General features: G+C 38.4%; 2 protein-coding genes and 2 pseudogenes across 4 annotated transcripts in view, besides 3 other annotated features; 3 read left to right on the top strand and 1 right to left on the bottom strand.

Moving 5' to 3' along the window:
- OR8D4 (olfactory receptor family 8 subfamily D member 4) overlaps window positions 1-223 on the bottom strand; it is a 7,063-nt gene extending 6,840 nt beyond the window's left edge. Inside the window, exon 1 of the mRNA NM_001005197.2 lies at window positions 133-223. The gene's annotated coding sequence lies outside the window, so the exon portion shown is untranslated. The remainder of the gene's footprint in view (window positions 1-132) is intronic.
- Window positions 224-16,719: 16,496 nt separating this feature from the next.
- Window positions 16,720-19,470, top strand: TMEM225 (transmembrane protein 225). 3 transcript variants are annotated; one of them, NM_001363605.2, is made up of 4 exons: window positions 16,720-16,995; window positions 17,754-17,900; window positions 18,181-18,315; window positions 19,038-19,470. In NM_001363605.2, the coding sequence occupies exons 1-4, from the start codon at window positions 16,965-16,967 to the stop codon at window positions 19,250-19,252; spliced, it is 528 nt and encodes a 175-aa protein (NP_001350534.1). In that variant the 5' UTR covers window positions 16,720-16,964; the 3' UTR covers window positions 19,253-19,470. The 3 variants fall into 3 exon arrangements, with proteins under 3 accessions (NP_001350534.1, NP_001013765.2, XP_011541104.1); NM_001013743.3 differs by having other exon boundaries at window positions 16,720-17,145; XM_011542802.4 differs by lacking the exon at window positions 18,181-18,315 and having other exon boundaries at window positions 16,720-17,145.
- Window positions 36,510-37,023: an enhancer, noted in NCBI's record as "NANOG hESC enhancer chr11:123736074-123736587 (GRCh37/hg19 assembly coordinates)". NCBI's record gives its function as "activates a minimal SCP1, AML or CMV promoter by ChIP-STARR-seq in naive H9 embryonic stem cells {active_cell/tissue: H9 hESC(naive)}" and the evidence as "EXISTENCE:reporter gene assay evidence [ECO:0000049][PMID:30033119]".
- On the top strand, window positions 39,867-40,709 carry OR6M3P (olfactory receptor family 6 subfamily M member 3 pseudogene; annotated as a pseudogene).
- Window positions 40,056-40,555: an enhancer, noted in NCBI's record as "H3K4me1 hESC enhancer chr11:123732543-123733042 (GRCh37/hg19 assembly coordinates)". NCBI's record gives its function as "activates a minimal SCP1, AML or CMV promoter by ChIP-STARR-seq in primed H9 embryonic stem cells {active_cell/tissue: H9 hESC(primed)}" and the evidence as "EXISTENCE:reporter gene assay evidence [ECO:0000049][PMID:30033119]".
- Window positions 60,462-61,661: an enhancer, noted in NCBI's record as "CDK7 strongly-dependent group 2 enhancer chr11:123711437-123712636 (GRCh37/hg19 assembly coordinates)". NCBI's record gives its function as "activates an origin of replication core promoter dependent on BRD2, BRD4, P300/CBP, MED14 and CDK7 cofactors, with strong dependence on CDK7, by STARR-seq in HCT116 cells {active_cell/tissue: HCT116}" and the evidence as "EXISTENCE:reporter gene assay evidence [ECO:0000049][PMID:35650434]".
- OR6M2P (olfactory receptor family 6 subfamily M member 2 pseudogene) lies at window positions 60,487-61,432 on the top strand (annotated as a pseudogene).

The following is a 72,089-nucleotide window of genomic DNA, read 5'->3' as shown; positions in this document are numbered from 1 at the left end:
CCTCTTCCCTAAACTTCTGTGACTCAGTGGCCTCAAACATGCAGCTCGAGAACCCATGGGGACAATCGGGAATTGATTTCAGAACACATTTTAATATACTTATAATATGAACATCATAATTCTGAAGCTCACCTTTTTCCTCCTGAAGACTGTAGGTGAGTATCTCTTCTTTCTCCTAACCTCATCACTTCAGGAGTAGAGATGGATTGATTTTACCTTCTTCTTTAAGTGTCTGAGTGACAACAGCTAACAAGAAGCTATGACTTTTATTCTCAGTTCAGGTATTTTGTGTCAAGAAATATAAAGACCAGTAGTCCCAAGGGTTTCTTGTCTCCTGAGGTACAGCAGCCTATGTATTTGTAAGAACTATCCATGAACTGGCCTATCATTTTGGGAATCTAACATGGATTAGTCACACTAATGCCCCTTGCCATTCAGTCGGGGAAGATACATGGTCTAACACATGGCTTGCATTTTAAAATGTTGAACAAATGAGGCATCATAGACAGTGCTTGGTATAATAAGCAGTAGGTAGACTTTGAGGTCAGAGATGGAACAGGTCATTACTGTCTAGAGCGATAAGGACGATCTTCATGGAAAGGTAGATTGTAAAATATGCCTTCAAAGGTGGGGAGGATCCATTTAAGCTGAGAGGATATGAAAGAATATTCAAGACGTAGATAAAGGCATAAGCAAAGGAACTGAGAAGTAGAAAACCTAAGGAATATGTGAAGAACACTGGGAATAGCTGAAGTGTTTCTTGGATGAAAGCAGTAGATTCAGTGTTTCTAGTGTCTGCTAATGATGGAAGAAGAGTCAGAGGAATGAGTCTGAGTCCAGCCCTCCAGTCTGTTCTAATGGCTTTCCAGGACATCTGGAAGAATGTGCCTGGTGATCCTTGGGTGAGCCTTTTGTGGCTCTGTTAAAATAACACATGCACTTAAAGCCTCCACATTTTCAGGGGCAAACAGCTATATTCAGATCTGCCTTTGGGGAAAACTGTGACACCACTTCAGATTATCTCATAATCAATAGTGTCTACCATGTCAAAGACACTAAATTTCTGGAGATGGAGCCAGGATAAATAAAGCATGGTCCTTCCCCCATTCATATTGGATGGTTATTAAAACATGTTTTAATGTCAATTTATTTCCTTGGGAAAAGTGCTTTGGTACCATTCCTATTCCCTTAACTATTCTCCCAGTGTACTGACCTCTGCTTTAACATTGTCCCCCCATACATGTATTTGTGCCTGTCTTCCCTGCTCTTTGGGAATTGCCCCCCCGCCGTTGAGACAAGGGACAATTTCTCATTCATTAGGGCCTATCGCAATGACCGGCTTAGAGTAGAATTTACTTTTTTCAGCATCATCCTCATTCCTACCCAGCATCTAGTTCAATCAGAACACTTTGTTCTCTCCTGTCTAGAAGATCGTGATCTGAAATGCTGATTAAAATAGGCCAACTTACAGGAGAGGATTTTCACTTACTAGATAAATAACAAAATGAGATCAATTCTTAACCAGGGGAAATCAGTCATGAATGAGGAAGCTTATGGTATTAGAAGAGCAGATATGTAACACACAATATTCTTGCTTATTCTTAAAATCAAATATTATAAATAACCATCAATCCTACTTATACTTGTCCAAGCAAGCTTATTGCATAGAGGCCTACTGGAGTCAAATGCTTAAAACACAAAACTTCAGCTATAGTCTAGATACCCATTACCAGCCTGTGAATTATACATATTATGAATAATGTTTAGTGAAGTAAATCCCTGTTATGATCATGTGTGTAAGCGAGAGTGTGTGTGTGTATGTATTGCTGCCTCACTATGCAAATAGTTTATTTTGAAACTAAAAAATATTAGTGATTTGCTACACAAATATAATATGGAGCATATCTGATTGCAAAAAAACAAAAAAAAAGCAAATGAAGAAATATAATCCAAAGGCAAAGAGAAATGTTCAGATTATATGTTAGTCTTCTTTGTTAATGTGGGTAAGTCAAAGTTAACTTAGCTATAGCAATCTCTTTATAGTTATGTTAGAGATTCCTTTCAATGTGTACAGGAAGTTTTTGGTCAGAAATGAGAAAAGTATAAAGTCAGGTGGGCTAGTATAAAGCTGGGAATCTAAAGAGGTTGTTTTGTTGTTCTTCTTGTTGTTATTGCTATCTGGGCTTTTGTTTATTTTTAGTTTGTAACCCTTCAGCTAGGGCCTTCTGAGTACTCAGTAGGAGTGTCTAGGTTTGGGAAGAACCACAGGACCATTAGCCGCCTCCTACCACTCTCACTATCACCATGATAAGTCCTAGAAAACAACCTCCTGCCCACTGGGAAGAAACTCTTCTCTACCCTACCCAGCAGTGTGCAGCTGCCTCCACCAGGCAACCTTGGCCTTTGCTGCTGCTCCTCCAGGCACTGCTGTCTTAGTCCAAACGGAGCCAAGAGTAGGTGGAGCAAAGACACCTTGCTTACATTTAGTATTCTGCCCTGTACGTTGCTAGAGCTTTTATCCAAGAAATGCTAATGGTGCAGCAATATTTTCCAGAGTTGTATACTAAAATTAAATTTGTTTCTACTTCCCTCAAGTACCATGAAAATGCAAAGAAACATGGCCCAGTCAGCTCTCAGTGAAAGCCTCCATACTGTTCTCACCTTCCTAAGGGTGAATATGGCTTCTTTTACTAGGTCAAACTCAGCAAATCAAGTTCCTGCTTTCTCTCCTTTTGAATTTTTCAAGAAATCCTGGTTTTGATGAAAACGGAATCTTAAAGATGGCCTTCACTATATCACCTGATATGTCTACATATGTCTGACCTGCTCACCTGCCTACAGACCCACTTATGCAAACACACACACATGTACACACACATATACACGTACACACATATACACACACACACATGGGAAGAAATGGCAAAAGAAACTGATATTTGTTGCATACTGATCCAGGCATTTTGTAAACCTGATCCCATTAGTGGCAGTAACCACTCAATGAGTTAAACATTTAGCTCCATTGCACTGGTGAGACTACCAGAGCCCAGAGTGACCATTATATTTGCTCAAGGCAGCCCAGCTGATAAACGGCAGACCCAAGAAGCAAATCTAGGAGTCCCTCATGCAAGAGTTCATGCCTTGCTGCCCCAAGAGAAAAGCAAACAGGAAGCTGGCTGCTTATATTTGGAGATGGATAAAGAGGAGTTTTATTGTCCTTCTAGGTGACTTTGCACACACTGTGAAATTTGAAAAGGAAACACAGATTTGGGGCAAAGGCTCCATCCAATAACAAAGTTAGCACACCTTGCTAGGGAAATATCTCCAAATCTTTCTATCATTCTTGTCCCCAAAAATAATGCATAAAACTCAAAAGTTTGCATACATGTATGAATGATTCTTGAAGAGAAGCCCTAGAAGCCAAAAGATCCTTAGATTTAGAATTCCTGAGCTTGTGGATTATTTCCTCAAAGAACCTGACCACTGTACAAAGGGTCTAAAAAGATAAGGAACATCTCCAAAAATGAAGTACCACAACATGTCCCAACATCGTTAGGTGCCAGGCTAACTGTGCTATCGCTGGAAAAGATTTTTAAATGTTAGCGTGCTAAAAACAACTACCCAGAGCAGCTGGTAAAAAGGGGCTCCTCCCCCAGCCCCCAAAGCTCTGATTCAGCAAATCTGTGGTTGGGAACAGGAACCTTCCATTTCAATAAGCATTCCAGAGATTTACGTAGTCAAGAAATTCTGTAGTGTGGCAAAATGCCATTATCCACTTCTGCACACCAAGGAATCCTGTCCTAATGACACATGCCTACACCTTGGGAAGGTATGCTGATGAAGAAAAGAATAGGGAATCCAAGTGCCATGAAAAACTATCTGAGTGGAACGATGGACATATACCACAAACATGCTGCACAGATATTTTTCACTCATTAACACAAGCATTAGTTTCACTAAGGCCCAACAAGTGGAAGAGAAACTTCCCACTCTTATATATGTTCCCCCAGGTTTCGCACTGTCCCCTTTGTGTCTTTCCCTTCAGAAGGATGTCAGGAACAGCTGTTTCAGCTACGCAAAGCAGGAGATAGTACTGCCTTGGAAACACGTTTCTTGGCCATGAATCAGACTACCAAGGCCTCATATAGTGAGGACTGCCAGCATATGGCCTCTCAACTCCAAGCCAAAGAATATTTCTAGTGGAGTACAGGCAGGTAGACATGTGCTTTCACTTTAAAATACAGCCATGCATTGTTTAGTAATGCGGATACATTCTGAGAAATGGGTATTTAGGCACTTCTGTGGCTGCGTGAACATCATAGAATGTATTTACGCAAACCTAGATGGTATAACCTACTACACACCCAGGCTATAGGGTATAGCCTATTGCTCCTGAACTACAAACCTGTACAGCATGTTACTGTACTGAATACTTCAGGCAATTATAACACAATGGCAAGTATTTATGTGCCTAAACATATCTGAACATAGAAAAGATAAATTATATAATTTATCCTTTATAATCTATTATAATCTTAAGGAACCACTGTCATAGATGCATTCCATCATTGACCAAAATGTCATTATGCCATGCCAATCGAATAAAAGATTTGCCCATGAAATTCCAGCCCTGAGAGATAGACGTTCAGAAGTTTATTATCAGACTTTCCTGATCTTGCAATTATTGTTTGGATCATAGATACCTAATCAGGCTGCTAAGTGACATTGGCTTATTTAGATTAGTAATCATTCCATTTTCCTTTATGGTCTCCAGAGCTTGTGTTGTTTCTAAAAAGTTTTAATTGCCCCAGTTGGGACTATGTTCAATTATTTGCAAATGAATCCTGTAATCATTAATGCTACAATATTATAGTTTCTACTTTTGAAGATCCCTACAGGTGGAACAACATTTGCACATGTGTATACAGTCCCGAGTGGATTCCAGTGTTTAAAAATCATCCCTGTACTTTTCCCAATTATCTATCATAAGGCTGACATGATTTGTGATTCATGTTGTACATTTCTCTTGTGGACCCTACTAATCTAATAACTAAATATCTGGATGGAGCAGATACACAGAGAGAGTCAGAGAGAGAGAGAAAATGAATGCACACACAGGCTTCTCATTTTCCAGACTTATTAAGATCCATTTGTGCTATTAACTAGTAGTATGTGGTCTTTTCACAAGTGATCTCACCTTTGTAAGCCAAGGTTTTCTTATTTTTTTCCTTTTTATTTTTAGTTGGCATGAAATAATTGTACATATTTATGGGGTACAGTCTGATATTTCAATATGTCTATACGATGTATAATGCTCAGAGTAATTAGTATATCTATTTCCTCAAACATTTATCATTCTTTGTGTTGTGAACATTCACAGTTCTCTTCTAGCTTTCTGAAAATATACACTAAATTATATGTAACCATATTTACCCTATCATGCTGCAGAACACTAGAATCATGCCTCCTATCCAGCTATAATTTTGTATCCATGGAGCAACTTCTCTCCATCCTCCCCTTCCCCTTACTCTTCCCAGCCTCTAATACCCATAATTCCACTCTACTTTTATGAGCTCAAAATAATTTTTTAGTTCCAACATATGAGTGAAAACATGTATTTATCTTTCTGTGCCTGACTTACTTTGCCCAACATAACATTCTCCAGACACATCCAAGTTATTGTGGATGATAGGATTTTATTCTTTTTATGGCTGAATAGTATTCCATGTGTGTGTGCACGCGTGTACTGTGTGTGTGCACACACACACGTGTATATATATATATATATACACATATATATCACATTTTCTTATTTATCCACCTGTTGATGGACACATAGATTGATTCTATATCTTGATTGTGAATACTGCTACAATAAACATTGAAGTTTAGATACCTCTTTGACATACTTATCTCTTTTCCTTTGGATATATACCCAGTAGCGGTTAGTGGGATATATCCTTTGGATATATAGCCGGTATATATATCCTTTGGATATATAGCCGGTATATATATCCTTTGGATATATAGCCGGTATATATATCCTTTGGATATATAGCCGGTATATATATCCTTTGGATATATAGCCGGTATATATATCCTTTGGATATATACCCGGTATATATATCCTTTGGATATATACCCGGTATATATATCCTTTGGATATATAGCCGGTATATATATCCTTTGGATATATAGCCGGTATATATATCCTTTGGATATATAGCCGGTATATATATCCTTTGGATATATAGCCGGTATATATATCCTTTGGATATATAGCCGGTATATATATCCTTTGGATATATACCCGGTATATATATCCTTTGGATATATACCCGGTATATATATCCTTTGGATATATACCCGGTAGTGGGATTGTTGGATCACATGGTAGTTCTGTTTGTAGTTTTTCAAGAAACCTCCATACTGTTGTCCACAATGGCTGTACTAATTCACATTTCTACCAACCGTGTATAAGAGTTCCTTTTTCTCTGCATCCTCACCAGCATTTTTTATCTGTTGTCTTTGTTGTAATAGCCATTCTAACTGGGATGAGGTGATATTTCATTGTGGTTTTAATTTGTATTACCCAGATTATTCTCATAAATCTTGAGCATTTTTTATATGTTTGTTGGCCAGTAATATGTGTTCTTTTGAGAAATGTCTATTCAGTTCCATTGCCCACTTTTAATGAGGTTATTTAACTTTTTGCTGTTGAGTCTCTTGTCAGATGAATAGTTTGCAAATATTTTTCCCACTTTACAGGTTATCGCTTCACTCTGCTGACTGTTTCTATTGCCGTGCAGAAGCTTTTCAGTTTAATATAGCCCCATTTATCTATTTTTGTTTTGTTTCCTGTGCTTTTGAAGTCTTTCCCATAAAACCTTTGCCCAGACCAATGTCCTAAAGCATTTTTCCTATGTTTTCTTCTAGTAGTTTTGTAGTTTGAGGTCTAACGTGGAAGTCTTTAATCCATCTTGAGTTTATTTGTATATATGGTAAGAATATATCTCATTTCATTCTTCTGCATATGAATATTCAGTTTCCTCAGCATTGTTTATTGAAGAAAGTATCCTTTTTCCAGTGTATGTCTTTGGTGCCTTTGTTAAAAATCAGTTAGCTATACATACATGGATTAATTTCTGAGTTCTCTATTCTATTCCATTGATTTTGTGCCTGTTTTCACCAAGGTTTCAATATTGATAAGCTAGATATATAATACTACCAACAGATCTTCTATATGAATGTTAAAAGTTCTTTTAAAGATCAAGTAAGAAATAGATACAGAAGTATTTTCTAAAACATAAAGGGCTTCATATCTGTTTGCTGCTATTAATAGTGCTTGTTGGATGGCTTCTGAAGGAGGGAGTGGTGAGGGAATCAGATATGTGAACCACCTACTTCCTCTAACTCCATCCCATTTTTCAAGGTGGGTGTCAGTACAATCTGTGAAAAACACCTAAATACTCCTGGAGAATGTTATGACACACATTTTTCTTTTTTTTAAGAAACAAGGTCTCACTAGGTTGCCCATACCGGAGTGTAGTGGCTATTCACAGGTGTGATTATAGCACACCAAAGCCTCAACCTCCTGGGCTCAAGTCATCTTCTCGTCTCACCCTCTCACCTCCTTCTCCCAAGCTACTAGGACTACAGGTGCACACAACTGCACCCAGCTTTGTTATCACACACTTTTTGTATATTGACACAATAGACTGTGTATGCATTTATTAAAATTATAATTTTAAAGTCTGTTTCTAACTGTTCACACTACTAGTTACATATAAGAATGTTTTGATTGCAACCATGTAGAACATGTGTCCATGTAAACAGAATCTGGAAAATAATACGCCAAAGGAAATTAGTTGCTGTGGTAGAATAGTATAATTTATGGATTTTTTCTAAATATTTTTGCACATTGCTGTTGTCTATTCTTCCTTTTTTCTTTTGTTTTCAATAATAATTCTAAGTCCTTTCAATTTCTCACTATTTTGACCTTTCCTCTTCTTTTTCAATAAAGATATTTTCTTATCTTTGTCCGTTGCTAACTCATCATAAATTTTAAAAAAATGCCTTCTTAGGAACTCTGCCTTCAGCTCCTTCACTTAGAGAGGTAGAAGGGAATCAAACTTCACTGTAATGCAGGCTGTGGTTACAGATGATTTTACCACCTTTGAGTTCTCATCTACATTTCTTCTAGAGGGATAGCCTGGGAAAGAAAGCCCAGAGTATCTCAACCCTCAAGAAAACAAAATAACGGTAGGAAATCACACTAAATATGTGGAGATATGGGAAAGATGACAAAATAGCTGGAAGAAGGCATTTATATTAATAACTGAGGAGTGGAGACATCAAATTAGAACATAAATTGCCCTAGTGACTATTTAAATACTATATCCTATTTCTCAGAGTAAGGATGAAGAATGTAAACAGTGAAGCCCTCCTTCCCATTTTTCTAACACCATAGGTCAGATGTTTGAGACACTGCTTCAATTAACTCATAAGTATACCCATCTATTGCATTTAGGGGACTGAGAAAGATGAATAGTAGGATATCTAGTCAGTGTTAGAGCAGTGAAAATTTATCTGCTCAGTAAATCTTGTGTAATGCATAATAGGTGCTGTTTCAGGCACTAGGGATACAACTATAGGGAAAAAATGCCTTCGAAGAGTTTACAATATAGGAAAAATATACTTACAAGCAAAACATTATAAAATTATGTGAAAAATAATTTTAGAAAATATGCACAGTATGAAGCAGAAGAACAGAAAGAAGACATTCAGTGGTAAGTAGTATATTTACTGAAGTCCTGTCTGTATTCAAAAATGTGACCTGAATAAGCATGGTGAAATAAATGATTAGATTTCTTTCTCCAATATTAAAAAACATAGACATCACCCGGTATTAGCAGAAAAGAGGGTACTAGCCTAGTCTTTGGCCTGATTTCAGCCATGCAAACCCTAAACCCTGAATTAAGACAGACTGTATTATTCTCCTTTCCATAGAGATGTAATGTCCCATATGACTTCAAATAATGACAGCATACAAAGTTACAGCTAGAGAGAGTCAGAAAAATCAAATAAAACCATGTTATTTTAAGTTAAAGCTCAAAGAATACAGTTACTTTTCCATTGACAAAAATCTCTAGTTAGTGGCAGAATGGAAACTAGAATGCAGGCCCTTTTAAAACTACTTTATAGCAGTCTTTACATTGATCCACACATACTTTTAAAAAGGTTTCTCTTCAATGTTTCCCTGATCATTTACCTACCGCGAAGAATTAATTCTACACTGATACAATGAGATACCAAGCATATTTCTTAAAAAGAATTTTATCTGAGTTCAATTTTATCTGAAAAGAACAAACATAAGATAGGTATGGAAATATTTTACATTCATCAAAACTGTTTACAGACGTATCTTAGGGGAAATTATATTTCCAAAGCTCTTAAAATTGCTATGAAACATAAATCAAGTCTTTCTTTTTTTTTTTTTCTTTTTTTTATTGAGACAGAGTCTCACTCTGTCACCAGGCTGGAGTGCAGTGGTGCGATCTCGGCTCACTGCAACCTCCACCTCCCAGATTCAAGCTATTCTCTTGTCTCAGCCTCCCGAGTAGCTGGAACTACAGGCATGCACCACCACGCCCAGCTAATTTTTGTATTTTTAGTAGAGACAGGGTTTCACCATGTTGGCCAAGATGGTCTCGATCTCTTGACTTCATGATCTGTCCACCTCGGTCTCCCAAAGTGCTGAGATTACAGGCATGAGCCACCGCACCTGGCCGTGTCTTTTTTCATAATTCTTCATCTTGAGTCCATTTCCCACTAACCTGCTCAGCATTTCTGTACTATCTTCCATTTGTTTATGATATATAAGCATGAGCATTTTTATATCTTTATTGAACATTTGGATATTCTTTTTGTGACATGTCTTGTTCATGTGTTTTATCCAGTTTTCTCTTGAGCAGCCTTTCTCATATTTATTTAAAGCAATTCTCCATGTATCCTGGATACTAGTTCCTTGTCAAATATGTGTATTTCACACATCCACTCCTTATCCAGCCATCTGCTCTCTCTAAGGCAGAAACACAACTAACAGCTCTCTAAAGAGACAAAAGTGTGAATAATTCTTTTGGAGGTCATGAAAGAATCTCCTTATTAATCAGTCTACTGCTGTGAGAGCTGAACTCCACTGAGATCTTGTCAGAAGGAAACAAAAAAGGACATCAAATGAGGCTAAAACAAAGCTACATTGATTGCTACACTGGCAAGAGAAAACTGTATCACTCAGTGTTGAGTTCTTAGATCACTCTGAGCAGAAAATGAAAGGACTAAATATGGGCAATAGGAAGAAATACATCATATAAGGCAGAACGCTGAATCCAAGACTGTGATTGCTGGATGAAGTGGATTATAAGTTCTTTTTGTAAATGTTTGCCTTCAGTTTTCTCTTCACCAATCCTGGGAAGCCTAGAGTTAGGTCTGGAGTGTATTATACAGATTCCAGTGGAATCTATATAACAGTGGATGTAGGGTCATTGACTGGTTACATTTATATATTACTGAATAAATTTGGCAATACGTATTTTGCTAAGTATGTATTTTGCTAAAAGTATGTATTTTGCTAAGTCAAAGTAGATGATCAAAATATCTATATTTTGCATGATTTCAATTTATATCACATTCTACAATGTTTTTGTTACATTTTTTGAGCTTATTGTAACTTAGTACACCAATGGTATAGCACTTTGCCTCTTGATGCTAACGTTGCCCCCTCAACAACCAATCGTCTTTGTAAAACACAGATGACAGCAGCTAGGGTTCCCCATCAGCAAGTAAGGAGCCGTTTCTGAACAGGCAATACTAAGAGGATGTCTGAGATCTGACAGGTCAGAGTACTGGCTACTGGAGAAACAAGAGGAAGTTGCTTGTAAAGTTCAAAGGACCAAAGTTCCAAGAAGGTGCTTTACTAGAGAAAAGGTAGGGACCTAGGAAGTTTAATGAGTCACGTGGAGTCTGGAATGTGATAGAAAAAAACAAAGTATCTGAATCGTGTTTCAATAGGACAAGGGTCCTATTGATCTGAGAATTTGAAAAGCCACACAAATTCCTCTTCCACCTCCTTCATTGGCTTGCCTCCATTGTTGCAAAAAAAAAAATCCATAAAAAGTCAAAATATAGCATGCATAAAAAGATACTATAATTTTCAAAACAGAAGATGAAAATTAAAAATTCTGAGCAAATGATAGAACATACACATACATGCATACACATACACATACATGCATAAACATACATGCATACACATTAGCAATAGCCAATAAAGCAGAGAAAAACTATAACGCATAACTGACATAAATTTTTTAAATTGAACAAATAATTTCAGATATAAAAGAACACTTTGAACAAAAAAAATGTCCAGGTTACAGTAATAAAATAACAAATATTTCAAAAATTGAGCAAAATATTTTAACACATACTTTACCAGAAAATGTATGTAAGATGATGAATTTGCACCTGAAAACATTCTTTATGACATTAGTCATAGGGAAAATACAAATCAAAACCAAAATGTGAGATACCACAAATCAAATCTCAAATCTATGAGAATAGCTGAAATTGAAATGGCTAACAATATTGAGTGCTGATGAGGATATGAAGCAAGGGGAAATCTCAAACACTGCTGTAGGGAATACAAATGGTACAGCCACTTTGGAAAACAGTTTAACACTTTCTTGCAAAGCTAAAAATACACATACCACACAATCTCATTTTTAGTATTCACCCAGGTAAAATGAAAACAAATGCCCATACGAAGACCCACATGCTAACATTTATAGCACCTTGATTCAAGATAGCCAAAAACTGGAAAAGCCAACATTTCCATTTGCAGGAGAATGATAAACAAATTGTGGTATAATCATCCAATGAAATTCCATTCAGTAATAAAAAGGAATGTACTACCCATATACCCAACAAAGTAATGCATCTGGAAAGTACGTATTTTGCAAGTCAAAGTAGATGATCAAAATGTCTATGTTTTGCATGATTTCAATTTATATCACATTCTAGAAAAGGCAAACCTATAAAAACAGAAATCAGATCAATGTTTACCAGAAGGTAGGGGTGGGAGAAGAGGCTGGCCACCAAAAAGCATGAAGAAACGTCTCAAGATAATAGACATGTTCCATGTATTAAATATTATAGTGGTTACGTAAATGCACACACTTATCAAAATCTCATCTATCTGTACACTTTAAAAGGGTGGACTTTATTATTTGTAAATTATACCTCAGTGAACATGATTTTAGAAAACATATTGCCAAAGTCTGTTAAACAGTTTATTTTTTTAAAACTCAGAATAAAAATAGGTAAGCATTATGTAGGTGTAAAACAGAAACTAACAGAACTAAAATAAAAAATTGAAATTTTTAAATAAAAAATGACCCCTATAGAGAGTTTAAACACATAATTTTCCATAAAAGAAATGGGGAAAAGTTACCAATGAGCTACGATGCATAAAAGCATAGGCACAGAGGGTTTTGCAAAAGAGTTCTACCACAACTCTAAGAGCTAGTAAGTCCAATACTGCAAACTGTTACTGAGCATTGGAAATGAAAGAACATTTCCATCTTTCTATGTTGGAATGAACATAACACTGATTTAAAACCTGATATTGATTGTCCATTCCTAAAAATTTACCTTACTATACCCACCAGGGCAAAGGTACTAAAAGTAACGTTCATTGAACATTTAAAAATAATATGTATAACCAAGTGAGGTTTATTACAAGAATGGAAGAATTACAGAATATCAGGAAATGCATTAATATAATTCATCATCTTAATAGATCTAATTTGAAATTACACATTCTTCTCCACAGATACCAAAAAATCATTTAACAAAATTCAACACCTAATCTGTTTTCTTTTTAATTGATGAGATGGGGATCAATTGCTACTTTCTTAAAAGATGAAGCATGTATTATATAATGGAGAAACATTGTTTCAATTAAGGTAGGACAAGGACAAAAAAACCTACTATTGCTGCTACTGTTGGACCTTGTAATACAAGTCTCTGACAAATGGAAGAACCAAGCAGAAACAATTAGAGGCATAAAAATTATAAAGAAGGAGGTAAAAATAAATCTCTGTTAAGAACATATAAAATCATAACTTGAAAACCTCAGAGAATATAAAAAATAATTTTCAATAACAGAATAACAAGAATTTGGTAAGAATTCAGTAGGAATAAAATTAACATACCAAAACCATGAGACTTTGTATATACAAATTATAACCAATACAAAAATGCAATGGAATAGGAGATCTAATCAAACTATATAGCCATAAAGACAGATGTCGACACAGCTATTTCAAAATAGGACATATCCTGGCAGATTAAAACACAGAAGAATTAAACTAATCAATAAAAAACTGATTTATATAACCTTCCATCACACATAAATTTCATTATTGGTATAAGAATTTTACCTTTTTGTTTGCTGACAGAATATTCAAAATTAATCATGTGCTCAGCCACAAAGGAAACCTTGACAAATTCAAAAAATAAATTTTTCAGTATATTTATTTATTTATTTATTTATTTATTTGAGACAGAGTCTTGCTCTGTTGCCCAGGCTGGAGTGCAATGGCACAATCTTGGCTCACTAGAACCTCCGCCTCGTGGGTTCAAGCAATTCTCCTGCCTCAGCCTCCCAAGTAGCTGGTATTACAGGCATACACCACCACATCCCGCTAATTTTTGTATTTTTATTAGAGACGGGGCTTTACCGTGTTGGCCAGGCTGGTCTCAAATTCCCAACCTCACGTGATCTGCCTGCCTTGGCCTCCCAAACTGCTGGGATTACAAGCATAAGCCACCATGCCCGGCAAGGTATATTTATTACAATTTATTTTTAACAAAGGAAAAAAACTTTAAACAGTGATCTAAAATTGATAGCTGCTTGGTAATTAAGAATTTCTCCCAGACAATCCCTGAATTCTTGGTGAAATCAAACCTAAAATTAAACACTGTCTAATAAGAAGCAAAATAGTAAAAAAAGTTACAGGAAACGTATGAGATATAGCAAACTCAGTGCCTAAAGACAAATATATGGTCCTAAGTCTACACATATTAAAGAATTTAAAACTATTTTAAGAAGTTCAAGGGATACAAGCAAAAACAAAAGGAAAATAATAAAAATAATAACTCAAAATAATGAAATATGATCTTGAAAATAATATTTTCAAATGGATAAATACCTAAATAAATGGACCTTGAAAAGACCAACAAAACTGATAATAAACCATATTAAGAAAAAACAGAGTACGTGAATCTACAGCAAAAAAAAAAAAAATCAATCCTCATCTTCTAGTGACACAAATATTTAACCATAAAATTATGTCAGGATTTGGTTCAGAATAATTCAGAGGATGAGCTTTGAAGCTGGATGAAGGATACATGGGAAGTCATTATACTACTGTCTATTTTCAAAATCGCACATTTCACCTTGAAGCTACAATGCTATTTTTCTTTTTCCCTTTATCATTATTTATTTGCTCTTGTCACCTGTTAAAAGAAAAAAAAATTATCCTACTACTTCTCTCATCATTCTACTGAAAATGCTATGGCCAAAATCACCAATGACATTCTAATTGCCAAATCCAGTGGCCTTTCCTTTTCTATCTCTTATCACATTCTGTGTGATATTTCTGCATATGTGACATGCACATCTAGGTTTCAATTGCTATCTCAAGTCTGATAACCCGTTGTCTATTACTCCCTGAATGCACCCAATCTCATTCAAGGTTGATAACCCTCTAATCTCCTGTCAAGTTCCAGAAGTAAATTTTTTCTGTATATTGCCTGTTCTAAGCACCTTCAGCTTAACCAGACCAGTGCTTACTATATGGCACCTTTGACTAGCTGGAATGGCAGGTGGAATGGCAGCTGGAATGCCATCTGGAATGGAATCTTTGACTAGTTCTCCCTAGCTAAAAACTTGATTTCTTTTTGACATGTATCTTACTCATCCTTCACATCCTATCTCTTTCTCTAATTTGGCTACATCTTTAAATCTTTACTGCCACTACCAGTTAAAACCAAAATGAAACAAAAGCCTTTCAGCACAGGAATTCTACTCTTAAGAATCGATGGCATAGAAATAAAATTATCAACATGAAAGAGCATAATAGGAGTTTCCCATATACCCTCTTGGTCCCCCCACTCCCCTAGGCCCCAGGGTCAAGGGTCAAACCAATAGTTAATTTCATGGCAGCTGGCAACCCTAAAAACAAGCTGACCCTGATATGGGATTGGTGAAGGGTGGGAGTTCATCCCCACAGCTACCAGAAGTGTTAGCTGCTGTGGCTTGCAGTTTCTAGGAGATTTAGGAATATCTCTTGAGAAAGAAGGGAAATCACACCCTAGGGGCAGCCAGATGCTCAGTGTAAAGGCTAGGCATTCTTGCCTCTATAAAGAATGACTCTGAAGGACCACCCCAGAGCCAGAGCACCTCGTGGGGTCAGCCAGGGCTTCTTCTGTTGCACCCACACCTCAGTTCAACTTCTGCTCAAACCTGCTTCCCTTAAACAATTACAGGTGTGGTTCCCAAAAGTGCTTCACAAAAAAACTCCCTGGATACAAATTCCTGCCTCAGAGCCTTTTCCCAGAAAACCCAAATTAATACTATGGTAATTGCTGACAGATCATATACTATGTGCCAAGGACTCTTTCAAGTGCTTTATGTCTCTAAACGTATTTAATCTTTACAAAATCCCTAGGTAGTAGGAAGCATTATTATCTCTAAGACCACACAGCTACTGAGTGGTAGAGCTACAATTTAAAACCAGGATCCTTAGTCCGTTTTCTTAACCCTAAAGCCTTCCTCATAAGATTAAGTGTATTGTTGAGTATTGTGCTTAAAAATGAAAACGATAAATAATAATAATAAAGTATACAAAGATGTGTAGAGAGATCTAGAAGAAAGACAGCTTGACATGTTTGAGGTAATAAAAAAAAGTCTATTTTGAGCCAAGGAAAGTCACCTGCATTGAGGTCAGAAAATACGCAGAGTGAGGCCTTTGGAGATGAAGTTCATCTTAGTTGTGTAAAAGGCAAATTTTTTTTTTTTTTTTGGATTGTAGCAGAAGTCCTCTAGCTCTTGACTCTGAGGCCTACCATGTTTGCCTACTCAAGGAATCGAAAACTGTTTTATATGCCAAGTTAGAGGCAATTCTGTCAAGAAATGATTGTCCATGCCTTATAAATGAGATTGGGCTATAATGGCTCAGTGTATCTATCAGGCCAGTAGTTTGGTTTCAGGATGATGGTTTATTTCCTGGATGACTCCCTAACTAAATGTCACTGGGACCTCCCAATGGGAACACACATTTCTTCAAACATCCTAAATTTTGAGTGGTCATTCCCTGTTGTGATACTAGCTAGCTAACTATTTATCTCAATGATCTTGAAATCCTTTTCCTCTTCACTGGCCCCTACAAAATGTTAACTAATCTTGGAGCGTGTAATTCTAACTCCTAAATTGGACCTCTTTAGTCATGCACGTCTAACTTAATTCAAGGCCTCTAATGATCCCTGTATGTGACAGCTCTTTCTACATGTGATGTCAGATCCCTATATCTGATAGCTCTCTCAGGACTTCTGGACCCCTTGGTTCTTTCACTCCACTAGGCCCCAGGGTCAAGGGTCAAACCAATAGATGATTCCATGGCAGTTGGCAGTCCTGACAGCAGGCTGGCCCTGATAGATAACGGAAGTGAGGAAGGGTGAGAGTTATCTATCTTCTCTGTTTTATAGACTACTTCAGCTTCTGCTGTTACCAATGCCTCAGCAACCACTGAAAGTTCAGATATCACCCTTCTTGTAACTAATCAAATCAAGGAAGAGATCTACAAAATAGTGGTGGTGGTTCCAGCTAGAAATTTTCACTCACAATGGTGCATGTTTCAAATAGAAGTATCCAGGGTATGAACATACTTTTCTCCTCCTGGGCCGTAGTCTTAATGGTGATGGGAATCACCTTAGATAAATGGGTTGAATTGATTTCAGAAGATGAAAGAGCCAAGATGAACCACAGTCCTTGGATGATGTGTTGCCCTGCTCTTTGGCCAGAAGGTCAGAACTGTACTCTAGAAAGAGACGGGTGGAAAGGAAGGGTGTGTCCTTAACTTGGCTTTCCTTAACTTGCATTAATCTCACCAGTGTACCCATTATTTTCTGGTGCAGCTTCTCAAGTTGCAGTGTTCTTCCTTCCTTCCATAGTCAATACAGTCAAGGCAGATTCCAAAATCTCACCATTTAGGTGTTCTGGAGAAAAGTTTATATGTTCACAGCCTTAACTGCTGGGCATTTGAGAAGTCTCAGCAGTAGCAGCAGGGTGATCCACACAACTAGACATGTGGGTAAGAAAGAAACGTAACTGGCATTAAGTAATCTGTATTGCCACTAGATGATGGAGTGAATTGCGGTATTTAACAAGAATAGAGTTTGAAGAAAATAATAGAAGAGAAAGACACATAGAGAGACATCAGGATAGAGAAAATGTTTTTGGTTCTCTTATTCAGCTTAAGGTTCCCCTGCTTGTTATTTTCCAACTTCTTTCTTATTGTTTAATCAAATCTTTCACCCTATTCCAATTTTCACCTAGAGACTTCTGGACCCCAGGTAGAAATGAGTCTAGAAGAAATATCTGTCCTCTCAAAACAGCTTTTGCTTTCCAACAGATGACCTGAAAGTGGTCAGGATTATGATGACGTCGAGCCTTGGCCTTTCCTTCCTCCTTAACTTAATCCTGGGTATGAAATTCACCTATCTGATTCCTCAAAATAAATATATACAACTCTTCACTACCATCCTCAGTTTCTTCTCAGGTAACTTCCTGGCTCCCCTAACACAAGCTTGTAGGTGTACTTTGATGGGTGGGTTCAGGCTGCAGTCTCTGAAAACTATATATATATATATGTAGCTTCTGAGTTAGATCTACCATAAAAGCAGGATCAGGATCAGTCTTTGGGCAAGGTGTAGTTGGACCGGGTGGGGGTTGGGAAGTCAAGTGTATATGGAATGAAGACTTGCATCAAGGAGCCAAAGTTCCTCAGAAGGGACTTTTTTCTTTTTCTTTTTTTTTTTTTTTTTTTGTCTGGACATCAGGTATCTCTCTGCTCTGGGCACTCATACTATATCACAATAAGCTGAAGCAAGGTCAATCCATGCACTTCTCTAGTTATAGGATCACCTGGATCATGTATACTGCTTACTTAAATGTTTTCTTCTTGTCTGTCTGTGGTGAGTGTCTCCAGGGCCCCTGAAGGGTGTTAAGAACCAATCCATCCCCGACAGAGGGAAGGGTAAAAAGATGAGAATAGAGGGAAAAGTGCCAAACCTTGCATTTTAAAAGGCTGCAGCTCACCTGGATTCATTCTCTGATGACAGTTCCTCCAAGAAGAGTGGGAGGTCAGGCCTATGTGAGATGTCTGCTGTGCCTGGCCTCAGAGGGTAGCTCCCCATCTCCGCCTTTTATTTGCCTTTCACACCCTCCCCGCTTTGGGGCAGAGATAACCACCAAAGTCATGACCAAGGTGGGTGTCTGAGACAGAATGCTCAGCCTCTGTGGAGAGGAACAGTGACCTTGGGAGTACAGTGTAGTGTCAAGGCAGTTTGAGGGCAGAGAGAAACAACATCTGATGCTAGATGGCCATCTACCGAAACCGAAGTCTCCCCTTTCCTAAGAAGTCTTTAAAATTTCATTTGTAATTACACTTCCTAACCCAAAAAGAAGCATGTTCTCTTTCAAAAAGAATCCTCAATTTTCTTAAGCTGAGCAGAATTTAAGCTATTGTACATACACTTCCGGTTTCTTCCACTAAAGCATTCACCTCCCAGATGGCTTTCGGTAGTTAAAAGGGATCCACTGGGCTTTGGGTCAGGGTCTTCAGCCAAATTGGAGAGAATTGTTTCTGACTCTCCATTGTCCCTTCATCCCACTCCCTGGAATCTCTTTTCCCTAGGAGTCCTCTCTCTCCTAGAGTGCAAGTTGTCTACCAGTAGCTGTACCTGCCTGAACATCCATAAATCTGACAACGAATGTAAGGAATCTGAGAATTCTATCGAAGATATTTCATTACCAGAATGCACTGCAATGCCTCGTAGCATTGTCCGTGCACACACTGTGAATTCCCTAAACAAAAAAGTCCAAACACGTCACGTAACCTGGGCTCTGTGATTTGGCAATCTATTTCTTGCAGTATATGCTCATCTTTATGGAAAAAGCTTTGTGGGTGTGTGCTGTGTCTCCAACCATGTTGTCTCTATTTGGAATTATGGTTGGGGTTTGTAAAAAGATCTGGAAGATGGTTTTTTAAAAAATCCTGGCCTGCTGAACGAATAGTTTCTTCTGCAACATTTGTTGTTAATATAATAAATATTATCATATAAATAATACTTTCTGTATTGTTAAGTCTATACATCACAAACACTTATAATGATATATAACAGTTGTATTGTGAAATATTTCAAACATACATAAGAAATACAAAATGATGATCAAACACCTATGTACACATCAACCCAACTTTATAAAATTTTAACATTATTTCCTGGAGAAGTTTTTCCGTTAAATTTATAGATATAACTGATGTTCCTCTAAAAACTTCTCCAATTTCATTTCCATCTCTTGTTTCCTATCATAAAACACTTTTAAGGATGCGTTGCTGATGATTCTACATTCATGTTGACATTTTCACTACAAATTTATACATCTATAAAAATTATATAGACCAGCTTTTCAAATGTTTGAAAGTTGATCAATATTACACTGTAGAGATCATGTTGTATTTATTTTCATAAATTGCTGAAATAAATCTTCTAATTATTTTAGAATTCCTGAATCTATCTATGTAAGTAAAACTTGGTTCCTTCATGCCTTTTTGTGGTTCATACTTTGTGGGGCTAAGTAATATTCCATCGTAAGACTGTACCACAGTTGGTTTATCTATTTCACCTACTGAAGGATATCTTGGTTGTTTCCAAGTTTGGGCAGTTATGAATAAAACTGTTATAAACACCTGTGTGCAGGTTTTTGTGTGAACATAAGCTTTCAACTTTTTTGGGTAAATACCAAGGAACATGATTGCTGGGTTATATGAGAAGAATGTGTTTAGTTTTGTAAAAAACTTCCAAACTGTCTTCCAAAGTGGCTATACCATTTTGCATTCTACCAGCAATATATGAGAGTTCCTGCCGTACCACATCCTTGTCAGCATTTGATGTTGTCAGTATTGTGAATTTTGACCACTTTAATAGATGTGAATGTGTCTTATTGTTTAAATTTGCAATTCTCTAGTGATTTATAATGTGAAAAGCATCTTTTCATATGGTTACTTGGCATCTATGAGGTATCTGTTCCATTCTTTTGCCCTGTTTGTAATCAGCCTTTTCATTTTTTTGGTGAGTGTTTAAATGTTATTTGTATATTTTGGATAACAGTCCTTTATCAGATATGTCTTGCAAATACTTTCTCCCAGCCCGTGGTTTGTATTTTCATTCTTGACAACGTCTTTTGTAGCACACTGGTTTTTAATTTTAATAAAGTCCAGCTTATTAATTCTTATTGTGCCTTCAGTGTTCTACCAAAAAGTCATCATCATACTCAAATTCATCTACATTTTCTCCTGTCTTATCTTCTAGTTTTATCTATTTCCATGATTCATCTTGATTTAATTTTTTTGGAAGGTATAAGGTCTGTGTTCAGATTTCTTTGTTTTCATGTTGATGTCCAGTTGTTCTGGCACCATTTATTGAAAAGCCTTCATTGAATTTCCTTTGCTCCTGGGTCTATTTCTGGACTCTCTGTTCTATTCCGTTGATCTATTTGTCTTTTTTTTTTCACCAAAACCACATTGTCTTCATCACTACAGCTTCATAGTAAGTCCTGAGATCAGGTAATGTCAGTCCTCTGACTTTGTTCTTCTGAAATATTATGTTGGCTATTCTGGGTCTTTTTCATCTCTCTATAAACTTGAGAATCCAGTTGTCAATGTCCACAAAATAACTTGCTGAGATTTTTATTGGAATGTGTTGAAACTGTAGAATAAGTTAGGCAAAATTGACATCTTGACAATATTGAGTCTCCCTATCCATGAATATGTAATATATATCCATTTACTGAGTTATTTGATTTTTTATCAGAGTTTTGTAATTTTCCTGGTGGATTTTATTACAGTTGGTGCAAAAGTAATTGCGGTTTTCAACCATTACTTTTAACGACAAAAAGCCACAATTACTTTTGCACTATAGTATTTTGTTAGATTTATAGCTAAGTATTTTAATTTGGGGGATGCTAATGTAAATGGGATTGTGTTTTTCACATTTCAGATTTCACGTGTTCATTTCTGGCATATAAGAAAGCAATTGACTTTTATACATTAACCTGTATCCGGGAGTCTTGGGTTTTTTTTTTTTTTTTAATCTTTCAGGTTTTCTATACATACAATCATGTCATCTGTGAACAAAAAGTTTTATTTATGACTTCCCAATTTGTATACATTTTCTTTTCTTCTTGCACTTTCAGCACGTCTAGGATGATGTTGAAAAGGAGCGATTAGAGGAGACATATTTGCTTTGTTCCTGATCTTAGTGGGAAAGCTTCTCATTTCTCAACATTAAGTATGATGTTTAAGTCAATTTTTTTCTAGATGTTCTTTATCAGATTGAGGTAGTTTCCCTCTATTTCTTGTTTTGGGAGAGTTTTTATTATAAACCAGTCTTGGATTTTGTCAAATCTTTTCCTGTATCTATTGATATGATCATGTGATTTTTCCTTGTTAGCCTGTTATGTGATGGGCCACATTAGTTGATTTTCAATGGTGAAATATCTTGTTGAAGATTTTTGCATCTACCTTCATGAGAGATGTTCTGTAGTTTATTTGCTTATAATGTCTTTGTCTGGTTTTGGGTAACACTACCCTTATAGAATGTTTAAAATTCCCTCTGCTTCTGTCTTCTGGAAGAGGTTATAGAAAATTGGTATAATTTCTTCTTCAAATGTTTAGCACATTTCAGAGGAGAACCTATCTGGGCCTTGTGCTTTCTATTTTGGAAGGTTATTAATCATTAGTTCAATTTCTTTAATAGATACAGGCCTATGAAGAGTGTTTGTTTGTTCTTATGTTGGTCGTGGCACATTGTTTCTTTCAAAGAATTGGTTATCAAATTTGTGGCCACAGAGGTGTTCACAAAATTATTTTATTATTATTTTACTCCCCATGGGATCTGTTGTTATATGACCTCTTTCATTTCTGATATTAGTAATTTGTGTCTTCTCTTCTTTTTCTTACTTAGCCTGGCTGGAAGTTTATTAATTTTACTAATAATTTTGCAAAACCAGTTTTTGGTTTTCTTTAATTTTCTTTACTGATTTCCTGTTTTCAACTTCATTGACCTCTCTAATTTTTTTCTTCTGATTATTTTGGATTTGATTTACTCTGCTTTTTCCAGTTTCCTAAAATGGAAGTTTAAATTACTGATTGTAAATATTTATTCTTTTCAATTACAGTTGACCCTTGAGCAACACAGGTTTGAACTATGTAGGTCTACTTATACATGGATTTTTTTCAATAAATATGTTGCAAAATATTTCGGAAATCTGTGACAATTTGAAAATTCTTGCAGACAAGCTGCATAGACTAGAAATATCAAAAAAATTAGAAAACATTGCGTGTGTCATGAATGCATAACAGCTGTAGATACTAGTCTATTTTATTATTTACTACCACATTATATACACAAATCTGTTATAAAAAAGTTAAAATTTATCAACACATGCACACAAACACAGACAATATGTAGTACCAGTTGCAATTGAGAGAAATACAAAAAAAGCAGTGTTAAATAATAACTGCATAAAATTTACTGTAGTACATGTTGTACTACTGTAATAATTTTGTAGCCACCTCTGTTGCTATTGCGTTGAGCTCAAGTGTTGACCATCCACTGAAAACGGTATGACACTAATCATATCCATGTGAGCAGTTTGTCTTTCTGGTAAATTGCATATCACAGTAAAAAGTAATCTCTCATGATTCTTGCATATTTTCATGCTTAGTGCAATACAGTAAATCTTGAATAACACCATGGGACTCATATGAAGTGCCACTGGTGATGCTGAAAGTGCTCCCAAGAGGCAAAGTCATGAAGTTAGAAGAAAAAGTTGAATTGCTTTATATGTACCATAGATTGAGGTTTGCAACTGCAGCTGTTCACCATTTCAAGATAAATGAATTAAGTGAAAGGATCGTAATATAAAATGAAGAACAAATTTGTGAAGCTATCACTGAAGTTATGCCAGCAAATAAAAAAAATGTACTTTTTGCTAAATACCTTTTAATCTCACATTGAAAATGTAGCTTTTGGCGCGGTGGTTCACGCCTATAATCCCAGCACTTTTGGGAGGCTGAGGTGGGCAGATTTCCTGAGGTCAGAAGTTCAAGACCAGCCTGGCCTACATGGGAAAACCCCATCTCCACTAAAAATACAAAAATTAGCTGGGTGTGGTGGCAGGTGCCTGTAATCCCAGCTACTCAGGAGACTGAGGCAGGAGTATCTCTTGAACCCAGGAGGCAGAGGTTGCAAAGAGCGGAGTCCATGCCATTACACTCCAGCCTAGGTGATAAGAAGGAAACTCCATCTCAAAAAAAAAAGAAAGGAAAGAAAATGTAGCTTTCATGTCACTGAAGGATTGTTATAAGAAGGACATACCTGACCGGGTGCAGAGGCTGATGCCTGTAATCCCATGATATGTGTAAGTGGAGATATGCAATCCCTCTTATTAAAAAGAAGGGTGCATAATGATGGAACAATAATACAATCTACCAATGTTGCTTAATGTTTGCTTTGTATATCCCTTTTCTATTCTTTTGTTTTTCAATTACTACTTCTGCTTCTGTATTAGGTGTGCCTCGAATAAACAAACTACACTTGAATTGCTTAGTATCCCTTTTCTATTCTTTTATTTTTCAATTATTACTTCTGCTTCTGTATTAGGTGTGCCTCAAGTAAACAAACTATATTTGAATTGCTTAAGTTAATGCAGCAATCTCTGGCTTTTAATAGATAGAAATGTCAAAGCTTCAAGGCTTTGATAGTAAGAAATTGATGGGTCCCAAAGACTGAATTTGTGTCCTTGAATAGAGGCGCTAAGAGCCACAATGCAAAGAACACATACAGGATACACTGTCAGAGAGAAATGTTAATTGACCACCTCTCCATTCCATGTCTGGCTGCTTTGGAAGGTGTCGATCCCATATCTTTTTGAGATTACTTTTTAAATCTAGAAAATATCTGTGTTCACTTATTTACATCTAGTCATCACTCTAATTCATCAACCTTAGGGCTTTAGGCTAGTATAAGGATTAGGTATAGACTAATATAAATATGGAGAAAGTTACCTTTTATAGATCTTTGCAAAAATAAGAAGAGTTTATCTGCATTTTAACAGAGAAATAAAGGTACGTTTATTATTTCAGGCCATTAGAAGGATCATTATTGCAGCATTCTTAGGAAAGAAAAATATGACTTAATTTTGTCAAACATTTAGAAAGATTAAAAGTTTTCATGTTTCCAGTTTCCACAATGCTCTAATGCAGGCCACCAAGCTTTCATTAACTGAATAAAACAAAACAGCAGGAACAATTCCCCTAGAGTCCCGAGGGAGTCTATTTGGCATTTCCCACTAAACTTCGTAATTGTGACTGATTTTTCAGGCTTAAAATGCTTTGATTACAACAATAGTAATTAACCTCTTTCACTCAATGTTCCCAAGAGTCATTCTCAATCAAATCCCTAAGAGCAAGCATGAGCTTCAAATGTCACAGTTTATTAATGGCCTATTTTAATAGAGAAAAGGACATGTCACGTCCTAGAGTCAGAAAAAGAGGTAGAAGCTCAACGTTCCATTTACCTTATAAAGGATGTGGAGTTTTCAGAATATATACATAAAAATAACTGGTAAGCAAATTCTAAGTCAACGTAATGGCAGATTTTATGGTAGAGATGGACAAAGATGTAATGGACTATCCACAGTAAGTCTCTCAGGCTAGAACAATATTTTGGAAGAATATTGATATTTTGACCTTGATAGGACTACGTGATCCTAAATATCTCTTTCAATCCTGACATTTTTTTCTGGATCTTAAAATGTTCCAGTTACTCAGTTACTCAAAGTAGTAAGAACATTTCCAAACATGGAACATGCTGCTGAGATTAACATATCTGCATTTACTAAACTAGAGCTGAGCCCTAGTTCTGATTTACCAGACTTCTCAACTTGTTTTCCCTTTCTGAAAAAGTGGGAATAAGAGCCCCTACTATGCCTGCCTGTGAGTAATGAAAATCTTTGAGTCACACAGAGCCGCATTCAATCTGGCTTTGCTACCTACTAGCTATGTGATTTTAAGTAAGCTAACCTCCATAAATTTCCGCAAAATGTTTATTTTAACAATTCTCGATGAAAAGAGTCAAACTCCGTAAAATATTTGAAGAGATTTATTCTGAGCCAAATATGAGTGACCATGGCCCATGACATGGCCCTTAGAAGGTCCTGAGAACATGTGCCCAAGGTGGTTGTGGTGCAGCTTGGTTTTATACATTTTAGGGAGGCATGAAATATCAATCAAATACATTTGAGAAATACATTGGTTTGGTCTGGAAAGGTGGGATAATTTGAAGCTGGAAAGGGGCTTCCAGGCTATAGGTAGAGTTAAACATGTTCTAGTTTACAATTGGTTGAGTTTGTCTAAAGACCTGGGATTAATAGAAAGACAATGTTCAGATTAAGATAAAAGACTGTGGAGACCAAGGTTCTTTTGAAGTCTCACAGTGGCTGCCTTAGAGACAATAGATGACAGATGTTTCCTATTGAGGCCTTTAAAAGGTGCTAGCCCAAAATCTCCTTCAGCTGATAAGCTACTTCAGCAAAGTCTCAGAATACAAAATCAGTATGCAAAAATCACAAGCATTCCTACCCACCAATAATAGACAAACCGAGAGCCAAGTCATGGGTGAACTCCCATTAACAATTGCTACAAAGAGAATAAAATAGCTAGGAATACAACTTACAAGAGATGAGAAGGACCTCTTCAAGGAGAACTACAAACCACTGCTCAAGAAAATAAGAGAGGACACAAACAAATGGAAAAACATTCCATGCTCATGGATAGAAACAATCAATATTGTGAAAATGGCCATACTGCCCAAAGTAATTTATAGATTCAATGCTATCTCCATCAAGCTATGATCGGCTTTCTTTACAGAATTAGAAAAAAACTACTTTAAATATCATATGGAACCAAAAAAGAGCCCATATAGCCAAAACAATCCTAAGCAAAAAGAACAAAGCTGGAGGCATCACGCTACCTGATTTTAAATTATACTACAAGGCTACAGTAACCAAAACAGCATGGTACTGGAACCAAAACAGAGATATAGACCAATGGAACAGAACAGAGACCTCAGAAATAACACCACACATCTACAACCATCTAATCTTTGACAATCCTGACAAAAACAAGCAATAGGGAAAGGATTCCCCATTTAATAAATGGTGTTGGGAAAACTGGCTAGCCATATGCAGAAAACTGAAACTGGACCCCTTCCTTACACTTATACGAAAATTAATTCAAGATGGATTAAAGACTTAAACGTAAGACCTAAAACCATAAAAACCCTAGGAGAAAACCTAGGCAATACCATTCAGGACATAGGCATGGGCAGAGACTTCATGACTAAAACACCAAAATCAAGGGCAACAAAAGCCAAAATTGACAAATGGGATCTAATTAAACTAAAGAGCTTCTGAACAGCAAAAGAACTATTACCAGAGTGAACAGGCAACCTAGAGAATGGGAGAAAATTTTTGCAATCTATCCATCTGACAAAGAGCTAATATCCAGAATCTACAAAGAACTTAAACAAATTTACAAGAAAAAAACAACCCCATCAAGAAAGTGGGCGAAGGATAAGAACAGACACTTCTCAAAAGAAGACATTTATGTGGCCAACAAACATATGAAAAAAAGCTCATCATCACTGGTCATTAGAGAAATGCAAATCAAAACCACAATGAGATACCACCTCACGCCAGTTAGAATGGTGATCATTAAAAAGTCGGAAAACAACAGGTGCTGGAGAGGATGTGGAGAAATAGGAATGCTTTTACACTGTTGGTGAGAGTGTAAATTAGTTCAACCATTGTGGAAGACAGTGTGGCGACTCCTCAAGGATCTAGAACCAGAAATACCATTTGACCCAGCAATTCCATTACTGGGTATATACCAAAAGGATTATAAATCATTCTATTATAAAGACACATGCATACATATGTTTATCGCAGCACCATTCACAATAGCAAAGACTTGGAACCAACCCAAATGCCCATCAGTGATAGACCGGATAAAGCAAATGTGGCACATATACACCATGGAATACTATGCAGCCCTAAAAAAGGATGAGTTCATGTCCTTTGTAGCGACATGGACGAAGCTGGAAACCGTCATTCTCAGCAAACTAACACAGGAACAGAAAACCAAATACTGCATGTTTTCACTCATAAGTGGGAGTTCAACAATGAGAACACATGGACACAGGGAGCGGACCATCACACACCAGGGCCCGAGGGGCGTGGGGGGCTAGGGGAGGGATACTATTAAGAGAAATACCTAATGTAGATGACAGATCGATGGGTGCAGCAAACCATCATGGCACGTGTATACCTAGGTAACAAACCTGCCCATTCTGCACATGTATCCCAGAACTTAAAGTATAATAATAATAATAAAGAACCCAGTAAGAGGAATCAGGAAGGGGGGAGGGAGAGAGAAGGGAGAGACAGAAATATGCAATTTTAAAGAGAGTAGTGAGGGTAGGCTTTATGATCACGGAAGTCTCTCAATCATTTTGCACCTCACTTTCCACAACCAAAAAAGAAGCTCATAGTAGTATATGATAGTTATGAAAACAAAATGAGCCTATGACATACAACAACACCACACATAAACTGAGAAGTTCTATACATGTATTGATTATAATTAATCTATGAACTGTAATTTTTCTATGTGATCTTTGGCAAATCATTTCTTGTGGCAGACATCCGCATCTGTGGCAGAGACTGCTAGACGTCCCCCATTTCCATGCCTCACACACCCCTTCCCAATAGAGAGTGGGGACTTTCAGTTAGGCACATAGCCACTCAGTATAAAAGTAACATTTCCTAGCTTGCCTCTCACCTGGATGTGGTCAGGTGACTAAGTTCTGGCTAATAGAAAAGGTTTGAAATTTTCTTGTGGTAGATTCCAGAAATCTTCCTTGAGAGACACTGGCATGTTCTTATGGTTCCCACGCTCCTCCTACCATCCCATTTTTTCCATCCTGCTGCATGGGACATAGATATGATAGCTGGAGCTACATAATGGACCATAAGAATGAAGACCACACCCTAAAGATGGTGAAACCTGAAAGTGAAAGGAGGTGGGACCTTGAATAACTTGGGGAGCTGTCTTACCAGCCCTGAACTTTCTACCTCTAATTTTTATGTGATAAATAAGCTTTTTTACATCCTTGTTACTTAGAGTGTGGTCCTCAACCCACCAGCATCATCAGTATTCCTTGCAACCTTGTCAGAACTGCAGATTTTCAGGCCCCATCCTGATGCATCGAATGACAATCTGCATTTTTACAATCCCCAGCTAATCCCTATGCTCAGTAAACTCGGAAAGGAATTAGTTTAAACCACTGTTATTTTATATGTCTCCTTATAGCTGATCATTGTCTCCACTGATAACAATATTTTATTTTATCTGTTCAAATAAGTGGATAGTTGAACAATTCCTGAGATTTTAACCACCTTATGAGTCTATGTCTCTTTGATTTATATTTACATTGAAAATATATTCTTTTTGTTCCTCAATGAAAAATTATTTTAAATATCCAGACATTTTTCTAGCACTGTCCTATAATATACCACCGGTTTCCAAAAAAATCTGCAAACACCATTCACCTAGAGTATAATTTATAGTGGAATGTATTTGATATGGTTTTTCTGTGTCCCCACCCAAATCTCATCTTGAATTGTAGCTCCCATAATTCCCAAATATTGTGGGAGGGACCCAGTGGGAGGTAATTGAATCATGGGGGCAGGTCATGATAGTGAATAAGTCTCATGAGATCTGATGATTTTATAAAGGGGAGTTTCCCTGCACATACTCTCTTTTGCCTGATGACATGTAAGATGTGACTTTGCTCCTCATTCACCTTCTGCCATGATTGTGAGGCCTCCTCAGCCATGTGGAACTGTGAGTCAATTAAACCTCTTTCCTTTATAAATGAAAAAAAAAAAAATGTACTAGACTCTCAGTTAATCTCTTCAGGATTGGGAGGGCCTGGAAGAAAAAGATCTAGCTATGTTAATAGAGATTCTTTACAGATGCAAATTTTCCCCCACAAAGGACAGCTTTGCAAGGCCTTTTCAAAATATGGCAAAGAAACATGTTTTGGGGTAAAGTATTTTGACTTTCTTATTTGTCACATAATGTTATGCCAGAGTCAGACTGGAAAGTAAGTCATGATATACAGGGTTAAATAAACCCATCTGATGAGAATTTATGATTTGTAGGGCATGACTCCCCAGACTCCTTAGACAGGAATTTGGGTAAGATAAAAATAAAATCAGAGCTTAGTCCTCACAGTCTACAAAAATGTAGGCCTAAAAATGTAGATCATAACAACACCTACCTTCAACTTCAAAGGGTTGTTCAAACAGCAGAGTCCTAAAGTGGACTAAAACAACTACCGACAAAATTGCGAGGAAAATCTGACAAATTCAAAATTGATTTTAGGTATAATTTAATATACATGTACCAGAAACTGATAGCTCAATAAAAGAAGTGTTATGAAAACACAAAAGCTTCAAAACTAAAAATTAGCAGGAAAACTTTGTATCTAAGAAATAGAAAATGCACATTTTTTTTCTAATGCCATTCAAAAAGTTTTAAAGCATCTAAAACAGTGCCTGGCACATACTAACCAAGAATTCAATGTATGTCAGCTAGTAACACAGCTATTATTTGAGACCAAAAATTAGAAATCAAGGCCTGTGGAGAAGATGAGAGTAGTGACTTTGTACAGGTTTCAGTGAAAGTCACTGGGAAAAAAGTATTGCCTCAAGTTAAAGAATTTTCTAACGATCAGAGATAACAAAATATGAAACAAGATATATGAATGAGCAGGACGTTCCCAAAAGTAAGAGAAGGAACACATCCACCCTAGGTACAATGCTTGTATATGTGAGGAGATGTGCTCTGCTACAAGGGCTCCTGACTTCTAAATGTGACTTTAATTTACTCACTTGTAAATGGAGGTACAATAAATACCTTCTGCTTAGGATGACAGTAAGAATGGAAATTAGATAAGGTATTTACTTACCAGCAAACAACTAACACAGTACCTGGAACAAAATAGCTGTTCAGTAAATGTTTTTGAAAAAAATAAATAAATAAACAAAAACAGGACCGGAAGCAGGGTAGGTGGAAAGGAAGGAAAAACATTTAAGGATAAAATACAAAGAAAATACATTGCCATGAATAATAAAAATGTGAAATTTTAATATGCAGTGGAGGTGTGATAACACAGATCTCTCTGCTTAACCTGTTTGACTTCTGTCCACAATAAAACCCTTGATAGTGCAAAGATCTTAAAACTGTTTGACCTTCTAAGACACATGGCTGTCTGCATATGCATATACTTATACCATGTAATAAAATGTGAGACAGTCTTATATCCTGCAGACAATTCACAATTGACCTGGCAGTTCTCATCACATATGATAAATTATTTTCTTGATCTGACTTAGATTTCTTAGAAAACATAGTATTGGTGTCAGGCCAATATTGTCACCTTCCAACTACAAAGTCCATCACATAGTTCCCACTATACAATATTGCTTAGCTTATACACAAAACTTTAAATGAGAAATTTATTTGGCTTTTTATTTTTCAGATGTTGAGGTAGTATCTTGTGATAGGTGCTCAGGATAATCCGTATTTATATAAATTGACCCTTGGAGATGGAAGTAAATGTAAACCTCATGTAATACTACCATTCAGTAAGGACACTGACACTCAGAACTTAAAGAAAAAATAAATTATTTTCTGATTTTACTCTACTTAATCTTAGTTACCTGTTCTGTCTACAGTTCAATCACAAGGAAACAAGTTCATGTGGTTACAAGGAGTACTGACATGAATAGTGTCAGGCCTCTGAGCCCAGCTAAGCCATCATATCCCCTGTGACCTGCACATACACACCTAGATGGCCAGTTCCTGCCTTAACCAATGACAGTCCACCACAAAAGAAGTGAAAATGGCCTGTTCCTGCCTTAACTGATGACATTATCTTGTGAAATTCCTTCTCCTGGCTCATCCTGGCTCAAAACGTCCCCTGCTGAGCACCTTGTGACCCCCCACTCCTGCCTGCCAGAGAACAACCCCACTTCTTCCTTTACCTACCCAAATCTTATAAAATGGCCCCACCCTATCTCCCTTTGCTGACTGTCTTTCGGACTCAGCCCGGTTGCACCCAGGTGAAATAAACAGCCTTGTTGCTCACACAAAGCCGGTTTGGCGGTCTCTTCACACAGACGTCCATGAAATTTGGTGCCGTGACTCGGATCGGGGGACCTCCCTTGGGAGATCAATCCCCTGCTCTCCTGCTCTTTGCTCCGTGAGAAAGATCCACCTATGACCTCAGGTCCTCAGACCGACCAGCCCAAGGAACATCTCACTAATTTCAAATCTGGTAAGTGGCCTCTTTTTACTCTCTTCTCCAACCTCCTTCACTATCCCTCAACCTCTTTCTCCTTCAATCTTGGCACCACACTTCAATCTCTCCTTTCTCTTAACTTCAGTTCCTTTCCTTTTCTGGTAGAGACAAAGGAGATGCGTTTTATCCATGGACCCAAAACTCCGGCGCCGGTCACGGACTCAGGAAGGCAGGCTTCCCTTGCTGTTTAATCATTGCGGGACGCCTCTCTGATTATTCACCCACGTTCCATTGGTGTCTGATCTCCGTGGGGATGCCTGCCTTGATCATTCACCCATGTTCCCTTGGTGGCAAGTCAATTGCGGGGACGCCTGCTTTGGCTGCTCACCCACATTGCAGCCCAGAGCTGCTCCCCACCCCCTTCTCCGTGTCTCTACCCTTCTCTTTAAACTTGCCTCCTTCACTATAGGCAACCTTCCACCCTCCATTCCTCCTCCTCCCTTAGCCTGTATTCTCAAGAACTTAAAACCTCTTCAACTCACACCTGACCTAAAACCTAAACACCTTATTTTCTTCTACAATGACACTTGACCCCAATACAAACTCGACAGTAGTTCCAAATAGCCAGAAAATGGCACTTGCTATTTTTCCATCCCACAAGATCTAAATAATTCTTGTCGTAAAATAGGCAAATGGTCTGAGGTGCCTGACGTCCAGGCATTCTTTTACACATTGGTCCCTCCCTAGTCTCTGTTCCCAATGCAACTCGTCCCAAATCTTCCTTCTTTCCCTCCTGCCTGTCCCCTCAGTCCCAACCCCAAGTGTCACTGAGTCTTTCTAATCTTCCTTTTCTACAGATCCATCTGACCTCTCCCCAGCTCGGCAGGCCAAGCTAGGTCCCAATTCTTCCTCAGCCTCTGCTCCTCCACCCTATAATCCTTTTATCACCTCCCCTCCTCACACTCGGTCTGGCTTACAGTTTCATTCTGTGACTAGCCCTCCCCCACCTGCCCGGCAATTTCCTCTTAAAAAGGTGGCTGGAGCTAAAGCCATAATCAAGGTTAATGCTCCTTTTTCTTTATCGCAAATCAGATAGCATTTAGGCTCTTTTTCATCAAATATAAAAATCCAGCCCAGTTCATGGCTTGTTTGGCAGCAACCCTGAGATGCTTTACAGCCCTAGACCCTAAAAGGTCAAAAGGCCATCTTATTCTCAATATACATTTTATTACCCAATCCACTCCCAACATTAAATAAAACTCCAAAGACTAAATTCCAGCCCTCAAACCCCTCAACAGGACTTAATTAACCTTGCCTTTGAGGTGTACAATAATAGAGTAGAGGCAGCCAAATAGCAACATATTCCTGAGTTGCAATTCCTTGCCTCCACTGTGAGACAAACCCCAGCCACATCTCCAGCACACAAGAACTTCCAAACGCCTAAACCGCAGTGGCCAGGCATTCCTCCAGAACTGCCTCCCCCAGGAGCTTGCTACAAGTGCCAGAAATCTGGCCACCAGGCCAAGGGATGCCCGCAGCCCAGGATTCCTCCTAAGCCACATCCCATCTGTGCAGGACCCCACTGGAAATCAGACTGTCCAACTCACCTGGCAGCCACTCCCAGAGCCCCTGGAACTCTGGCCCAAGGCTTTCTGACTGACTCCTTCCCAGATCTTCTCGGCTTAGCAGCTGAAGACTGACACTGCCCAATGGCCTCAGAAGCCCCCTAGACCATCATGGATGCCGAGCTTCGAATAGCTCTCACAGTGGAAACTAAGTCCGTCCCCTTCTTAATCAATACGGAGGCTACCCACTCCACATTACCTTCTTTTCAAGAGTCTGTTTCCCTTGCCTCCATAACTGTTGTAGGTATTGATGGCCAGGCTTCTAAACCTCTTAAAACTCCCCAACTCTGGTGCCAACTTAGACAATACCTTTTTAAGCACTCCTTTTTAGTTATCCCCACCTGCCCAGTTCCCTTATTAAGCTGAGACATTTTAACTAAATTATCTGCTTCCCTGACTATTCCTGGACTACAGCCACATCTCATTGCCACCTTTCTTCCCAATCCAAAGCCTCCTTTGTGTCCTCCTCTTGTACCTGCCCCCCCCACCTTAACCCACAAGTATAGGATACCTCTACTCCCTCCTTGGTGACCGATCATGCACTCCTTACCATCTCATTAAAACCTAATCACCCTTACCCCGCTCAATGCCAATATCCCATCCGCAGTGCACTTTAAAAAGATTAAAGCCTGTTATCACTCGCCTGCTACAGCATGGCCTTTTAAAGCCTATAAACTCTCCTTACAATTTCCCCATTTTACCTGTCCTAAAACCAGACAAGCCTTACAAGTTAGTTTAGGATCTGCGCCTTATCAACCAAATTGTTTTGCCTATCCATCCTGCGGTGCCAAACCCATAGACTCTCCTATCCTCAATACCTCCCTCCACAACCCATTATTCTGTTCTGGATCTCAAACATGCTTTCTTTACTATTCCTTTGCACTCTTCGTCCCAGCCTCTCTCTGCTTTCACTTGGACTGACCCTTGGACTGACCCTGACATGCATCACGCTCAGCAAATTACGTGGGCTGTACTGCCGCAAAGCTTCACAAACAGTCCCCATTACTTCAGTCAAGCCCAAATTTCGTCCTCATCTGTTACCTATCTCGGCATAATGCTCATAAAAACACACGTGCTCTCCCTGCCAATCATGTCTGACTGATCTCTCAAACCCCAACACCTTCTACAAAACAACTCCTTTCCTTCCTAGGCATGGTTACATACTTTCAACTTTAGATACCTGGTTTTGCCATCCTAACAAAACCATTATATAAACTCACAAAAGGAAACCTAGCTGACCCCATAGATCCTAAATCCTTTTCCCACTCCTCTTTCCATTCCTTGAAGACAGCTTTAGAGACTGCCCCCACCCTAGCTCTCCCTGACTGATCCCAACCCTTTTCATTACCCACAGCCGAAGTGCAGGGCTGTGCAGTCAGAATTCTTACACAAGAACCGGGACCGTGCCCTGTAGCCTTTTTATGCAAACAACTTGACCTTACTGTTTTGCCTAGCCCTCAAGTCTGCGTGCAGTGGCCGCCACGACCCTAATACTTTCAGAGGCCCTTAAAATCACAAACTATGTTCAACTCGCTCTCTACAGTTCTCATAACTTCCAAAATCTATTTTCTTCCTGACACCTGACACATATACTTTCTGCTCCCCAGCTCCTTCAGCTGTACTCACTCTTTGTTGAGTCTCCCACAATTATCATTGTTCCTGGCCCAGACTTCCATCCGGCCTCCCACATTATTCCTGATACCACACCTGACCCCTATGACTGTATCTCTCTGATCCACCTGACATTCACCCCATTTCCCCGTATTTCCTTCTTTCATGTTCCTCACCCTGATCACACTTGGTTTATTGATGGCAGTTCCACCAGGCCTAATCGCCACACACCAGCCAAGGCAGGCTATGCTATAGTAGAAGCCACTAGCCTACCTCTTAGAACCTCTCATTTCCTTTCCATCATGGAAATCTATCCTCAAAGAAATAACTTCTCAGTGTTCCATCTGCTATTCTACTATTTCTCAGGGATGATTCAGGCCCCCTCCCTTCCCTACACATCAAGCTCAGGGATTTGCCCCCACCCAGGACTAGCAAATTTGCTATTCTACTACTTCTCAGGGATTATTCAGGCCCCCTCCGTCCCTACACATCAAACTCAAGGATTTGCCCCTGCCCAGAACTGGCAAATTGACTTTACTCAACACGCCCCGAGTCAGGAAACTAAAATACCTCTTGGTCTAGGTAGACACTTTCACTGGATAGGTAGAGGCCTTTCCCACAGGGTCTGAGAAGGCCACCATGGTCATTTCTTCCCTTCTGTCAGACATAATTCCTCGGTTTGGCCTTCCCACCTCTATACAGTCCGATAGCAGACCGGCCTTTATTAGTCAAATCAGCCAAGCAGGTTTTCAGGCTCTTGGTATTCAGTGAAACCTTTATATCCCTTATGGTCCTCAGTCTTCAGGAAAGGTAGAATGGACTAAAGGTCTTTTAAAAACACACCTCACCAAGCTCAGCCACCAACTTAAAAAGGACTGGACGATACTTTTACCACTTTCCCTTCTCAGAATTCATGCCTGTCCTCAGAATGCTACAGGGTACAGCGCATTTGAGCTCCTGTATAGACGCTCCTTTTTATTAGGCCCCAGTCTCATTCCAGACAGCAGACCAACTTGGACTGTGCTCCAAAAAACTTGTCATCCCTACTATCTTCTCTCTAGTCATACTCCTATTCACCATTCTCAACTACTCATACATGCCCTGCTCTTGTTTACACTGCCGGCTTACACTGTTTCTCCAAGCCATCACAGCTGATATCTCCTGGTGCTATCGCCAAACCACCACTCTTAACTCTTAAAGTAAATAAATAATCTTTGCTGGCAAGGCTATTCTGAATCTCCTTAGGCATTCTTTAATTAGATGTCCTAGGTCCTCCCAATTCTTAGTCCTTTAATACCTGTTTTTCTCCTTCTCTTATTCCGTTCAGTTTTTCAATTCATACAAAACAGCATCCAGGCCATCACCAATAATTCTACATGACAAATGTCTCCTCTAACAACCCCACAATATCACCCCTTACCACAAAATCTTCCTTCAGCTTAATCTCTCCCACTCTAAGTTCCCAAGCCGCCCCTAATCCTGCTCGAAGCAGCCCCGAGAAACACCGCCCGTTATCTCTCCATACCACCCCCCAAAATTTTCGCCATCCCAACACTTTACCACTATTTCATTTTATTTTTCTTATTAATATAAGAAAACAGGAATGTCAGGCCTCTGAGCCCAAGCTAAGCCATCATATCCCCTGTGACCTGCACATACACATCCAGATGGCTGGTTCCTGCCTTTACTGATGACATTCCACCACAAAAGAAGTGAAAATGGCCTGTTCCTGCCTTAACTGATGACATTATCTTGTGAAATTCCTTCTCCTGGCTCAAGACCTCCCCTACTGAGCACCCCGTGACACCCCCCACTCCTGCCTGCCAGAGAACAACCCCCTTTTTCCTTTAAACGCAAATCTTATCAAACGGGCCCACCCCTATCTCCCTTCGCTGACTCTCTTTTCGGACTCGGCCTGCCTGCACCCAGGTGAAATAAACAGCCTTGTTGCTCACACAAAGCCTGTTTGATGGTTTCTTCACACAGACGTGCATGAAAAATAGGAACCATGGAAAATACTTTAGAAGAGACATACCTTAGTAACTACCAATAAAAGTCATATAAAATTAAGCTATTTATGTCTTTAATCAATCATCCTTGTGAACAATGTCTTGTTGAGCTTGTTACACACACACACACACACACACACACACACACACACACGGTTACAGAATTTTTAATACCATAAATTCTTTCTTTCTTTTTAGATCACTGCCAGCTGTGGGGTTAGAGATGATTAAAACAAAACAAAACAAACAAACAAAAAAAGCCTTATTTCAAAAACGCTGTTTTATCAAAAGATGAAAATTTAATCTCATTTGGGCATATAGGCAACTGGACTACCGACAGATGAAGAAGAAAGCAATGAGGTATTTTCTCAAGGAGAAAATGTCACAAGAAAAGACACATAAGAAAGAAGAGATGTTTAGTGGATTTCAGAAAACACTTGAAGATAAGGCAGCATGTAGCATGTGGAACATGCTAGCTCCACACAAAAACCAAATACTTGAAGTCACATAGAAGGAACAACAATTTCAAATGCTAGGTAATGAATAAACTGAATGACCTAATATTTCAATTTTCTGCATTCAAGTAGATAATGCTGAATGCAATTAACAACCTATGCACTTCCAATTACCCATCCTTATATAGTTTGTGCTCAAATATTTTATCATAAAGCAATAAACCAACTTTTTCTTCAAATGACTTACTTGACATGTGATGGGCTGATGGTCTATGCTACAGTCCTAAATAAAAGATTCTAAATGGTTAAATGGGCTATGAATTGAGGGAAATCCAGCATTACATTAACAACTCAAAAGAATCCCAGAGCAAAGGTATTGTGAATATCTTGTCCAATAGGAGGCTTGTATTTTCATTTTGTATGAGATCCCTTTTGAATAGCAAGAATTCTTAATTTTAAAATATTTGAATTCCCTAGTATTATCTCTTATGGTTAAGATTTCTTTAACATTGCTGAGAAATCATCCCTACAGTATTTCAGAAATATACTTCTTTATATGTCTTTAAATGTTTAAGTTTAGGTTTTATATTTAAATCTCTAGTCTAATCATAGTTGATACTTTGTAACAAGGAGAAATCTCCTATTTCTATGGATTGGCTAATCTGAAATTTTTGGAGAATGCCCGGAATAGTTTTCATAAAATTACAGACTCTCAAAAACTTACAGGCTGTCTACTCCACTATTCCAATACAGTATTTAACCCATCACTAAAATATCACTGTTGACTTTGCTATTGCTGTTGTTACATTTTTGTTTTTACAGCCTCTTCCCTTGGGATTGGAACAGTCATAACCTTTGATTCATAATGCATTCTGATCTTTCTTCCAGTTATGACCCTCTTTTATTTTAGTTTGTTTTTAATAATGAAATAAACATCTACCACCTGCCCAAGAATGAGAACATTATCAATGAATGACAACTACCTATGTGTTCTTTCTCCATCCTCGCCTCCTGCTCCCGCATAGCCATATATATGGAAATATAGTATTGATATGTATGGAAAATATAATTTTTATATATATTCTTTTTTCCACATTTTCTGAAAATTTCTTCTTTTGCCACTGATTTGCCATACACATAAATTATATATCGAAGTCCTCTATATTCCATGGGTCTGTTTTATGGGGTTACGGGGTTTCTATTCTTGCACAAATGTGACATATTCTGAAAGAAAATTACTTTCTTACTGATGTGCAATAGTGTAATTCCTCTCTTCAATACACTGTTGATTAAATGAGTAATAGTGGTTATGCTTATCTTATTCCTGATTTTCAATTCTTCAAATGTTTCCTCATTTGAAATAATAATTTATGTAATTTTGGATAAATATTTTATACAAAATTAAATAAGTTTATTTCTATTTCTTTCTTTCTATTTCTATAATGACTACGTGTTTAAACATATTAAATACTTTTTCTGTCCATTGAGATGACAGAGTGGTTTGTCCTTGAACCTGTGAGTGTGAAAGAATATTTACAAAAATTTAATATTCAACCATTCTTTCATCCCTGGGATAAGCTTATACGCACTATTGATTTTGGCTTACTTATCCTCTTTTGAAAAATACTGGCACCTCCTCCTCTCCCTTTTGTTCCCTCTGTCACCATGTGACACTTCTGCTCCCCCTTTGCCTTCTGCCATGACTGGAAGCTTCCTGAGGCTTCCCCAGAAGCCAACTAGATGCTGGAGCCATGACTTGGACAGTCTGCAGAATGGTGAGCCAAATAAACCTCTTTGCCTTATAAGTTACCCAGCTGCAGGTATTCCTTCACAGTGAGGCAAAATGGACTAAATAAAAATGGTAATAGAATTTGTTTGATTGCTTCTCTTCCCTCAACAAAGTATGATGTGATGTTATATGCTAGGATAGCCAATGAAGGGTTAAAATATGATTGAAATAACTTGGGGAATTTTCAGTTTATTATATACTTCAGTGAGCTTGGATGGTTTTGTATCTAAGAAGGAAATAGAGAAGAAATATATAAGTTTAACAGAAATCAAAAAGTAAAAGTTTAAAGGAACCATAGAGTTGTGTATTTTTTTTTAATCCAAACTGTTAATCATATAGATGAGAAGTGAGACCAAATGACATCATTTGATTTGCCCCAGGCCACCGTCACAGACAGGATTAGGACCCTTCTCCTCTGGAATGTCCTCTCTATTCTAGATTTAGCAAGATCATAGAAAATTTGAAGGGTATCTTAAACTGTTCTAATTTCCTTTGTTTGTATTTTTGCCCCTCCAGTGGAAGGGTCATACGAAACCAGACAATGGTAACTGAATTCACCCGGTCTCCCTTCCTGCTGTCCAGGAGCTTCAGATTTGGCTATGTGTCCTTCTCTGGCTGGTTCATATGCTCACCATAACAGGAAACCTTTTCGTCATTTTCTTAACGTGGACAGATAATTGTCTCCAAACCCCAATGGACTTGTTCCTTAGAAAAAAGTCATATCGTTCTCTGGCTGCATCACCCAAATATATTTCTACTTCTTTCTAGGGACAGTGGCGTTTATCCCCTTGGCAGTGACATCCTTCAAACACTGCATGGCAACCTGTGACCCCCTGTGCAGCACCATCATTGCAAAAAGCAGGGCCTGCCTCCTGCTGGCTCTGGGATGCTGGATGGGAACCTTCCTGGCTGTGTTGCGCCTGACTATTGTGGTGTCCAGGTTGCCAGACTGTACTGAAAAAATTAGTCCCTTCTTCTGTGACATTGCCTCTTTACTGCAGGTGGCCTGTATTGATATTCATTTCATTGAGATGATAAGCTTCCTTTGATCATCTCTTATGGTCCTGACCTCGCTGGTGCTTAATGCCACATCCTACGCCTACATCATTTCTCCCTCCTGTGCATCCCCTCAGCCCAAGGATGTCAGGAGGCCTTTTCCACCTGTGCTTCACACATCACCATCATCTTTATTGCCTGCCGAAACTCCATCTCCACGTGTGTGAGGCCTAACCCGAGGTATTAGCTGGATTTTGACAAAGTGACAGCTATCCTCACTATAGTAGTGACTTCTTTTCTGAATCCCCGCATTTATAGCTTGAGGTAAAGGAAGTATGAAGGGAGTCAATTTGCACAATACTGTCACCACATTCCAAAGGAACATGACACTAAGCAACTTCAGGACATCTAAGCTATGCTGCCTCTGTATGGCACCTCGTTCACGTGAACGGCGGTACAGAAGTGAGGCATTATGTAGGCAGAATGAATAAGCATCACACATCACTAACAGTGAAATATTATAACCTTGATATGAAAGCCAGGAAAAAAAAGTAAAGATTCTATGTCCTCATTGTCTCTGAAATATTTTTCATGTAGTAATACGGAATGGCAGAAAAACTCGAGACCCTGAGTTATAAGAGCTAATGTCTAACATTTGTTTAGCCACTAAATGTCCATGGAGTTAGATTAGTTATATTACTTCTCTAAGCTCTTGCTCGTCTCTAAAATGATGGCAGGAATTTCTGCTGTTTACCTTACATGACGCTTGTGGCTCTTAAATGAGATCATTCATATAAAGTAACAACATGTCATCACATGTGGACATTGGAAGAGTGAAAAATAACGAGCTTTCACTAGCCTGAAATGCTTCCTTTTAAATAATCTTGACTATGTTAAGAGGCAAAATATTTAATTCTCCTAGCCAATACGGCAAAGAGACAAGTTTAAAAGATTGATTAATGAAAAGACTATATCATCCTATGCTGTTTCTAGGGAAAAGGTCTATCCTGCACACAAGTCAGGTATACACCTGCTGTGGCATTGGGAGCCTCAGATTATCTTTACCTAGTTCCATTAAACATTTTATTTGGTTACTAATGTCCTTTGTTCTGACTCAAGTTTCACTAAATACCTATGTACCTACTTTGTTTTCCCATATACTTTTTCTATTTGGAGGAAATATTCTGGCAAAAGCAAAAGTTGTGTAGCTGTCTAGCACTATCTTTGTTATTGTAAATTAATTTCTATTCTGATTAATGTGAGTCATCTCTAAATGTAGTTTCTACACACTGTGATCACAAATAAAAATGTGATTAATTTACCAACACAGTATGACTTTAAAGACTATATTTGGAAAGCAGGATCACCTTTTAAGTCTATTATTGTTTCCCGTAACTATGTATATAGCTCTTTTCTTCAAATTTTTATGCTTTGTTGAGGTTTTATTAGTTAGAAAGGGCAACGATGCAGTGTGACCAGTGTCACCAGGAAAGGGTAGGATGCAGAAGGCTGTTAAGCAAGGTTAGAAATAGGAATGTCACCGTGGATGTTGATACTGTTGCTAAGTATCCTAGAGAATCAGAGAGCTTGGTTTGCGTCAAAGAGGGGTGAGATGTTCAACAACTAAGCATAACCTTAACAACTGAAACAGGATTCAATATAAAGAAGGAAACATCACTTTGCCACTGTAAAAAGAATTATGGTAATGTATAAGAAAAAAGTAGCCCCTATCACCCAGAACTGCTCTGAGGTTCAAAGATAGGCCCTAATGTGAGTACAAACTGATCTGATGCTCACAGCTACGATTTTCTCTCATTGCCCGTTAACAAGCTCACCAAACATCCATTTCAGACAAGATCATCATGTGGCACAAAATACCAAACATCACCTTTTCTCACCAAATGAATGACTGCTGTCTCTTTACCAATTATACCTTTATCTCACTCTGTCTACCCTCACTATAGATAAGGTATTTTGAGATACTCAGTAATAGAATTGCCTCATTTTTCTAACAATGCTTAATCCAGAGCAAGCCCCTACTTTTTTAGATACTTCCTGAAAGTACCAGAGCCCAAATCCTGTAGCTGGTACACCCTCTTATTTAAATATTCTATGGTTCCCCACGGTGTGGGCTCTTCTCATGGTGATGATTAATTAAACCCTACTTGTTTAACTATAGGTATGTTGCTGGTAGTCTTTGGCATAAGAACACTGATTTGTAGAGAAACATAAGGCTCGGATAAAAGGCAAACAAACCTTAAAGCCTCTGAATCTAGAGAACCCCAAAAGTAAGAAAAAGTGTTTGAAAATACAGAATGGTGTAAAAATAGTACCATGAAAAGAACTGAGAGTCTACCTCTGGCTCTGCATCACCTGGTGAGTTTGACAATCCTAATGAGAATGAATCAGTGATTAAATAAAACCACATCGTATAATTCAGATTATATTAATTATGTCTTTGTATGACTAAAGGGTTTTGTTTACTCACAACACTGTTTTTGTCTTCTTAGTTATAAATAATACTTACGTTGCTAAACCCCTAGGTTAAAGAACTCTACTGAGGTCTTGTTCATGCAAAACACCTACCCCTAAGTGAACACAGCAAATATTTTTTTCTGCATTTGGTGCCAGAAGCCTATGAGAGCCTCAGTTATACTAATACCTGTAACCCAGGTGGTAGGAAAAGAGAATAGTCCTCTGATAAGAAATTGCAGATAATTCTGTCTGTGTAACACTTTGTAATCGGACATATCTTATTTTGATTATTTCTTACTCAAATTTTATTTTGATTTATACTTTTCCTTGGAATGCTATTTCCTTATGCTCCAAGGTCCCCACCAAACACCGAAAGAGATCAATTTAACTTCTTTTATGGATTCAATGTAGTAAAACAGTCTTCATTTATTAGATTGTTTCATGACATTTTGTGACAGTTGGAAGATATTACATTACCTAAAGCCTCGTCATCTACAAAATCAGTGACAGTATGACTTTTTAAGGGTCTTCTTTTATGTTTGTTCCTCATTACTCACCATTCTCATCACTGGTTTAAGAGAGAGCTGTCAGAAGACTACCCCAAGTCTGTGGGATAACAGTTCTTTAAACACAAGTTTCTATCCTATAGACTAAAATGCAAAGCCCAAATTACTTATGTGGGTTTTTTTTTCTACTCATGCACATCGTGTTAAAATCCCAATAAAGATAAGATTCAAGCTTCAGTATCTGACTTCAGTCACACACGTAAAAATGTCTAGCATGGTCTTATTTGCTTTGAACAGACCCGTATCCCAACCAGTTTGTACAGCGGTGGTCTGGATTGGAGGTGAAGTTATGTTCAAGTGCAAAGAGGAAGTTGCTTTCACTTGGATACAACAAAAGGCCTATAGGCCTATAGGTAAATATGGAACTAAATATTTAGAAAAGGAACTTTCAAAACCTCTTCATTCATTCATAATTAAATTGCACTTCAAAATTTCTCATAGGCTGAAATGAAATACTCCAAATAGTTAACATAGATTAATTTGAGTAATACGATGGCTGGCATTTTTCCATCACTCTACTTTTCTACATTTCCTACATTTTCGTACCCAGAATACATACATTTAAATTTTTTTAATTAAATGAGAATTTTGTTATGAAGAGGTCAAATTTATTTTACCACTAATGCACAGGAAACTAAGAAGGGACTCTCATATTTGGTTAAATAAATAGGATATTATCTTATTCTATCTGTTTTAAACTCTCAAGGTTCACGTTCTTTAATGTAGTGTCCATTTTGTGAGTAGAAATAAATATCTAAAACTTCCTGCTTTTTAAAAACTCATTTTTTTGTCTTCTAGTTGTAAGTAAATGTCCTAAGGGACTGTTTTTTTTTTTTTTCTTTAAGTTCAAAGTTTGGAAATTAATCCTGAGGGAAATGTACTGAGCCAAAGTGAACTGATTGCAACTTTTACTGGTTTTGAATTATCTCCACTGGCAGCAAGTTAGTAATGAAGTTCCTAAGTGGTAACGGCAACAAAATAATGCAGTATTTAATCTGGGAGTCTAGATCCCATATCCAACATAAATAAGTCACAGCTTTGGGGCAGAATTTAAATTATTAATACAAAAGTCATAGACTAACCCATCAACAAAGGATGATTATCGTGAGATCCAAGGTCCCACCACAAGTGATGATTCTGACAACTTTTGAAAGAATGTATTATTTGTGAATATTTATGAAGCACCACAACTTGATATACTTTGGGGCCATGTGCAAAGTAGCACATCAAGAGAGAAATTGAAAGTGACACGAGCAAGATGGTAAATTAGGAAGTACAGCCCTCATCTCCCCATGGAAACACTGATTTACTATTCACATATGGGACAAAATACTTTTATGAGATCCCAGAACTCAGTTAAGAAATTGCAGCACTGTAGACAAACATATAACCAAAAACAGCTGCATTGAAACAGGTAAGAAGAGCAGTTTCACTTTATCCACATCAGTCCCTGTCCCCAAGCTAGCACAGTTCAATGCCCTGAGAGAGCTCCTCATCACGTGATTTCTCCCTCAGGACCAAGAGGGAGTGAAGCTCGCATCCAATGTGCCCAGCAGTTAGGGGAGCTTCCTGAGATACCTGTTTCTCTCACTTCCCTCAAAGCATTGAGAGGACTTAGAATGATAGGGTAAGAACAAAAATGATTAAATCAGCAATCAAAAACCTCCCAAGAAAAACAACCACAGAAAAAAAAAAAAAGGGGGGCCCACGATCAGATGCCTTCATGGATGAATTCTACTAAATACTTAAAGAATAATTAATACCAATTATATGATTTGGCGCTGTGTCCCCACCCAAATCTCATCTTGAATTGTAATAATCCCCATGAGTCAAGGGTGGGGCCAGATGGAGATAATTGAATCATGGGGACAGTTTCCTCCATACTGTTCTCATGATCGTGAATAAGTCTGATGGTTTTATAAATGGGAGTTCCCCTGCACAAGCTCTCTTGCCTGCCACCATGTAAGATGTGCCTTTCTCCCCCTTTGTCTTCCACCATGATTATGAGGCCTCCCCAGCCATGTGAAACTGTGAGTCCACTAAACCTCTTTTTCTTTATAAATTACCCCATCTTGGGTATGCCTTTATTAGCAGCATGAGAACAGACTAATACAACCAATTATTCTCAAACTCTTCCAAAAAACTGAAGAGGAAGGAACACCTTCAAACCCATTGTATGAGGCCAGCCAAACAGAGACAGGAAAAAACAAACAGAGACACTACAAGAGACAAAGCTAAAGAGAGACACTGCAAGAAAAGAAAACTATAGGCCAAATATACCTTACGAACACAGATGCAGACTTGTGTGGTTGCTTCATAGTGTCACTGGTCTGTGTACTTCACTGTGTTGTGTAGTGGCTGGTAACAATTTTTCCTTTCCATATTTAGTGCTTCCTTCAGGAGTTCTTGCCAGGCAGGTCTGGTGGTGACTAATTCCCTCAGCATTTGCTTGTCTGTAAAGGATCTTATTTCTCCTTCACTTATGAAGCTTAGTTTGGCTGGATATGAAATTCTGGGCTGGAAATTCTTATCTTTAAAAATACTGAATATTGGCCCCCGATCTCTTCTGGCTTGTAGGGTTTCTGCTGAGAGATCCTCTGTTAGTCTGATGAGTTTCCCTTTGTAGATGACCTGGTCTTTCTCCCTGGCTGCCCTTAACAGTTTTTCTTTCATTTTGACCTTGGAGAATCTGATGAACACGTGTCTTGGGGTTGATCTTCTCATGGACTATCTTACTGGGGTTCTCTGGATTTCCTGAATTTGAATGTTGGCCTGTCTTGCTAGATTGGGGAAGTTCTCCTGGATGATATCCTGAAGTATGTTTTCCAATTTGATTTCATTCTCCTTGTCTATTTCAGATACGCCAATCAATTGTAGGTTTGGTCTTTTTACATAGTCTCAAATTTCTCAGAGGTTTTGTTTGTTGCTTTTCATTCTTTTTTCTCTATTCTTGTCAGCCTGTCTTATTTCAGAAAGATAGTCTTCAAACTCTGAGATTCTTTCCTCCACTTGGTCTATTCTGCTACTGATAGTTGTGATTGCATTGTAAATTTCTCATGTTGTGTTTTCCAGCTCCATCAGGTCAGTTACGCTCTTGTCTAAACTGGCTATTCTGGTTATCAGCTCCTGTATTTTTTAATCATGATTCTTAGCTTCTTTGCATTGGGTTACAACATGCTCCTTTAGCTCAGTGAAGTTCACTATTACCCACTTTTCGAAGCCTACTTCTGCCAAGTCATCCATCTCAGCCTCAGCCCAATTCTGTGCCCTTGCTGGAGAGGTGTTGCAGTCATTTGGAAAAAGGCACTCTGACTTTTTGAGTTTTCAGCATTTTGCATTAATTCTTTCTCATCTTTGTAGGCTTATCTACCTCTGATCTTTGAGGTTGCTAACCTTTGAATGGGGTTTTTGTAAGGTCTTTTGTTGTTGTTGTTGATATTGTAGTTGTCTTCTGTTTGTTTTTCTTTTAACAGTCAGGCCACTCGACTATAGGGCTGCTGCGGTTTGCTGGGGGTCCACTCCAGACCCCACTCTCTTTGGCCTCTCCTGCATCTGCAGGAGGCAGCTGGGGTCCCCCACTGGAAGATCTCACCCAGTCAGGAGGGACAGGATCAAGAACCCACCCCATGAAGAAGTCTGGTTGCTTCTTGGTAGAGCAAACATGTTGTGCTGGGTCGGGGGAAGCCTCTTTCATGAATATGGGACTGCCCATATTCTCCTCAGCCAGCAGGACAAAATGGCTGAGTTTAGGGAACTGCAGAGATGGCGGATGCTCCTCCCCTTGGGAGTTCCCTCCTAAGGAGAGATTAGATCTCTGTCTGCAGAGCTGAGGACCCACCCAGTAAGGAGAAGTGGGTCGGGGTCCCGGTTAAAGAAGTAGTCTGGCTAAAGAAGCAGTCTGTCCACCATCTGGTAAGGCAGCTATACTGTGCCCCGGGGTCCTTTCCTTTTCTGTGCCCCTGGCAGGCTGGGATGGCTGAGTCTACAGAACCACAGATATGGTGGTCATCCCTCCTACCAGGAACTCCCTGCCAGGGAGAGATCGGAGTTCTGTCTGTGGAACAAAGGACCCACGCAGTAAGGAGGACTATGTCAGGGCCCAGGTTAAAGAAGCAGTCTGGCCCCGATCTGGCAAGGCCATTGTGCTGCACCGTGGGGGCCCCTATTCATCTGGACTGTATGCGTTCTCCACAGCCAGCAAGCTGGAATGGCTGTTTCCCTCTGAACCATAAAGATGGTGGCCGTCCTTCCCTTCAGGAACAAGGTCTTGTCTCCAGCCGACTTAACCCTCTGCCCTTGGCTGGCCAGATTCTAACCCAGTGGGTCTTAACCCATGAGGTACTATGGAAGTGGGGCCTACAGAACGATGCTGCTTGACTCCCTGTATTCAGCCTCCTTCCTAGGGATGTGTATAGAAGGATTTTCCACCTTGTCAGTATCTCTGGCCCGAGCATGCAAAACTCCTGGGTCTTTGTATGTGTGTAAGTGGCTATTTTGCCAGGACTCTGCCCAGCTTTGTGTAACAAACCCAAGGCCCTTGTGATGTGGGCTCATGAGGGGATCTTCTGCTCCACAGGTTGCAAAGACCTGTGGGAGAAGCATGGCTTCCCAGGTGAGTCACACAAACACTCACCACCTTCCCTGGCTGAGGATGAGGGTTTCTTTGGCCCCAAGCTTCTCCTGGGTGGGCCATCACTGCACCCCCCACCTCAAACCTGCTTCTCCCCACTCTCTGTGGATCTTAACTGCTTGCCTATTCATTCCTAATATGATAACCTGGATATTTCAATTGAAGGTATTGTATTCACTTGCCCCTTTTCATTCCTCTCCATGAGTGCCATGGACCACAGCTACATCTAACTGGCCATTTTGTCCCCAACCCAAAATGTCTTAATGCAACTCAGCATCAACTCAAAAGTCCAAAGTCTTCAATTTAATCTGAGAGTCAAGGCCATGTTTCTTCCACCTATGAACATGTAAAATCAAAACAAGATATTTACTCTAAAGACACAATGGTGGTAAAAGCAATGTGTAGACATTTCCCATTTAAATAGAGAGAAATTGGCCAAAAGAAAGAGGCAACTGGCCCACACAAATTTGAAACCCAGCAGGCAGACATTAAATCTTAAAGCTCCAGTGTAATCTCCCTTGACTCCATGTCCCACATTCTGGGCACACTGATGTGAGGGGTGCACTCTGAAGACCTTACACAGTTCCACCCCTGCATCTTTGCAGGGTGCAGCCCCTGTGGCTGCTCTCACAGGCTGGAGTTAAGTGCTTGCAGCTTCTCTGGGCTCAAGGTGCAAGCTGCCACTAGCTCTACCATTCAGGGGTCTGGTGGGTGATGGCCCCATTCCCACAGGCAGTGCCCCATAGGAGTCTCCATGTAGAGGCTCCAACACCACATTTCCCTTCAGCACTGCTCTAGTAGAGTCTCCGTGCAAGGGCTCCACCTGAAGCAAGCTTCTGCCTGGGCACCCAGGCCTTTCAGTATTTCCTCTGAAATCTAGGTGAAAGCTGCCAAGCCTCCTTCACTCCTGCATTCTGTGTAACTGCAGGCTTAACATCATGTGGAAGCCACCAAGGCTTACAGCTTGTGCCCTCTGGAGCTGTGACCTGAGCTGTACCTGGGTCTTATTGAGCCATGACTAAAGGTGGAACAGCCATGATGCAGGGAGTGGTGTCCCTAGGTGGCACTGGGCAGCACCGCAGGCCTTGCCCAGAGTGGGGATGTCCTAAAGGCCTCTGGGCCTGTAATGGAAGGGGGATGTCCTAAAGACTTCTGAAATGCCTTTAAGGCCTTTTGCCCATTGTCTTGGCTATTAGTACTTGGCTCCCTTTTAGTCATGCTAATCTTTCTGGCAAGTGGTGGCTCTGCAAGCCACTTGGATTCCTTCTCTACCACACCGCCAGGCTGCAAATGTTCTAAACTTTTGTGTACTGCTTCTCTTTTAAATATAAGTTACAATTTTAAGTAATTATTTTGTTTGATATCTGATCCCAGGCTGTCATAAGCAGGCAGGCCACATCTTGAATGCTTTGCTGCGTATAAGTTTCTTCTGCCACTCTTAAGTTCAACCTTACACAGAGACCTAGGATATAAATACAATGCAGCCAAGTTCCTTGCTAGGATATAACAAGGGTAACCTTTGCTCCAGTTCTCAATAACTTCATGATTTTCATCTGAGACCTTATCAGCTTGGCCTTCGCTGTCCATATTTCTATGAGCAATTTGGTCATAATCACTTAACAAGTCTCTAAGAAGTTGCAAACTTTCCCTTGTCTTGCCATCTTCTTCTGGGATCTCCAAATTCTTCCAGTGTCTTCCCATTACTCAATTCTAAAGCCACTCTCACATTTTCAGGTATTTTTATAGCAATTCTCCACTCCTCAGTTCCAATTTTCTGTGTTAGTTCATTTTTGCATTGTCATAAAGACATATCTGTGACAGGATATTTCTGTTTCCACTCATGGCAGAAGGTGAAGAGGAAGCCAGCACATCACATGGTGAGAGCAGAAGCAAGATGGAGGAGGGGTAAGTCTCAGACTATTTAAAATAACCAGAACCCACAAGAACAAACCTAACAAAAACTCCCTCATTACCAAGGGGAGGGTGCTAAGTCACTCATGAGGGATCTGCCTCTGATCTGATACTTTCCACTAGGCCCCACCTCTGACATTGGGAATCACATTTCAAGATGGGATTTGGAGGGGACAGACATGCAAACCAGATTCAAGATAAGTGACTAGAAGCAGCCAGAAGGAACATCTGACACCAAGAGACTGGGACATTGAGAAGACAGGCACACTCTGAGCAGATCTTCAGAGTAAAGGCATTGAGAGTGGACAGAGGGATGACACAGAGGCTGGGCTGAAGGGAGTGGAAGCCAGCAACTCTGCATGGAGCTACTGCACACTGGGGCTCATTCATGGCCCTCAATTCCTGGGGGAGGAGCGAGGTGAACAGGCAAGAAGTGACTGCTCTCACCACAGACCTCTGGAATCCTGGCAACAGGAGACCCTATGAGCCCCATGGGCACTTGAGCTGGCAGGGAGAGCTTCTTAGAGAGGTGGTAGGGGCAGGACTCCAGCCTGTGCAGAGCCCAGGGGGTTTGGTGTGGAAACATCTGCAGTGGAGCATGGCCAGGGATACCCATCACCCAAGGCTCACTATGCTCCTCTAGGAGACATTAGCCTTAGGGGGCCTATTGGACATGAACAGAGCAGGGTGTCTTGCCTGTGAGATGGGTCCAGCCCAATCTGAGCAACTCCCCGTCTGCTGCCCCCACCCCCAGGACCACAGCCTGGCCATGCATGCTTACAGTGCAGCCTCAAATACCCAATCAAGATGTTTCCTGAGTGCCCTTATCACAGCTCCCTCACTGGCAGACTGCATCTGACCATGGAAAAGCACCAAAAGAGTGGCTCCCACCATCATGTACTATCCCACCCACACTGTTCCCCGACTGCAGCCTCTCCCATGCCACTCTTCCAGCATGCACTCACCTATAGCCACCTCCCCACCACATTGCTGGCATGTGAGACAGTGGGTAGACCTCAACTCCCTTCACTCACCGGCACATGTGTACACATGCACCCTGCACCACTGCTACTGGTATGAGGCCACCCCACCCCTGGCTGTGCCACCATGGTCAGCACAAATGCACACACAGATGCCAGCAACCCCACTCCCCCAACACAGCTGCTGCTGCTGACATGAACACACACACAATGACAACCCCAACCCCCGCATACGCCACCACCACCCCTGCTACTGCAAACACAGGCACAGAGGCTGGCAGCCCTGTGTGCAACAGCAGCCTGCCCCCACCACGGGCATTGCCAATGTGACCATGAATAGGAATGCCACAGCTCCACTCCCACTGGTACCCTACCACAGGTGATGAGCATAGTACCCTGCCGCACTGCCGCTATTGCTGGCACACATGAATGAACATGAATTCCACTGCTACTGCCCCAGTGAAGTACTTTGGCTGGCACCACCCATCAGAGTGCTATGGCCAATGGTCCAGGAATATCTCAGCTGCTCCAGCAAAGGTTTCTAACTTTGAGAGGCCAGAGAACAAAGCCAGAGGTCTGATACCAGCCCCCAGAGTTACAGCACACAACCCAAAAGCACTAGGCTGAGCTCTAGCCCCCTAAAACCTTCCAAAAATAAAGCCAGTTGACTGAACTCACATTATACCATTATCAAACCTGCAAGGGCATCAAAGAAGATAAAAGAACAAAAAAACATTCAAAGGATAGCAGCTTCAAAGACTGAAGGAATATCAGCCCACACAGATGAGAAAGAACCAGTGCAAGAACTCTGGCAACTCAAAAAGCCAGAGTGTCTTCTGACCTTCCAACAACCACACTAGTTCTCCAGCAATAAATTGGAATCAGGCTGAAATGACAGAAATAGAATACAGAGTAGGGATAAAAATGAAGATTGAGATTCAGAAGAAAGTCGAAACCCAATTCAAGGACTCTAACGAATACAACAAAATAATATGGAAGATGGATGATGAAATGGCCATTTTAAGAAAAAAAAAATCAGACTGATCTGATACAGCCAAAAAACTCACTTCAAGAATTTCACAATGCAATCACAAGTATTAACAACAGAATTGACCAAGCTAAGGAAAGAATCTCAGAGCTTGAAGACTAGTTCTCTGAATAACTCAGTAACCCAAAAATAAAGAAAAACCAGTAAAGAAGAATGAACAAAACCTCCTAGAAATATAAGATCAAATAAAGAGACCAAATTTACAATTCATGGATATCACTGAAAGAGGGACAGAAAGCAAGCAACTTGGAAAACATACTGAGAATATTGTCCACAAAAATTTCTCCAACTTTGCTAGACAGACTGATTTTCAAATTCAAGAAATGCATGCAGAGAATCCCTTAGAGATACTATACAAGATGACCATCCCTAAGACACATAGTCATAAGATTCATTCTGCAAGGTAGAAATAAAAGAAAAAATATTAAAGGTAGCTAGAGAGTAGGTGCAGATCACCTACAAAAGGAACCTCATCAGGCTAACAGTGAACTTTTCAGAGAGAAGCCCTATGAGCCAGAAGAGATTAGGGGCCTGTATTCAGCATTCTTAAAAGAATTTTCAACCAAGAGTTTCATATCCAGCCAAACTAAGCTTTATACCTGAAGAAGAAATAAGATTCTTTTAAGAAAAGCAAATGCTAAGGGAATTTGCTACCAACAGACCTGCCTTACAAGGAGTTTGTAAGGGAGTGCTAAATATGGAAAGAAAAGACCATTATTGGCCACCACAAAAACACACTTAAGTACATACACTAGTAACAATATTAAGCAACCACACAATCAAGTCTGCATAATCAGTTAACAACATGACAGTATCAAATCCACACATATCAATATTAACCTTCAATGTAAATTGTCTAAATGCCCCAATTAAAAGGCATACAGTAGCAAGTTCAATAAAGAAGCAAGACCCAACTGTATGCTGTCTTCAGGAGACCCATCTCACATACAATGACACCGCAGGTTCAAAGTAAAGTGGTGGAGAAAAATCTACCAAGCAAACAAAACAACAACAACAAAAAAAAAAAAAGAAAGAAAGAAAAAAAGAAAAAAGGAGGGGCTACTACTCAAATTTCAGACAAAACAGACTTTCAACCAACAATGGCCCAAAAAGACAAAGAAGGGCATTACATAATGGTAAAGGGTTCAATTCAACAAAAATACCTAATTGTCCTAAATATATATGCACACAACAAAAGAACACCCAGATTCATAAAGCAAGTCCATGGAGACCTACAAAGAGACTTAGATAACTACACACTAATAGTGGGAGAATTCAATACCCTAATGACAGTATTAGATCACTGAGGAAGAACACTAACAAAGATATTCAAGATCTGAACTCAACACTTGACCAAACAGACCTAATAGACATCTGCAGAATGCTCCAACCAAAAACAGCAGAATATACATTCCTCTTATCTGCACATGTCATATACTCTAAAATCAACCACACTCGGGCATAAAACAATCCTCACCAAATTTTTCAAAACTGAAATCATACCAACCTCATTTTGGAACCACAGCACAATAAAAATAGTGATCAATTCCAACTACTTGGGAAGCTGAGGCAGGAGAATGGCATGAACCCAGGAGGTGGAGCTTGCAGTGAGCCGAGATCACACCACTGCACCTCCAGCCTGGGTGGCAAAGTGAGACTCCATCTCAAAAACAAAAGACAAACAAACAAAAAAAAGAAAATCTAGAAGAAATAAATTCCTGGATACATACAACTTCCTAATATTGAGCCAGGGAGAAATTTAATCCCTGAACAGACCTATAATGAGTTCTGAAATTGAGTCATTAATAAAAACCCTACCAACCAGAAAAACCTCAAGACCAGACTCACAGCTGAATTCTACCAGATGTATAAAGAAGATCTGGTACCATGCCTACCATTTCAAAAAACTGAGGAGGAGGGCTCCTCCCTAATTCATTCTATGAGGCCAGCATCATCCTGATACCAAAACCTGGCAAAGATGCAACAAAAAAAGAAAACTTCAGGCCAATATCCTCGATGGACAGAGATACAAAAATACTCATCAATATACTAGCAAACTGAATATAGCAGCAGCACATCAAAAAGCTGCTAATCTACCATGATCAAGTAGGATTTATCCCTGGTATGCAAGGTTGCTTTGACATACACAAATCAATAAATGTGATTCACCACACAAACAGAACTAAAAACAAAAACCACAGGATTATCTCAATGGATGCAGAAAGGGCTTTCAATAAAATTCAACAACACTTTATGTTAAAAACCCTCAACAAACTAGGCATTGAAGAAACTTAGTACAAAAAATTGAGAGCCTTCTGTGACAAACCCACAGCCAACATCATACTGAATGGGCAAAAGCCAGAAGCCTTCTCTTTGAAAATTGCAACAACACAAGGATGCCCTCTACTACCACTCCTATTCAACATAGTACTGGATGTCCTAGGCAGAGCAGTCAGGCGACAGAAAGAAATAAAAGGCAAACAAATATGGAAAGAGGAAGTCAAACTATCTCCTTTTACCATCCAACATAGTAATTCTGCTCTTAAGAATGTATCCAAGACAAATAAAAACAAATATTCACACAAAAACAGAAACTCAAATGTTCATAGATGTTATATTCATAATAGCCAAAATTTGAAACAACTCAAGTGCCCATTATCTGATGAATAGATACCCAAACTGTGGTATATCTACGCAATCTATACAATTGATCATCTTCAACAGTACAAAGGCAGAAGCGACTGATACCTGAATCATTTGTATTATTGTCAAAGCATCAATTTAAGTGAAAGGAGCAAGGTACAAAATACTATATGCTATAAGATTCCATTTATGTAAAATTTTAGAAAAATCAAAATTATATTGATATGAAACATGTCAGTGGTTTTCAGGAGCTGAGGCTGGGGAAGAAAAGCATTTATTGCAAAAGAGCACCAGAAAACGTTTTAAGGTAATGGAAATATTTTTAAAATATTGTCATGTTGATGACAGTGGCTATATGACTGTATACATGTGAAAATTTAACAAATTATACATTTTAAATTACTAATTATGTATAAAGCATACCTCAATAAATGGATTTTAAAATATCTACATATATATGTAAATAATCTCACTTTGAAGAGCAGTTGAAAGCCTATTTTAAGACATGATGAACATGTCAGATTTTTTTTAAGTTTTCCAAGTTTCTATTTCTCTGAGGCTTTAAAGCAGGTCTCTAAGTTTTTCCTGAAAACACCCAAGAGAGTTTTCCAGGAAACCTTAACTTTTTAACTATGATTAGTTACTTCAATTCTAACATTACTTGATTGCAGTAATAATAAACCTTTTCTATGCAATAGTCCCAAGAGCCATTCTAATCCCGATCTCTGAAGGTAAACAAAAAATCATTAAAGATCACAATTATAATCACTTTAATACAGGGAAGGTCATATTATTTTCTGGGGCGAGCAAATAAGGTAGATGTATCTAAAATCAAGTCACAATATGCCTGATGAATAAGCAGGAATACCTAAACAAAATGCTGAAGGTTAAAGAGATTACTTCACTGAATACAAATATAATATTTTCTAACAATCAAGAATGTTAAAGTAAAATAAGATGATTTAAGAATAGCAAGTTTAATGTCACTGGATAACTTGTTGAAGATATTGTAGAACTTTTTAGGACAAAGTTGGCTCAGATGCCCTTTAAGTTTTCTTCCAATCTGACATTCTGTGGGTTTGAAAACTTCAATTTTCTGGATGGATCCACTGAAGAAATAGAAATCGACTGGATAGACAGGAAATTACATTCCTACTGCTGAAAAAATAATTGAGAGTTCAGAAGCTTTCGATCATTTTACCAGTGATCTAAAATAGAAGTCAAGGACCTATGCTTAATTCAGTCGTGTCTAATGTCTTGATTCATTACCAAATCAAAATTCTTTTGGCAAAAATGTAGTCCTTGAAACTCAGAGGACTATTCGAAGTTTGAGATACACTAGATATGCAGGATGAAATGATTAAATAATGGTATAACACTTGGACTTAGTATAAATCAAGACTTAGACTTCTTCAATGGGACTAAGAAAAAGAACTGAGAAAAGTAATTAGAGGTTATAAAAAGATAGCTTCTCAATCAAGGGAAGACAGATGGAGTATTCCAGCCAAAATTGAATAACCATTCGGTATGGTTCTGCAAAGGGGATTAAGTGTGGTATAAGGAGGAGTCTCAGCTAAAACAGAGGTAGGTTTATAGAGAATTCAAAACTGGAGCAGTGAAAGCATTTAAAGAATAATGAATGATATGGAGTAGGAAAAAAATACTTGAAGTTCAAATTTCTTAACATATTTGAATGAAGAAATTACCAATCGTTCTACAAGCAGTGTAATGTAAGTATACTTTGTCATGTAATTATCTGTATTTATGTCAAACAATCTAAGTGTCACTTAAATTTGTTTATGGGTAATTTTATAAATTAAAATGTAATTACCATTCTGTCAAATATTTTATGAGGGAGGGTGTCAAATGTTATATCTTTATCCTAAGTATGTAATTAAATCTTTTAATATACTTCAGTAACAAACATTTTTACATTTTACTGATAGTAAAGAACTTAAGTTACATCTAATCCCCAACCTGCATCACATCTTATTTCATTTCTGTTCACCCTTTCCCAACCCTATGTTCTTAAGAAACATTTAGTGAGCACCTACTAGGTATAAATCACTGTGGTAGGCACTGTCTTAGGACCTTGAATCTGGTATTACTACTTTTGCCATTTTAGAGATGAGGAAGATAAAACTCAGGATGCTTAAGCATCCTATTAAAAGATCATAAAGCTACAAGTGATTAAACTAAAAATATAGCATATCATTGATTCTAAAACCTGCTACACTTTTTCCTATTATGCCACATTTTCCTGACTAATTCTTGAATCTTTAAATGTGCAATTTTACGCAATTTTCTAAGGATCCACAGAAATGTTAATGAGGGAACAAATGCCCCCAAAAATGAAAGCCTAAATTGTTACACACAGGTCTTTACAGTCCAGAGAGCCCAGAGCCTTCCTTCCTAGATATGATGAGGTCCTCAGGGCCCTGAGATAACCTTAAAAAGGCCATGTTCTTTTCAGAAGTTAAGAGGCTCCACAAAGGAGAGAGATGCTACGTATTCAGTTCTTCTCAGAGACGTACATTTGACCCAAAGTATAGCAAAATAGAAAGCTCGCAATACCATTTTTTTTTCCCATAGTGATAATTTTTTATGACAATCATGGCAAATAACAACTCTGTTTGTTTTCAACCACCACAGATTTTGATTGTTTAAAAATTGTATAATGCTTTTGAAAAGCCTGAGTTGCTCAATTTTTAAAATACCAGAGGGAAATCAAGCTCCTATCAGGGTCCTAAAAGACTACCTAGCAACAAAAAAAAAAAAAAAGTAAGACATTAAGGATGTTGTAAAGAAATTAGACAAATGAAAGGAACAATGGGATGATAGGCATTGAACAATGGGATGATAGGTATGAAAATCTTCATTATTCTGCCTTAAGATATCTGTCAGTCTTCAGTGTTATCAGTGATGAAGAGAGGAAGGGGAAAATGCAGGGGAATTCTAAAGCTTTTCTCCTTGTCTACATAGTGTGCTCTATTCTATTTTTGTATTCTATCTCAATAACATTATTACTTGCCTAACCAGATATAGTTTTTGCTCTTTGTGCTGTAGCCAATAGTTTAGAAGTTTATTGTCTGGGCAAAAGAGCAGTAGAGCGAGCGAGGAGAGAACATTAGAGTATTTGTGGTAAAAAGAGTTTCTATTGGTGCCAAGAGCCTATTTCAATAGATATTACTCTTTGGAATTCTTTAATAACTTAAAATCTAATTAAACAGCCCACCTTGTAACAATTCAAAAAATTACTAGAAGAAGTGGAATAATGCACTTTACTAATGTAAACTTCTCTTTTTATCATAGAATTTCACCTTTTTGTTTGTCTCCCACCTCTAAACTACGAAAGATCTTGATTAGGCATTGCGGTGTTTGGGTTTCTTCCCAAGCCCAGCATTAATATTGCAGGAAGCAGTTTTCCAAAACTACACAGATCCTGATAACTGGGCAAAGAAAAACACACCAAGAAAGTACAGGATGTGATAGAAGTCTGCACTGGATATGTGAAAATACAAGCTATAGAGGTTACCATTGCTTACCCTTGTGGCAGCTGCAACCTCATGCTTCAGGGAGAAGCTTCCCCAATTCTGATTTATTTATTTAGTAAATCAATGAGCACCTTCTGGGCTCAAAGGATGAGGTATGAAATAGATATGGCGTCTGACCTCATGAAAAACAAAAGAAATATTTAGACTGGGAAGGAATATGGAGAGGACCAATACTCATGGATTCAGAAACCAGGACCAAGGATGTTAAGGAAGTAAAAAGAGCTACTAAGCTCAACAGCAAGTCAAGTTATTCCATGCCACTTTCATTTGAAAATTACTCTTAAATAGACAAAAACCACTATGCATTTGTAAAGTGTACTTACCAACAGCTTAGAAATGTGAAAAAATTATAAGAAACCAGAATGTTCTTATATGGAACAGAGAAGATGAAGATAATTATTAAAATAACAAGGATACCTTGATTCATGAAAAAATGAGTAGTGAATAAAAATAAAGAAGCAACTACAAGAACCAGAAAAAGTCACAGCCAGATTTGCAAATGGAAATATGTTTAGAAAAAATGTCTTAGCTCTGAGACTTACCACAATTAAGATCATAGCATTTATTTTACTTATTTATCTAATTTTCTGTCTCTCTTAACTATACTGTAAGCTTCATAAGGGAAGTTTTTTGTTGTTAACATTTTTGCTTTGTTTTTGCTTTATATTTTTTGTTTTCCTCTGATATAGCTCCAGCACCTGAAAATTTGCATGATGCACGGCATATGCTAAAGAAAACTATGTGTTAATTAAAAGAATGAATAAATGAAAAAATAATAATAGTAACAGCTTCTGGCAGGTCACTTTTCCCAGGTAGAGAGTCTGAGGAAATGGCCTCCCTTAAAGAGGAATTCTGTGTGCACCACGTTAAAAAATTTACCTAGTTCAGAGATATAAATTAGTTGTTTTAACTTGAAACTAGAGCACTGGTCACAAAATAATATACCAGAGGACAGTGCTTCAGCTGAATTACATAGACATGAAACAGATCTTCGGTGAAGCAGGGCAGTATTCAGAGATTAAGCTGAGTGTTTCATATACATCTTTTCGATAGATCAAATACATGTTTCGGCATCCACTTTTTTGCAGTATTATTAATAACCTACTCTTCAAATGGCTGGGAAAAAAATGCCGTGTATAAAAGACTTCTTTGGGAAAACCTGTAAGAATCAGTTGGAGAAGGAAAGGGGAAACGTTTGTTGTTCTTTTGGATGCTGCCATGAATGTAACATGGCAACAAACAACAAAATAACAACAAATAATCATTTTTCCATCAGATTTTTTTCAAAATATTTAAAATAGGTTACACAGATTATGAATTATGTATCATGGACCTACTTGTTCCATAACAGTGTAGACATCAAAACATTTCTATTATATAAAGTAAAAACAAAGAAAAACTAAGTAGGGAAAGACTGATTGATTAGAGTAATTTGTGTCCAATTGTCTATTACACTGATATTCAAAACATGGTAACAATAACAAAAATGAGTAGAGGTAAATGTTGACTCCCCTCGATTTAACTGTCTTGGCCAGTTTTAACAGTTTCTGTTCTTTGATTTAGAAGATATCTTCAAAGTTGAAATAACTTTGAGAAAAGTAACAAGTTTTTTTTGTTTTTTGTTTGTTTTGAGACAGTCTCACTCTGTCACCAGGCTGAAGTGCTGTGGTGTGATCTCAGCTCACTGCAATCTCCGCCTCCTGAGTTCAAGCAATTCTCCTGCCTCAGCCTCCCGAGTAGCTGGGACTACAGGCACCCGCCACCGTGCCCAGCTAATTTTTGTATTTCTAGTAGAGACAGGGTTTCACCATGTTGGCCAGGATGGTCTCAATATCTTGACCTCGTGATCCGCCCACCTCGGTCTCCCAAAGTGCTGGGATTACAGGTATGAGCCACCTCACCGGGCCTAACTCAAGTTTTATTAACCTTCTTTTTCTCAATTTTTCAAATAATTGACCAGATTCTCAGTTTAGTATGCCTCTCTTTTTAAGAACAGAATTTAGCTGGGAAAGTAGTAGGTCAGGAAGAGCAAAAAAGAGACAGGAAGGAGCATTGTGTAAAAGAGACTAAAATCATAAAGACTAGAATTATAGGGACCATGAGGATAATTTCATTCAATCAAAACTTTGAAATATGAGAATACTGAAGTTAGAAGAAGTAATGTCATTTACCCAAGGGACCACATTTAATAAAGTCAGAAGCAGACTGTGAACGAATCACTCTTGACTCCTCACACAAAGTTTTTTCTATTTCACTCTTATCACAGATATTGGGAGTTGAAAACTTCCGTAAGTTGAGCATCATCTCTGCATTTTATCTTTTTTTTTTCAGAGATGTGCTTCCCACTAGGCATTGCCTGCAGTGGACATCCAAAATCAGACCACAGTGACTGAGTTTACCCTGACGGCCTTTCCTGTTCTTCAGCAGCTTCAAATTTCCCTTTTTGCAGTCCTCTTGTTTACTTATATGCTTACTCTAACAGGAAACGTTGCCATCATTTCCCTAACATGTGCGAATCATCGCCTCCAAACCCCAATGTACTTCTTCCTCAGTAATTTGTCAATTTTGGACATTTTTTTCACCACCTCAGTTATCCCAAAGCTATTAGCCTGTCTCCTGCAGGACAAGAAGACCATATCTTTTGCTGGGTGCATCACCCAAACTTATTTCCTTTGTTTTCTTGGGGACAGTGGAGTTTATCCTCTTGGCAGTGATGTCCTTTGACTGCTACGTGGCCATCTGTGACCCCCTGCACTACACCATTATCATGAACAGCAGGGCCTGCCTCCTACTAGTTCTGGGCTGCTGGGTTGGAGCCTTCCTGTCTGTGTTGTGCCCAACCATTGTGGTGTCCAGATTGCCTTTCTGTTACAAGGAAATTAGTCACTTCTTCTGTGACATCACCCCTCTGCTACATGTGTCCTGTATAGACACTCATTTCATCGAGATGATAAACTTCCTCTTATCTTCCCTCATCCTCCTGACCTCACTGGTGCTCACCACTGTGTCCTACATCTACATCATTTCTACCATCCTGCACATCCCCTCAGCCCAAGGACGTCGGAAGGCCTTTTCCACGTGCGCTTCCCACATCACCGTCATTTCCATCGCTTATATAAGCAACATCTTCAGGTATGTGAGGCCCAGCCAGAGTCATTCAATGGGTTTTGACAAGGTGACAGCTGTCCCCACAATGGTGACCCCTCTTCTGAATCCCTTCACTTATAGTCTAAGAAATGAAAAGGTAAAGGCAGTCTTGAAAGAAGCAGTCAGCAAAATTATGTCCTCATGGCACAGGAGAACTTAAAACTTTAACCAAGCTTTTCTGCTCAGAATGGTTATTTTCATCTCTAGCTCAGTGTGGAGAAAGACAGATTTAGACACCAGAAAATCAAAGGCATATGGGAAGGTATGAATAGGCTCAGTGCCGCATCAGAGGCAAAGTACTGTAGTCACAGTTTAGAAGAGACAATTCAGCCATAGAGAAAATGACATTCCCTGAACTCTATGATTGAACCACTGTGCATTCACAATATCATGGATTAATGAAAAATACAAAACTAAAATCAAAAAACCTAAATTTTGAGCCTGGCTTTATCACCCTTTTTTTTTTTTTTTTTTATCGAGTGACACTTAGCCTATCTGACCATTTGTTTTCTCATCTGTGAAATGGGGACGTTGTGCTTTTTCTTTTTGTTGTTGTAGGCTTAGCTAAGATGGTCTAAGAAATGAAACCACATATAATTAAAAACAAACACTTCTACTAGTTCTTTTCAGATGTTGCAAGCCTTCAACCTTGATAGTTAAATATTATATAATAATAGTAACAATAGCAAGGAAGGAATAATAATAATAACAATAACATAATCCAGGGTTTATACAGTATACTTAAATATATACACATGTATTTCATTTATTCCTCCTAATAACCTTAGAAAGCTGATATCATTATCTCCATTTTACAGATGAGAAAACTGATGTTTACAGAGGTTAAGCATCTTGCCCCAAACTACATCATTGGTAAGTGGCAGAAATTTAGAATATGTGAACTTCAGACTCCTTTAGCACTCCACTATATTATAAAGTGTGGAAGGAAAACTTAAGAGGGGAAACCAAATTAGCCTGGAAGCTACCTTCTTTTTCTGAAGCCAGAAGCCAACAGTTAGACAGACCTGCAGATCAAGGCAGACCAGAAGTGGGATACAATTAGAATGGACTGAGAGGCAATTTGGTTTGAAAGGAAAACTATTTATTCAGAAGCCATAACTGACCATGAGTCTAGACTGATCATCTATAGCAACTGGCGAATATGGCCATCATATACAGAAGATGATCTTAGCATTCATTTGGTTGAGGAAAAAAAAAGTATCAGAAAACTAATCAAGCTTGCTTAAGTAAACTATGTACTTATCATAATAATCAAAAGTGCCATATGGAACCCCAGAAAATAAGAAACATCAAAACCTGCTAAGTGACAAAAAGAAGGAACTAGAAATTTGTAAGGAGCCAAGGTAGGTATTCTCTTCTCTTTAAGTCTCTGATTTCTCCTTAGGTCTCTCTGTAGCTGTATTTCTCTGTATTATTTTTCTCCATATACTTTGTGGTAGGCTGAATAATGGCCCCTAAAGATATCCAGGTTCTGACCTCTGGAAACGGTGAATGTTATCTTATGTGGCAAAGAGATTTTTGTAGATGTGATTAAGTTAAAGTTCTTGAGATGGGGGATTATCCTGGATTACCCAGATGCGCCCTACATGTAATCCCAAATGTCATCGTAAGAGCTAGGCAAAAGGAGATTTTATTACAAAAATGAAGGCCATGTGACGATGAAAGCAGAGAGAGATTTGATGCTGCTGCTCTGCTGGCTTTGGAGACAGAGGAAAGGGCCACAAACCAAGAAATAAACCTCCGAAAGCTAGAAAAGGCAACGAAGCTGATTTTCTCCCACAACCTCCAGCATGACTCTGCCAACACCTGGGTTTCAGCCCAGTGAAACTGTTTTTGGATTTCTTGCCCTCAGAACTGTAAAATAATACATTAGTGTTGTTTTAAGCCACCAAGTTTGTGGTAATTTGTTACAGCAGCCATAAGAAACTAATATACACCTGATTTGCTTTTCTGTCTCTGCAGTGTTTTTTTCCACTTTTCTGTGCACATGGAAGATAGCTGCTTTTGTCATTCACAAATATATGTATATACTCAATTACAGATATATATTCAATATATAAGGGTATAGATATTGAATGTATTTGAATGTATTGATATGTATTAAATTTAAGTGGATACATATTTAAAATGATCTGAGTTCAAAATCCAAATTTCTGGGAGGAGGATATGGTTGGTCCAACTAGAGAGAGATTTCCACTTCTGATTCACTTATTTGTAAGAAGAATGAGTCAGCAAGGTATCAAATCACCGTGTCCACAATGCCAATAAGTAGGTGCTGTGGGAGTAAGCTCTCTAAAAAGAGTGTAGGAATGGGAAAAAGACAGACTCTCTAGCTGAGTGGACAAAGATAGGGGCCTTAAGAATTGGCATGGAATCTCTCAGCAAAGAGCAGGTAAAGAAAGAGCTGTCTTAGGAATGAATTCAGAGTATTATAAGAGAGCACAGTCCATCATAAGATAACGAAGTGGACAAATGTTTAAAGACAAAAAGAAGGTAGACCAAAGTCAGCAAGAGTGAAGGAGTCCCGTAACTTTCTGCTCTGTGCTTATAATCAGAGCCTAATTAAGACAAGGTATCAAAAGTTACCATATTAGGTGATTATTGCTGCCATAACAAATTCCCACCAATTTGGCAGCTTAAAACAACACAGATTTGTTATCTCATACTTCTGTAGGTCAGAAGCCCAACACAGATCTTACCGGGCTAAAATGTCAGCAGGCTGCATTCTTTCCTGGGAGCCCTAGCAGATAATCCATTTCCTACACCTTTGGGTTGTTAACAGAATTCATTTTCTTGAAAGCTATACTATGGTTTCAACCTGGAAATTTGTTTCACTCGAGGAGGAAATTTATTCCACTAAATCTAAGAAATTGTTTGTTTTGCTATGGTTATGACATTGAATTAAGTGGTAGTGACAAAATGCTAAAAAAGACCTTTAACATTGAAACACTGTATACATTTTAATCATGAGCAGTAATACCTTTAAGAGCTTCTTAAAATCTTAAAGCCAAATCACCTATTTTGAAAAGTCATTTTAAAGCTGGAAGAAAATCCACTATACAGAATGTTTAAATAACTTTGTTTGAAGAGTGGGATTATAATTATATCTCTTTTTCCCACATTTTGGAGCTTTTAAAACTTGGGAAGCATATGTCAATTTTAATATTGGAAAAATTAACAAACATAATTTTCATAAACAATAAAATATATATTAGAAGGAGAGTTAAGTTCAGATGTTTCCTCAAGTAGGAGATATGATTTAAAACTTTTCTTTTTATTTTACAGTTAAAGAGAAAAAACTGTCATGAGTTCACTTGAGTAATAGACTTATAAAGAATACGTTCTTACTAGCGCAGAGACTGAAGTTAAAAAAATTTTTTTAAATTTTTTAAAGGAATACATTCTTAAATTGAGATTCCTCCTCCATAAAGATAAATGCAAATCCTTGAAAATGTCTACATCTTAAGAACCCGGTTATTTTTAAAATATTAATATAATTAAATACTCCAAAGATTTTTGTAAACCCTTGGATTTATGAAATTGAAAGTATAAACTGAGGGAGGTGTCCTGAGAAAAACTGAATGGAGTATTCTTTTAATGGTCACATTCCCACTCCACATTCCCATTCCCATCTGCCACACAGAAACTGATCCCCTTCCTCAAACCTTATACAAAAATTAACTCAAGATAGAGTAAAGACCTAAATGTAAAACCCAAAACCATAAAAACCCTAGAAGAAAACCTAGAAAATACCATTCAGGACATAGACATGGGCAAAGACTTCATGACTAAAACACTAAAAGCAATTTCAAGAAAAGCCAAAATTGACAAATGGTATCTAATTAAACTAAAGGGCTTCTGCACAGCAAAAGAAACTAGCATCAGAGTGAACAGCCAACCTACAGAATGGGAGAAAATTTTTGCAATCTACCCATCTGACAAAGGTCTAATATCCAGAATCTACAAGGAACTTAACTAAATTTACAACAACAACAACAAAAAAAAAACCCATCAAAAAATGGGCAAAGGATATGAACAGATGCTTCTCAAAAAGGACATTTATGTGGCCAACAAACATAGGAAAGAAAAATCATCATCACTGGTCATTAAAGAAACGCAAATCAAAACCAAAATGAGATACCATCTCACGCCAGTCAGAAAGGTGATTATTAAAATCTCAGGAAACAATATATGCTGGTGAGGCTGTGGAGAAATAGGAACACTTTTACACTGTTGGTGGGAGTTTAAATTAGTTCAACCACTGTGGAAGACATTGTGGCAATTCTTCAAGGATCTAGAACCAGAAATACCATTTGACCCAGCAATCCCATTACCCAAAGGATTACAAATCATTCTACTATAAAGACACATGCACATGTATGTTTATTGCAGCACTATTTACAATAGCAAAGACTTGGAACCAACCCAAATGCCCATCAATGATAGACTGGATAAAGAAAATGTGGCAAATATACACCATGGAATACTATGCAGCCATAAAAAAGAATGAGTTCATGTCCTTTGCAGGAACATGGATGAAGCTGGAAACCATCATTCTTAGCAAACTAACACAGGAACAAAAAACCAAACACCACATGTTCTCACTCATAAGTGGGAGTTGTGCAATGAGAACACATGGACACAGAGAGGGGAACATCACACACCAGGGCCTGTCAGGGGGTAGGGGTGAGGGGAGGGAGAGCATTAGGACAAATACCTAATGCATGCAGGGCTTAAAACCTAGATGATGAGTTGATAGGTGCAGCAAACCACCATGGCACGTGTATAACTATGTAACAAATCTTCATATTCTGCACATGTATCCCAGAACTTAAAGTAAAATAAAAATGTCAAAAACAGAAAACATACGGCAAACTTATGAAGTGTTGATATATTTTTTTAATTCCAAAAGTAATATAGGGCTCTATTTCCAATAAGCAGCCTGAAAGAATTGCACCTTTGAAAAGAAATCACCCTCACAAATAAAAAAAAGGCTAAAATTAGACAGTCATCAAAAAAGAACTGCTTAAAGCCTGGCTAATTAAAAATGGCATAACAAAGCAGAGATAGATGGAATATTTACTAATTCTTTTTCTTTTTTTTATTTCTTCTAAAATAAATGGGATACATGTGCAGAATGTGTAGGCTTGTTACATAGGTATACATGTGCCATGGTGGTTTTCTGTACCTATTGACCCATCCTCTAAGTTTCCTCCCCTCACCTCCCACCCCGCAACAGGCCCTGGTGTGTGTTGTTCCCCTCTCTGTGTCCATGTGTTCTCAATGTTTAACTCCCACTTATGAGTGAGAACATGCGGTGTTTGGTTTTCTGTTCCTGTGTTAGTTTCCTGAGAATGATGGTTTCCAGCTTCATCCATGTCCCTGCAAAGGACATGATCTCATTCCTTCTTATGGCTGCATAGTATTCCATGGTCTACTAAAATTTTAATGAATCATTATAAAAGATGAGTGGTCCTGATGTTTCACCAACTCTTCAACCTGTAAAAGGACCGCAAGAGATTCGCTCAATTTATACTAGCTTTGATATTTTTTTAAAACTGATTATTTTTTTTAGGGTGGTTCACATCTGTAATCCCAGAACAGGGAGGCCAAGATAGGAGGATTGCTTGAGTCCAGGAGCTCAAGATCATCCTGGGCAACATAATGAGACTCTGTCTCTACAAAGAAAATCAAAAAAGTGGCCAGGCACGATGGCTCATGCCTGTAATCCCAGCACTTTTGGAGGCTGAGGCAGGCAGATCACGAGGTCAGGAGTTCGAGACCAGCCTGGCCAATATGGCATAACCCCGTCTCCACTAAAAATACAAAAATTAGCTGGGCATGGTGGTGCATGCCTGTAGTCCCACCTACTCAAGGGGCTGAGGCAGAAGAATCGCTTGAATCGGGAGGTGGAGGTTGAAATGAGCCGAGATCACACCACTGCATTCCAGCCTGGGCTACAGAGCAAGACCTGTCTCAGAAAAAAAAAAAAAAAAAAAAAGAAAGAAAGAAAGAAGGAAAAAAAAAGAAAGAAAGAAGGAAAAAAAAGAAAAGAAAAGAAAGAAAATTTTAAAAGTTAGCTAGGCATGGTGGTGCATGCCTGTAGTCCTAGTTGCTCCAGAGGCTGAGGCGGGAGGATGCTTGAGCCCAGGAGTTCAAGGCTGCAGTGAGCCATGATCATGCTACTACAGTCCAGCCTAGAAGACAGAATAAGACACTGTCTCAATAAAATATAAAATAGAATAAAATAAAATAAAAAGAATCCATAATCCCTGCAGATATAGTGCTGACCAAAATGGTGTATGGCAAAAAGCAGGGTTATGAATCTGAGAGATGAGAGAGGCTAAATATCCTAGCACAAAACCCAACAGGCGAACAGAGCCAGTTTGTATGGGCATAGGTAAACTGGCCTGGGAACGGTAAAGTAAGTTTACTGGGGCTGCTGGACACTTGTGCACAACACGCTGTCATACACAAATGTAATATTGAAAAGTTAAAAGACAATTGATTAAATTAGGGGATATGGTGATGCACACCCAAAAATAAGGATTTAAAGTAAAAATCTTTTCTATAGTTTCCTTATTGTTTTTTCCAGCCTTATTGTGGTGTAATTGACAATTAAAAATTGTATCTATTCTAAGGTGTACAATGTTATATTTGATATATATTAAATATCTGCTGCAAATGTCATCATTTCATTCCTTCTTATGGCTGAGTAGTATTCCGTGGTATATATATGCCACATTTTTCTTTATCTACACATTGACCGATGGGCATTTGGGCTTGTTCTATATTTTTGCAATGTGAATTGTGCTGCTATAAACATGCATGCTCAAGTATCTTTTTCATATACTGGCTTCTTTTCCTCTGGGTAAATACCCAGGAGTGGGATTGCTGGATCAAATGGTAGGCCGACTTTTAGTTCTTTACGAAAACTCCACACTGTTTTCGTAATGGTTGAAACACTGTACACATAGACTGTGGTTGAAACACTAATACATAGACTGTGAAATGATCACCACAATCAAGCTAATTAACATATGCATCACATCACGTTACCATTTGTTTGTTGGTGTGTGATAAGAACACTGAAGATCTACTCTCTCAGCAAATTTCAAGTATACAGTGCAGTATTATGAACTATAGTCACCATGCTGTACGTTAGATCTCCAGAGCTTATTCATCATGCATAACTGAAACTTTGTACCCTTTGACCAACAACTCTTCCTCATGCCCAACCACCAGCCCCTGGCAACTACCATTCTACTCTCTGCTTTTGTGAGTTTGACCTTTTTAGATTCCATATGTGTAAGTAAGATCATTTAATATTGGCCTTTTCTATGGTCATTTATCCCACTTAGCATAATACTCTCCCACCTCCTACAGGTTCATTCACGCTTTTGCAAAATCAGAGGTTTTTTTTTTTCTTTTTTAAGGCTGAAAAGTATTCCATTATATTTACATACCATGTTCTTTTATCCATTTACCCATTGGTGGACACTTAGTTTGTTTCCATACCTTGAGTATTGTGAATAATGATAAAACAAACATGAAAGTACAGCTGTTTCTTTGAGATCTAATTTCAAGTCTTTGGACATATACCCAGAAATGAGCATGCCAGATCATCTGGTAATTCTATTTTTAATTTTTTGAGGAATCTCCATATTATTCTCCATAATGGTTATACCAATTTATATTTCTACCAACAGGCTACAAGATTTCTCTTTTCCACCCGTACTCACCAACATCTGTCATCCCTTCTCTTTTTGATAATAGCCATTCTAACAGGCATGAGATGATCTCATTGTGGTTTTGACTCATATTTCTCTGATGATTAGTGATGTTGAGAACCTTTTTCATATACCTATTAGTTACCTGTATCTCTTCTTGGGAAAAATGTCTATCCAGATTCTTTGCCCATTTTTAATTGGGTTATTTGGTTTTTTGCTATTGAATGTTTGAATTCCGGATATTAACTCATTTTTTTATTTCAATAGGTTTTTGGGGAACAGGTGGTGTTTGGTTACATTAATAAGTTATTTGGTGGTGGTTTCTGAGATTTTAGTGAACCTATCACCCAAGCAGTGTACACTATACCCGATCTGAATTTTTTTTCATCCCTTACCCTCTTCCGACACTTTCCTCTGAATCTTCAAAGTCCACGGTATCACTCTTATGCCTTAGTCCTCATAGCTTAGCTCCCACTTACGAGTGAGAACATGCAATGTTTGCTTTTCCATTCCTGAGTTACCTCAATTAGAATGATGGTCTGCAATTCCATCCACATTGCGGCAAATGCCATTATTTTATTCCTTTTAATTACTGAGTAGTATTCCATGGCATATATATGCCACATTTTCTTTATCCACTCGTTGATTGGTGAGTTTTTGGGCTGGTTCCATATTTTTGCAATTGCGAATTGTGCTGCTGTAAACATACATATGCAAGTTATCTTTTTTGTATAATGACTTCTTTTTCTCTGGGTAGATACCCAGGAGTGGGATTGCTGGATCAAATGGTAGATCTACTTTTAGTTCTTTAAGGAGTCTACTTTTAGTTCTTTAAGGAATCAGCATTTTCCATAATGGTTGTACTAGTTTAGATTTCCACCAACAGTGTAAAAGTGTTCCCTTTTCACCACATCCAGGCAAAAATCTATTTTTTTAAATTTTTTGATTATGGCCATTCTTACAGGAGTAAGGTGGCATCACATTGTGGTTTTCATTTGCATTCCCCCGATAATTAGTGATGCTGAGCATTTTTTCATGTTTGCTGAACATTTGTATATCTTCTTTCGAGAATTATCTATTCATAGCCCACTTTTTTATGGGATTTTTTGTTTTTCTCTTGCTGATTTGTTTGAGTTCCTTGTAGATTCTGGATATTAGTCCTTGTCAGATGTATAGATTGTGAAGATTTTCTCCCTCTCTGAGGGTTGTCTGTTTACTCTGCTGATTATTTCTTTTGCTGTGCAGAAGCTTTTTAGTTTAATTAAGTTTCATCTATTTACCTTTGTTTTTGTTGCATTTGCTTTTGTGTTCTTGGTCATGAAGTCTTTGCCTAAGCCAATGTCTAGAAGGGTTTTTCTGATGTTATCTTCCAGACTTTTTATAGTTTCAGGTCTTAGATTTAAATCTTTGATCCATCTCGAGTTGATTTTTGTGTAAGGTGAGAAATGAGGATCCAGTTTCATTCTTCTACATTTGGCTTGCCAATTATTCCAGCACCATTTGTTGAGTGAAGTCCTTGCCCACTTTCTGTTCTTGTTTGCTTTGTCGAAGATCAGTTGACTGTAAGTGTTTGGCTTTATTTCTGGGTTCTCTATTCTGTTCTATCGGTCGATATTCCTGTTTTTATAACAGTATCATCCTGTTTTAATGGCTATGGCCTTATGGTATAGTTTGAAGCCAGGTAATGTAATGCCTCCAGATTTATCCTTTTTGCTTAGTCTTGCTTTGGCTATGTGGGTTCCTTTTTGGTTCCATATGAATTTTAGGATTGTTTTTTCTAGTTCCATGAAGAATGATGGTAGTATTTTTTATGGGAATTGCATTGAATTTGTAGATTGCTTTGGGCAGTATGGTCATTTTCACAATATTGATTCTACCCATCCATGAGCATGGATGTGGCAACCCACCTCCTTCAAAGAATCTGTGGATTCTCTCAGCTTTTCTAGTATGTTCCTGCAGTAGTTCTTAGAGCAAAAGTCACAATGTGGGTCTCCACATGCTGCTTTGCCCGTCCAAGTGGGAGCTGCAAGTTAGTCCTGCCTCCTATCTGCCACTTTCCCTTGGTTATTAAGTCTTTGTCAGATATATGGTTTACAAATATTTTCACCCAAGCCATAAGTTATCTCTTCCCTCTGTTGATTGTTTCATGGTTAGGCAGAAGCTTTTTAGTTTCATGAATTGCCCTTGTCTAACTGAGCTTTTGTTGCCCATGTGTTTGGTGTCAACTAAAAAATCATTGCTTACACCAAATTGAAAATGCTTTTCCCCTATGTTTGTGTCCAGGAGGTTTACACTTTCAGATCATACATTTAGGTCTTTAATCACATTTGAGTTGATTTTTGATAGGAGGCAGTACTAACTTGCAGCTCCCACTCGGACAGGCAAAGCAGCATGGGGAGAGCCACACTGTGACTTTTGTATATGGGTCCAATTTAATTCTTCTGTGTGTGGATATCCAATTTTCTCAATATAATTTATTTAAGAGACATTCTTTCCCCACTGTGTGTTCTTGGCATCTTTTTAAAAATCAATTGACCATAAATGATAAATTTAATTATGGGGTCTCTGTTCTGCTTCATTGGACTGTAAGTTAGATTTTATGCCAGTATCATGCTATTTTGATTACTATAGGATTGTAGCATTTTTTGAAGTAGGGAGTGTGATGCCTCCAGTTTTGTTCCTTTTGATCAAGATTTCTTTCATTCTTTGGGGTCTTCTGTGGTTCCTTACAAATTTTAGGATTTTTTTCTATCTCTTTGAAAAATGTCATTATAACTTTGATAGGGATTCCATGGAATCTGCAGATTGCTTTCAGTAGTATGAACATTATAAGAATATTTATTCTTGGGTACTTTCCATTTCTTTCTCTTGTATAATTGCATAATTGTTCTGACTAGGATTTCCAAGACCATATTGACTAGAAGTGGCAAGAGTGGACATCCTTGCTTTGTTCCTGATTTACAAGAAATGATTTCACCTTTTCACCATTAAGCATGATGTTAGCAGGAGATCCAAGATGGCCAAATAGGAGCAGCTCTGGTCTGTAGCTCCCAGCATGATTGA

Source organism: Homo sapiens, chromosome 11 (genome assembly GCF_000001405.40).
Source record: "Homo sapiens chromosome 11, GRCh38.p14 Primary Assembly".
Taxonomy (NCBI): Eukaryota; Metazoa; Chordata; class Mammalia; order Primates; family Hominidae; genus Homo; species Homo sapiens.
The sequence above is the reverse complement of the archived record's forward strand: the minus strand, read 5'-3'. Positions and strand labels throughout refer to the sequence as shown.

Excerpts from the sequence above, each read along its gene's own strand:
- TMEM225 (NM_001013743.3), top strand. The coding sequence starts at position 16,965 with ATGGTGCATGTTTCAAATAGAAGTATCCAGGGTATGAACATACTTTTC. Across the intron at positions 17,901-18,180 it reads CATCCTCAGTTTCTTCTCAG|GTATCTCTCTGCTCTGGGCA; the intron begins GTAACTTCCTGG and ends TCTGGACATCAG. Across the intron at positions 18,316-19,037 it reads TTTCTTCTTGTCTGTCTGTG|GAGTCCTCTCTCTCCTAGAG; the intron begins GTGAGTGTCTCC and ends TCTTTTCCCTAG.